The 64,454-nt window shown below is 42.8% G+C and overlaps 1 protein-coding gene across 4 annotated transcripts; it reads left to right on the forward strand.

The window, feature by feature from the left end:
* Positions 1 to 22,634: 22,634 nt before the first annotated feature.
* On the forward strand, positions 22,635 to 58,475 carry MOSPD1 (motile sperm domain containing 1). 4 transcript variants are annotated; one of them, XM_063432032.1, is made up of 8 exons: positions 22,635 to 22,795; positions 31,699 to 31,733; positions 42,085 to 42,148; positions 42,698 to 42,955; positions 45,137 to 45,212; positions 46,823 to 47,049; positions 53,881 to 54,042; positions 58,166 to 58,475. In XM_063432032.1, exons 4-8 carry the CDS (start codon positions 42,802 to 42,804, stop codon positions 58,192 to 58,194), a joined length of 648 nt encoding a protein of 215 aa, XP_063288102.1. In that variant the 5' UTR covers positions 22,635 to 22,795; positions 31,699 to 31,733; positions 42,085 to 42,148; positions 42,698 to 42,801; the 3' UTR covers positions 58,195 to 58,475. The 4 variants fall into 4 exon arrangements, with proteins under 4 accessions (XP_063288102.1, XP_063288105.1, XP_063288101.1 ...); XM_063432033.1 differs by lacking the exon at positions 22,635 to 22,795 and adding an exon at positions 30,801 to 30,856; XM_063432035.1 differs by lacking the exon at positions 42,085 to 42,148 and having other exon boundaries at positions 22,725 to 22,795.
* The last annotated feature ends 5,979 nt before the right edge of the window (positions 58,476 to 64,454 follow it).

Below are 64,454 nucleotides of genomic sequence, written 5' to 3' on the forward strand. Positions count from 1 at the left end.
TTCTAAATACTTTCATTAGTCCCTGGCCTTATTTTATAGTTAGGATAGCCTTATGCCTATCCCACGCATGCTTAAACTCCTTTACTGTGTTAACCTCTACCACTTCAGCTGGAAGGCTATTCCATGCATCCACTACCCTCTCAGTAAAGTAATACTTCCTGATATTATTTTTAAACCTTTGTCCCTCTAATTTAAGACTATGTCCTCTTGTTGTGGTAGTTTTTCTTCGTTTAAATATAGTCTCCTCCTTTACTGTGTTGATTCCCTTTATGTATTTAAATGTTTCTATCATATCCCCCCTGTCTCGTCTTTCCTCCAAGCTATACATGTTAAGATCCTTTAACCTTTCCTGGTAAGTTTTATCCTGCAATCCATGAACCAGTTTAGTAGCCCTTCTTTGAATTCTCTCTAAGGTATCAATATCCTTCTGAAGATAGGGTCTCCAGTACTGTGTACAGTACTCCAAGTGAGGTCTCACCAGTGTTCTGTACAATGGCATGAGCACTTCCCTCTTTCTACTGCTAATACCTCTCCCTATACAACCAAGCATTCTGCTAGCATTTCCTGCTGCTCTATTACATTGTCTGCCTACCTTTAAGTCATCAGAAATAATCACCCCTAAATCCCTTTCCTCAGATGTGGAGGTTAGGACTCTATCAAATATTCTGTACTCTGCCCTTGGGTTTTTACGTCCAAGATGCATTATCTTGCACTTATCCACATTAAATGTCAGTTGCCACAACTCTGACCATTTTTCTAGTTTACCTAAATCATTTTCCATTTGGCTTATCCCTCCTGGAACATCAACCCTGTTACATATCTTAGTATCATCCGCAAAAAGACACACCTTACCATCAAGACCTTCTGCAATATCACTAATAAAAATATTAAAGAGAATGGGTCCAAGTACAGATCCCTGAGGTACCCCACTGGTGACAAGCCCAAGCTTCGAATATACTCCATTGACTACAACCCTCTGTTGCCTGTCACTCAGCCACTGACTTACCCATTCAACAATATTGGAATCCAAGGTATAGGGTGTTGATGTCATTAGACCACACCCCTTCTCATTACAGAGATGCACATCACCTAATATGCTTATTTGGTAGTAGGCTTTCGAGCCTATACAGCTTGGATTAAGACAACATGCATAAAGAGGATGATGTGGTCAAAATACTCATTTGCCTAATAATTCTGCACTCCCTGTATATATATATTAAAGAAGAAACAAAAATATTGTTCTGATTTTATTATCACCTTCTTTTTTCCCCATTCTTAAAGGAACACTATAGTCACCTAAATTACTTTAGCTAAATAAAGCAGTTTTAGTGTATAGATCATTCCCTTGCAATTGCACTGCTCAATTCACTGTCATTTAGGAGTTAAATCACTTTGTTTCTGTTTATGCAGCCCTAGCCACACCTCCCCTGGCTATGATTGACAGAGCCTGCATGAAAAAAAAACTGGTTTCACTTTCAAACAGATGTAATTTACCTTAAATAATTGTATCTCAATCTCTAAATTGAACTTTAATCACATACAGGAGGCTCTTGCAGGGTCTAGCAAGCTATTAACATAGCAGGGGATAAAAAAAAAATCTTAATTAAACAGAACTTGCAATAAAGAAAGCCTACATAGGGCTCTCTATACAGGAAGTGTTTATTGAAGGCTGTGCAAGTCACATGCAGGGAGGTGTGACTAGGGTTCATAAACAAATGGATTTAACTCCTAAATGGCAGAGGATTAAGCAGTGAGGCTGCAGGGGCATGTTCTATACACCAAAACTGCTTCATTAAGCTAAAGTTATTCAGGTGACTATAGTGTCCCTTTAACCCCTTAAGGACCAAGCTTCTGGAATAAAATGGAATCATGACGTGTCAGACATGTCATGTGTCCTTAAGGGGTTAAGGGGGAATCATTACTTCTCTCTGATAATGGTATACTGAGGAAGTGTTCTGCTCTAAAAAGTGGTACACAAATTTAATCGGAAAGGAGTCACCAATGATGATTTCCCCACTTTTATGATTTCCCCTACTTGATTGATTTCCCCTACTTTAAACCACTTTTTTTGATAAATCTACTCCAATATTTCTGTCTCTTATCCTCTCTGTATGATAACCGTCAGGTGCAAATGACAACGAATATAAGAATAATTGGCAGGCCACCAAAATGAAGGTGCACAGTTACAGGATATGTAAAATAGAGCCGTTTGAATTTTTCCAATTGATTTTATTTTTAACCCTTCACAGGTTCACCACAATTAAAAAGACATATTAAATACACAAAAGGTGCTAATGTTAAATTTAAAAAAATTGTAATTAAACATTAAAAAAAATTATATTACAAAATTCCTTGTAAACCCAAAAGTGTTACAAAACATAAACATGAAATATTCTAATTTTCAAACTCTCCACTTACAAAACCAACACTGCAGAAACGACAACTTTGGCCAGTGCTCCGTCTCTGTCCAAACAATTTCCATAGTCATTCATGGTCCTTCCTGACCATGCTCACAACACCTCTCCAAACATTTGCCAGTCTAATCCATCTCATAAAGCATCTACAGTGTGACTGCTAAATGTTTATAATGCAGTTCCAATCATCAAATGTGATGAATGGAACTGTAGTTGGGGGATAAACTACTTTTGATTGACAGTCTTTTTCGACCAGAATAAAGTTGCTCCTGATTGGAGTATCTTGTCCAGGTTTGGGAGGGGTCTGCCCAGAACTGCACACAAATCCACTTTTTTTTCACTGTTTTTATTTTTTCACTCTTTTTTTTCATGATGTCACAAATGTAGTTTAGTATAGAAACAAGTCATATTGCATAACTATAATATATTTAATTCTGTATCACTGTAGTGTGTTTAGTCTGATTTAATTGATCTACAGTTGTGCACTCATTAAGTGCTTACAGTATTGTTCTGTAAATTAAACTTATGACAAAAACATGCTCACTCACAACTCTTAGCGTTTCCCTTTTTGTTTAAAAAATATTGCTCTACATGATGTCATTACTTAGGTATCTGGGAGTTGTACTTCAGCTATTTCTAAAGTTGAAAACTGACATTTGAACTACAATTCCAAGAAATCATGGTTGTACCTTTGAAGCACTATTTATGGTGCAAGCTCAGCATGACTGTAGACCCACAAACCCATCCGTTGCCCAATAAACACACAACACCTGTATAATGGATAAGGGCAACGGCCACAGCTTTATTGAACATTTTTGACCAGCATTAAAACCAGCTGATGGGGTGATTCATCCATCAGACAGATCTCACATCCTTTTACCAGAGTCCAAAGCAGCCTGCCTTCCGCCTTCAGCCCAAGCATGCTGCGACTCCCCAATCCGACTTGGCACTTGCCTTCCCATGCGCTGGCCAGGTATTCCGCTGTGACAAAACAAAACAGAGACAACCAGACACAGAGAAAAGACACCACCAACACCACCACTTTTCTACTAACATCGACCATCACAGGGAGGGAGGGTGGGAAAGCTCCTGATAGATATCTTCCTTCCTGCTGAGTGGCAAGGGCCCACCCCCAGATTCCCTTATATACCAGTCCCTTCTTGCTACATATGTATCCCCCTTAATCCATCCCCCCTTCCTGGGCAGCAGTCATGTCTTTCCCTTCCTTAGTCAGTCCAGGGAAACCTTGACTGCAGACCCACAAACCCATCCGTTGCCCAATAAACACATAACACCTGTATAATGGATAAGGGCAACGGTCACAGCTTTATTGAACATTTTTGACCAGCATTAATACCAACTGTCAGCTGATGGGGTAATTCATCCATCAGACAGATCTCACATCCTTTTACCAGAGTCCAAAGCAGCCTGCCTTCCGCCTTCAGCCCAAGCATGCTGCGACTCCCCAATCCGACTTGGCACTTGCCTTCCCATGCGCTGGCCAGGTATTCCGCCACCGCGATGCCGGCCTCCTACACCCTCCCCCGGCATCGTGCCCCCCGCCGCCAGCGCCTTCTCAATCCCACCTTGCATTCCCACGTTGAAAATATCCAAACCAATCAAGCTTAAATGTACCCCATCGTACCGCTTCAGCATGCTGTTGTCCCCTTCTAACTCCACATGCCGGACTACGATGCCCCCAAGCTGAGAAACAAACCTCGACACCGCCACATTCAGCTTGCGCCTGCTGCGCTCAAGCCTTTTGCATAAGGCAACAGCTGCCAGCAGGGCCTAGGGACCACCTCAGACCACACCAAAGTTACATCCCGAAACAGTGCCATGCAACGGGCGATATCGTCCTTCATGTCGTGCATGAGATCCACTGTCCGGACCCATCCCAGGTCATTCCCCCCTGCATGAATGACCAATATCACCGAACTGGGAACAAACCTGCTCAGGAAACGGCACTCTGGGTACACCTGGCTCCATGACAACCCCCGAATGCCCCTCCATCGGACCCGTACTTGGTCATATGAAAACCCCAGGTTGCGGCCATAAGGGCGCTCCTCCGCCCGCCTCGCTGCCCAATAGATGTAGGAATGCCCTAGTATCCATACGTAACGTGGGCGAGAACCTAAAATGAACAAACAGAAAACTGAACGGGAAGAAACTGTTACTCACCCCGAGAATAAAACCCTATAATAGGTGCGGCCGTACATACAACTGGAACCTCCCCGAACTCCACCGCCCCAATTCCCGCACCGCTGCCGTTGAAAATCCCATCCCACTAGCCTGTGTGGCTGCCCAATCCGGAAGGAATGGGCCGAGTACCCTTGCGGGCTCCTCCCGCTCGCCACCAGGGATTCACGCAAGATCTTGCTAAATTGATATCGCGTCATAGGAGACCTGTCCTGATGCACCAGCAGAGAACCCCTGGCGGACCTTCAAGAATCTCCAAAACAGGTGCACCGGGCAATAATCCCCCCCCCCGCTGCGTCAATACGTACCCACGCTCCTTCACCTCTTTGATCCGTCTTGGACTTACGGATCCGAATGTCCAGCCCCTTGGCCGCCCACCGCACATCCGACACCAACAGCGGTGGCGCCACCCGACGGCTGGCGGCCACCACCTCTCCGACCCGCAACGCCCCAAAAAAGCACAAAGAAAAAGCGACCCTGAACAACAACGCCTCATACTCTGAGCTACACACCCGCCCCAGCGCCGCCAGGAGCTCCCACAGAAGCTGCACCGAAATAGGCCTCCTCTGATCCGGGACCCTCCCCGTCGCCACCCACGCAGGGCTCTCTGAATGCTAAATTCCCTGGTAATATCCCTCCAACCCAGAAACCTAAACAAGAAAGACAGGGCCGACAGGGCCTTCTCCGCTACAGCACATGACCGCCCTTCCTCCAACAATTGCTCCAAAAATAGTAAGGTTACCTCAAAGCGCCCCGAGTCCGACGCCAGGCTACCTTCCCCCGGCACAAACCCGAGCCACTTAGACCACACCGCCCGGTACGACTTCCACGAGGATGCCGACAACTACTCCGTCACCAACCCCATCAATCTTCGGAACCGAGCTCCCATAAAGACTGCGGGCAAGGCTGCCCCACCTGTTCCGCCTCTGGTGCCGCCTCTCGGAAACGCTGCCACTGGAACCGAGAAAGCGGATCAGCCACAATATTCAACACTCCCGGCACATGACACGCCCTAACCCACACATTATGCAGCAAACTCAACAGGACCAATCGCCTCAGCAACTCCAGCACCGGCGGCGAAGCCGACGTTGCACGATTTATCACATGGACAACGCTCATGTTGTCCGTGTGAAAATCAACCGTTCGGTCCCGCAAATCTCCATAACTCCATTGCAACTACAATCGGGAAGAGCTCCAGGAAGGTCAGGTTGCGCATGAGATCCTTCCCCTGCCAGCTCTCCGGCCAGGCCTCCGCACACCACCGGCCCCGGAAGTATGCCCCGAAGCCGAGGGAGCCGGATGCATCCGTGAAGAGTTCCAACACCGAGTTACCAACCGCCGCTCGCAGCCAACACGACCGGCCGTAGTACCTCTCCAGGAAGGAACTCCACACTTGTAAGACTGCCTTAAGCTTTTTCGTAACCCGTATAAAATGATACGGCTCCCGAATCCCCACCGTCGCCAAAGAGAGCCGGCGACAAAACGCCCGACCCATCGGCAAAACCCGACATGCGAATGCCAGGTGACCCAGCAGCACCTGCATCTGCCGCAACTGCACTTTGTTCGCCCCTTTGACTAGGTCGACCCAACGAAACAGCACAGAGACCTTGTCATATGGCAACCGAAAAATCATGTTGGTGGAATCACCCCAAGGAACGACAGCACCTCCGTCGGGCCCTCCGTCTTCTGTTCCGCGACCGGAATGCCAAAATCAGCTGCCACCTCCCGAAAAACACGCAGAAGGTCCCCGCATACCCCTGTCCCCCGTTTCCCTACAAACAAAAAATCATCCAAATAATGTGTCACTGAACCGTAACCAGAAACCTGAATTACCACCCATTCCAGAAACAACGCAAAGGACTCGAAATAGGAGCAGGAAATAGCACACCCCATCGGAAGACACATGTCATAGTAGTAACTACCTTCAAAGTGGCAACCGAGGAGGTGATGACACTCCGGGTGAACTGGTAACAAGCGGAAGGCCGATTCAATGTCGGACTTCGCTAACCAGGCTTCAATGTCGGACTTCGCTAACCATTGGTCCCTGACCAATTCCAATGCCCTGTCGAACGATGCGTACCGGACGCGGCTGAACTCCTTATCAATGCCGTCGTTAACAGACTCACCTGCTGGATAAGATAAATGATGAATCATGCGGTAAGCCCCCTCCTCCTTTTTGCGGACCAAACCCAACGGCGACACCCGAAGATTCTCAAATGGCGAGCGGACAAACGGCCCCGCCATCCTCCCCAAACATACCTCTTTGTCCAGTTTTTCCCGCAACATCCCTTCCCTACCCTGAACCGAGCGCAAGTTGTTAGCAAAACGCGGCTCCGCCGAGGGAACAAACGGAATACAAAACCCCGACGAAAACCCGTCCGCCAACAGCAACGCATCCCGCCGCTTAGGATACTGAGCGAGCCACGGCGCCATCCTTTCCCCGCTCACCGGGGTCCAGGCCTTTTGGGGCGGCGTCCACAGCCCCACCTTTTGGAGGCACCTGTTTCCCCTTTTTGAAACAGCGCGCCGCAGGATGCGCTCCTCCACAGTGAAAGTGGAAGGAACTATACCACCTGCAATGGCTCTCATTGAAGAGCCAGCAAACCCCCCGCTTAGGTCCAGCCGGTGCCCCTGGCTGGCCGCTGGCTGCGCCCTGAAGTCCAACCCTGGGCACACCGCCATTTTCTGCCGAAATTGCTGGACATAGCGAAACCAGCATTGACCGCCGTAAATTTAGTAAGCCCCCCAAATGAGATCTAGGTACCCAAATAATGAAGGGGCCCTTTCCGGAAAATGACTGCCGCTGCTTCGCCGCACTGGGCTGGGGGAAAGGCGCGTAGGAGGTCTGGATCGCCTAGGCCTCCTACCGCCATCCTGCATCTGCTCAGGCTCCACCACCGCTGCACCGTCGCTGCTCCCCTGCAGGCCGGCAATCACTTCACCCAACCACCCGGAGCCATTCGCTGCCAGGTATGCCTGCAGCATATCCACCAGTGCATCCCTGGACACCACCGCCATAGCTGCGTCACTTGAAACGGTGAGTGATTAATTTTAAGGTCAGTAAAAGTGTTTTTTTGTTTTGTTTTGTTTTGGGAGCACTCTCAGGAGGTGTAGGGAGATGGAAGGAGATTGAATAAAGCTCCTGATAGATATCTTCCTTCCTGCTGAGTGGCAAGGGCCCACCCCCAGATTCCCTTATATACCAGTCCCTTCATATGTATCCCCCTTAATCCATCCCCCCTTCCTGGGCAGCAGTCATGTCTTTCCCTTCCTTAGTCAGTCCAGGGAAACTTTTACTACAGAAAGTTAAACAACATTGTTACTTTTAGGATCTTTGCAAAGCACGTGACATGTTGAGTTGCATGATTTCGGGAAGAGGAGATAAGGAGATATATTTAAGTGAATATTTTGTTCCAAGGCACTCCCATCTTCCAGGTCAGGTCTATCTTCAGGTCCTTTTGGCTTCATATGCCATGACAAATGCACCGTCGTTATTCGTCAGGTGCTACCTTAGCTTTACCTTAAATAAAACACTGACACTGTTTATCCTGTTGGAGTATAACGTCCACAGCTTTATTAATTATTAAATATAAATAAATTAACATTTAGGGTCATTGTCCAACTGACATTATCTTATTATCCCCCCGCACAGTACCCTCGACAATGACCCTATCGCTTGAACAATAATTAACATTCAAATAACATTTAACTTGTAACACACGGCCTACCAGAGAGGCCCCATAACCATACTGTTAACTGTAGGGGTGTACCCAGACACCCCTACCCCCTAGGTTCGTAGCCACCGAAGAGCTTGAACCTACCAACACTCACTTCCATCTGGCCTACTCCAGCCTAGGCCTTGGCCTGTCCATTTCCAATTACAGCCAAATCCTGACTTTAACACGCCCTGTTCCGCCATAGCACATGACTTGATCCTTTAAGGACATGTGCGCCCCCCACCACCCTGAAACAGGGCCAGGCTAATCCCTTCTTGAAAACCAAGATTGAATAAACCTACATCAGACAAATGCACCCCATCTCTTCTAAAATAACCAGGTAACATGCCCTCCAGTTCCCAGTGCCGTACCACAACGCCACCCAAACGCCGAATGAAGCTTGCCATAGCCCTGTTAACTTTGCCCCTGCATCGAGCCACCGCAGCTGGATCCACGCCAGGGACCAGTTCCAGCAGACGATCCATGTCCCTCTTCATCCTCCTGACCAGTTCCCGTTGCGGTATCAGGCCCAGGTCATTTCCTCCCCAGTGCACCAATACTATGTCCGGTACGGGCCCTCCCGCCACCTTGCGAAACAACGCGCCACTAAGGCTTTGCCAACTAAACCCCTTAAAGCCAAACCATGAAATCGCCACTTCCTCCCGAAGAAAGCCCAGCTGTGTTCCACTTCTCCGAACTGCATGTCAGGGTCTTACCTGAGTTGGGAGTCTGTAGCGCAGATATGTCGCTCACCCTTGCAGATAGCCACAGGCCGAGGTGGTCAGGTAAGAATTCACCTGGCCTGTGGGTCTGTGCACGGGGGCTGTGCAGGATGCAGTACCAAATTCGCAGGACAGGCAAGGACAGAACCAGCAGGATAGTCGAGGGATAGCCGAGGTCAAAGGATGCCAGAGGTCAGAATAAACGTAGTCACAAGCCGAGGTCAAATATACGAAGCAGAATAAACAGGAACACTGGTACGACACAGGAACACTAGATCAAAGACTTGACAATGAGTACAGGGCGAGGCTGGGTTTAAATACCCTGCTGATGAAGATCAGAGTCAGGTGAGATACAGACAAGTCAAGGTGCAGCCCCCGGTGTAGTAGCCAAGCCAGGATGAACAAGACCGGAATCAGTAGTCTCTGGTAAAGCTGCTGTGGCTCAGAGGCAGAGAGCAGGACTAGGATAGATAAGTACCCCGGTTCAAGTCCCCTGTTGGGAATTCCAGGAGCGACCACGTCTGGCCGTCTGTCTCACAGGTGAGTACCCTGACAGTACCTCCCCCTTCAAAAACGACCTCTGGGCGTAAGTAGGCTCCTCATTGAAATAATCCGTCTCTCCAGAGTCACTCTCAGAATCCATCGAGTCCCCATAGTGAAAGTCCTCAGTATGGAATCCCTGATTAGCTCGGGATTTCCCAGTACCAGCTTCTGGTACGGCTGACGATCGGTCTAGGCTCCGGGTAGGGGTGACAAAAACTTCCACAACTTCGGGAGGGACAGTGCTCGTAGCTAGCAGTGCTTTTTCGAACACTTCCAGGTCTTTTTTACAGACCGTAGTGCCATTAGAAGCAATGACACAATCCTTAGGTAAATCCTTTTCAAGTGAGCAGGAAGTAGTGGTGGTACTACAGGAAGCAACTTTGGTAGTAGATGCAGACGACTCTGGAGCAGGGGGTATAGCATTCTCCATGGAAGCCAAGCCTGGACAGGAATAACGGCTCTCTTGTAGCTCTTTAGGCTGATAAGCGGTGTACACTGGACGAAGGATATTATTACCCAGTCGGAGAGCTGGAGGTCTAGGAGGGCGAACAGGACAAAGCGTGATGAAGTGTCCTCCTTCTCCACAGTAAAAACACAGACCATGGCTTCTCCTTCGGTCCCTCTCCCCAGGTGTGACTTTGCAGTGGACACGTCCAATTTGCATAGGTTCCTCAGGATCAAGTGGAACACAGGATACCTCTGGAGTTTTCCTGGGAACTGGATCATAAGAGGGTATCACTGGGGTGTGGTGATAGTACTCGGTTCCTTGGTGACGTAGACTCCGCGATTTTTTAGTAGGTGGAGCTGGCTTGGGCTTAGTGGTCCTGCACTGTGAGTCCAAAGCAATAATAAAGGATTCCCAGCTGACAAGGACAGGACTCTTCCTCTGCAACATTTGGTAAGACCAAACTTTAATGCGTCCAGACAACAGGTTGATAGCCGCTCTGACCCTGATGAAATCCGTGGCGTAAGTTCGAGGCTTTAAAGAGAACAATACCTCGCAATCCATCCTGAATGACTGGAAGGACGTGTAGTTACCATCAAATCTGTCGGGCATGATGACAAAGGGTTCCGGAGCTGGATGTACTGCGCCTTTAAGAGAAAAAAGTTCCTGCTGCAACTCCGAAACAGTCTGGGCCAGGCTGGACACTTGCTGGAGTGAGGGTGAGCACATTTCTGCGGACTCCATATTGGTCAAGTCTTTTGTCAGGGTCTTACCTGAGTTGGGAGTCTGTAGCGCAGATATGTCGCTCACCCTTGCAGATAGCCACAGGCCGAGGTGGTCAGGTAAGAATTCACCTGGCCTGTGGGTCTGTGCACGGGGGCTGTGCAGGATGCAGTACCAAATTCGCAGGACAGGCAAGGACAGAACCAGCAGGATAGTCGAGGGATAGCCGAGGTCAAAGGATGCCAGAGGTCAGAATAAACGTAGTCACAAGCCGAGGTCAAATATACGAAGCAGAATAAACAGGAACACTGGTACGACACAGGAACACTAGATCAAAGACTTGACAATGAGTACAGGGCGAGGCTGGGTTTAAATACCCTGCTGATGAAGATCAGAGTCAGGTGAGATACAGACAAGTCAAGGTGCAGCCCCCGGTGTAGTAGCCAAGCCAGGATGAATAAGACCGGAATCAGTAGTCTCTGGTAAAGCTGCTGTGGCTCAGAGGCAGAGAGCAGGACTAGGATAGATAAGTACCCCGGTTCAAGTCCCCTGTTGGGAATTCCAGGAGCGACCACGTCTGGCCGTCTGTCTCACAGGTGAGTACCCTGACACTACAGCCCTCTTCTGAGCCCAATAGACATACGAGTGCCCCAATATCCACACCTTCCAACCTGCAAAGAAAGAGACGTTAGTGCCAAAATACCGGGCGTTCTGGACTCTACCGCATATACCACCGCCCCTGTTACACCAACCTGTCCGGTCTCACCTTTGATCGGAAACGTAAGGATTCCCACCTCCCTATACGTTTGATCCTCTCATCCCCTAGTCCCAACACCGTGCTGCCTCCGTCGCGGCCCCAATACGAAACGAGTGCGTCCCGAACTGCCCGGGCTCTAAGCCTAGCTTCTTTACTCCCATTCGGAACACCCTTGCAAATTGAAAACGAGACGATGCCGAGCCATCCGCGTGCAAGAAGAAGCAACCGTTCCCCACCGGGCGTAATGCTAAGTACTCCGCTCCTCGCTCCACCGGGCACACCCCCGACCCTGGCAACTCAAACAATACAACCGAACAACCATTACCAAATATATCTGTCTTCGATTGGCGCAACCTGATCTGTACCCTGTCCCTGCGTACAGCCACGTGTTCAAGCTGTAACCCCCCGACACCCACCTTGTTTGCGCTAACCAACTCCCCAATCCTAAACGCCCCGAAAAAGGCCCACACAAATGCACCCGCGAACAAGGTTACCTCGAATGGAAGCTCTCCCACCAGCTTATGCAATAACTCGAAGGACACTGGTCTCCTCGTATCCACCGATTTCTTCCCTCTCTTGAAACCTTTTACCGCTTGCCGGACCAAGAAATGCTTTGTGCTATCTACCCATCCATTGAACTTAAATAGAAAAGCCAAGGCGGACAGGTGTCTGTCAACCATGGCAGGCGATGCCTACTTTGCAAACAAGCGGCATAGCAACCATAATAACACATCCAAACGTTGTCCCTCTGAGAGGTCGCTACCAACCTGTACCGCCGTCTTATCCCACATTTTCCAAACCTTCACATATGAGGACCAGGTGCTCGGCGCCAGCGACTTCCTTATGCACTCCCCAAGCAAGCCGTCCCGAGCTGCCACATCACACCCGGGCACTCCTGCCCCTGCGTCCGCGCGTCCGGCGCTGCCTCCCGAAAACGTTCCCACTGAAAACGAGACAGTGAGTCAGCCACTACATTTTTGAACCCCGGGATGTGCCTAGCCCTGAACATTATGTTGAATGACATACAACAAAGCACTAACTGACGCAGCAAACGCACTACTGGTGGCGACGACGCGGCCAAGCTGTTAATCGCTTGCACCACTGCCATGTTATCGGAGTAAAATATAACTTTCTTATTTGCTAGCTCCGAACGCCACCGCCACTACGACGGGAAAGAATTCAAAAAATGCCAAATTCCTTATCAGGGGGCTCGCCTTCCACGACTCCGGCCACGCCTCCGCACACCATTTACCCGCCAAGTAAGCCCCGAATCCAATGCTACCAGACGCGTCCGTAAACAACTCCATAGCGGCCGATGACACCGCCGGTTCCCGAAAAAACACCTTCCCGTTAAAGCTGACCAAAAACTGCTCACACACCCCCAAATCTTCCTTCATGTCGGCCGACACTCTAATGTAGTGAGACGGCCGCCGCACTCTGCTTGTCGCTTGGGCCAACCTTCTACAAAAAACCCTCCCCATGGGGATCACCCTGCACGCGAAGTTAAGACTCCCTATGAGCGACTGGAGCCCCCTCAACGTCACCTTTCTTGCTCTCCTGACCAAGTCTACCAACTGCCTTAGATTCCGCAGCTTGTCGCTGGGCAGCCTGCATTCCCTGCGTTCCGAATCAAGCTCAAGCCCCAGGAAGCTAAGGCACGTGGTAGGGCCCACCGTCTTATCCTCCGCCAAAGGCACCCCGAAGGCATGTGCCACCCGCTGGAACACCCTCAGTACCTGTGCGCACCGCTCGGAGTCCTGAGGGCCGACACACAGAAAGTCGTCCAAGTAGTGCATCACAGCGCCCCCTGCCTACTCCCTGCACACCACCCATTCCAAGAAAGTACTAAACCTTTCGAAGTAGGCACATGAGATGGAACAGCCCATAGGCAGACACAAGTCCACGAAAAACTCGCCTTCAAATTGACACCCCAGTAGGTGATGACATTCTGGGTGTATGGGAAGCAGCCGAAACGCCGCCTCCACATCCACCTTGGCCATCAGCGCCCCGCGCCCTGATCTCCGAACCAGCTCGACGGCTTTGTCGAATGACGTATAGGAGACCGAGCACAAGTCCGCATCGATGTCATCATTCACCGAAGTCCCTTTCGGGTGCGATAAGTGATGGATCAAACGGAACTTGCCTGCCTCCTTCTTAGGGACCACCCCTAGAGGTGAGACCCGCAAGTCCGCCAATGGCGGGGTGGTAAACGGCCCCGCCATCCTCCCCAATTGGACTTCCTTGGCCAATTTCTCCCGCACTATCCCCATATGTTCCCTAACCGACTTAAGATTTGCGCATAGTGTACCCGGCCCCGTAGCTTTGAAGGGGATTTTAAAACCATCCGCAAAGCCCTTCCATAGGAATTCTGCAACTACCTGATCAGCATATTGCCTTAGCCATGGCAACATCGCGCCTTCCTTCACCGGCGACACCCCCAGCGGAAGCCGAGGGGGCAATTGCCCCCGCTGCTACCCCCCCCCGTGCTTGGCTTACCTTTTTTGAAACATCTATTGGCCCCGTGGTTCCCGCCACACCCTGAACATTCGTGCCTGAATCTATACGAGGCTCCCCACTTGCAATGTCCCTCGTTGTACGCCCAACAGCTTCCTTTTCTCTGTCCTGCCGCCACCGCCCCTCTGGTAGCGGTGCCAGCAGTCCCTGGAAAGGGCGCACTCTTATGCGACATCATTAGCCGCATCCATAATGGCAGGTCCATTTGGTCCCAGCGCATGGATGGATTGGCCGCTAGTCGCTGACGGAACTGCTCGTCATACCTCCACCATGCCAACCCCCCATACGTGCGGTACGCATCCCCTATGCCGTCGAGGTAGCAAAACAACTGCGAGCAGCACTCCGGGCGCTTCTCACCTATAACACTGGCTAGTATACAGAAGACTCGAAGCCAATTACCAAAAGTCTTCGGTATCTTACGATACCTCCGCCTCTTCTCCTCCTCCTCTTTCTTGGCATCTTTCTTGTCTTCTTCCTTTAAATCCAAAAATTCCTCCAGGGGAAGAAGGGAAATATTTCCACAAATTCCCCCTTCGCAATCTTTTCTTTAACCTCCCCTTTCAAGTGGCATCCCATCCCCTTCCGACGACTCAGCCAACGTAGCTACGCTCCTCGACTCCCCCCCACTAGTACCTGTTTCTCCGGTTGCCGTCTTCTCAACCCCTGATCCCCAGACCTTATTGAACCTAAGTAATTCCCCTTCCCCCGACCATGAGTCTATGAATGATTTTAAACAATGTATGAATGTCCCAGAGTGTGGTGTAGTTGAGGACTCACCGCTGATGCCCCCGGCCGCCACAGGCCGCGGGATTGCTGTCCCTCCGTCCGCCTTGCCAGGCACTGGAGCGTCCAATAGTCGCCGACTCCTGCCCGCCTGGTCCCGCCTCGGGACCGCAGGTGTGTTACTCCGTGACCTGTAAGGAGAAGACAACCTGGGTAGTCTGTTCGAATGGCTCCCTACCCGCCCTTCCTCCCTACGCTCCTCTCTGGCCTCCCGAGCTCCGCTCCTCCTTGCCACCCGACTTCCCCTGCTGTATGCTCTACGCTCTTCTGATCCGGACCTCCTCCTCCTCTCCCTGCCACTGAACCTTGACTCGCTGCATCCCAGATGTGAATGGCTCCTGTCCCTGCTCCTGTCCCTGCTCCCGTGTCTTCCTGCCACGCTCCTGTCACTGTTGCGCCTGGCGCTGACACTGTGCCGTTCGCCTCCGTGCCTCCGTGTTCCCCTAAGGCAACATCCCTGCTGGGTGGCTGAACCTGGGAGCAGCCGGATGGCCCCTCCCGCCCTCCACTGCCACTCCTGACCTCTCCGAACCAAGCTGACCCCAGGGGCTCTCTGTGAACTGCAGCGCCTGACCTCCCTCTGGCCGCCTTGTCTGACCTTGCCCTGACCTCCGGTGTCTGGCAGTCTGCTGCATCCTTAGCTCCAGATGTCCCCTGAGCTGTTTGGCCGTCCCTGCTGCACCCCCTTATCCTTCCATTGCTGCCTGCACTGGCCCTCCTTTCGGCCATCTCACTGGGCTCCCTGCTGACCTGGTCCCCCCTGTCTGCCTGTGGGACCGCCTGTGCGGTGGGGCCAGCAATAGCATTCCCCCCCTGTCCCTCAGTGGCACCCCTAGTGGCTGACTCACCGGGATGTTTCTCCCCGTGCCCACCGACCACATGGGTGATGACTTCTGCGACCGCATTCCTGGCTGTTGTGGAAGCCGCTTCTCCTCCCGCCGTCCTGCCGGCCGCCATTGCGCGGGGCGCCCTCTGACCTCGCGGCCTCCGTTTTGCGACCGTCACCGCCTGCCCGGCAAGCCTGCCCGACGGCACCTGCCACACTCCCGTCTCCGCCGCACTTCCGGATCCAGCGCCCGACCCGCCGACCGCAGAAGGGCTCCTCCGACGCCGAGCTGCAGGAGCCACTCCCGGGCTCAACCTCTGAGGCGGTCTCGTCCTCCGCGCCGGTCTCCTCTCCGCATGGGTGGCAGCTGCACCGAGTTGTTCATGGAGCCAAGCCAGTCCCCTGTCTCGTACCGCCGCCCGGACTCCGACCAGGATCTCCTCCAGCGACGCCATGACCTGCAGAACGAGAAAAAGAAAAGAACTTCGCTGACCCGTCGCAAGTAACAGGTTAGTGAAATTCTAATTAAACTGGTCCCTCTCTAAGATGGCCACTATTTAAACTGCCTTTTACTCCTCCCCCACTTTGCCCTGCCCTAAACCCACCCCTCAATCCTTTCCACCTGCCCACTCCCTGGCCTTGTCAAGGCCCACTCCCCTGCTTCACTGTTCTGTGGGCTTCAGGACCCGAGTCACTGTGCAGTGAAAATGTGAGCCCATAGGGAGAAACAATGATAAGAGAATCAGAAATACATTGTCTCTGTAAACGGAATTGTCTAGACCTATTATAAAACAGCCATGTTGGCCAGAATTTTAGTTTTCTCCCAAGACTCTACTGATGATTTATGAGTTGGGAGCCGAGCTACTGCCCTGGACATCTCATACACCAACACTGGGAATCTGATTCCTCACAGTTTTAAAGCATACATTTAAAGGTAATAAAATGAAATGTATTTCTTTTGGAAAACACTAGGATGCTCAAATATAGCTCCTCTGGTTCTATGAGGATCAATTCACAGATCTGTAGGGCAGACCTTGTATATCCTCTCTATATAAATCCAGAGATAGAGAGGTGAAACCCTAGATAGCATTGATGAGCCACCCAGATTTGTAAATGTTGGTCTCATCATTTAAATGAGAGGAGGAAAGCAAAAACAATTTAGAGGCCAGATAACAGGTAAACTCTATGCTGTGATGGGGTAGGGTTACATCAAAGCAGAATATTAATAAGAATCACGTTATCATTTGGGTAAAGTTTAAGATAAAATATCATTCAATTAAGGCCTACCTGGTTGGGCACAAACTACCCAGCCAACTATACCAACAAGATGGCACTCAGAAGCAAAATAAACTGAAGGCTTTTTCCTGCAGTACCCCTAGAGACAGACATGCATTTTTCTTTTATTTGAGAATTGCACGCTCAGTATTTTCTCAGTAATTGCATTCCTGGATTTGCCGATTGTCAGGGCACAGGAATTGCGATGTTATATAGATTTGAAAAATAATGATGAAGGTTTAAATATATAAACACCATGTCATAAATATATTGTTTATTATAGTAAACATATTTTCTTTCTTCTTTTTTTTTTTTGGGGAAAACAAGGCTTTGGACAAAAAACTGTTTCATCCCATCAATTTTTTGGCCTTCCCATCTCTACACTAAACTTGCTTTAATGATACCGGAGAAACTGACGGAAGCCAAGCACAGAGAGATGGACACAGGTTTCTTCAGGAAGGAAGAGATTCTTTATTGGATCACCGATCGGGACTCAGAGGGACTAGCGTCACCAAAATACAGCAAATTCTGAGCCCCGGACAATAGTGCAGGCTCCTTATATAGGCATATAACTCCTCCCATATTAAGCTCCACCCGCACATTCTCTTAACCAATCAATACAAATAAGAATTAACTTCCTGTTTGACCGCATGGCTTGTCCAGCACAATGGAGGAGGGGGAATACTATATCCTGTATTCTTGCACATGCTCCGTACACTACTGATCGTATCTTGCCTCGTGCAACCAACTGATCGATACGTCAGCATATGCACGTACACATGCCACGTGGTAATCTCGGCCTACTAAATTTATTTTTACCGAGATTCCACCACATTAATAAAAACAGATTGAAATTAATATAATCTGACCTGGAACCTCCTCTGCCTCTCCGCTGTGCTGATTAATGGTCATGGCTGCACAGGTATACAATAATCACGACAAAACTGCATTACTCGCAACATTTCAAATGTATAAAAAAAGAGAGACCATTTAAGGGGTGTGAGTGGGAGTGTGACCAGGGGTGGGCTATTCTGAGAAATTTTAGGGAACCTACTTACTTTAGACAATTAAAATGCAATTTAGAGGGAAAACAATGTATCCTATTTACACAGATTAATTTATGATCTCATTTATTGTAATTTAATGACACATTACTGTGAGTATATTGCTGTGGAGCTCTGTTATACATTCAGACACACCCCAAATATATTTGGGGCCAATACAAACCATTGTGTGGAAATCTATTCACAAACCGGACTTTACATAGGACACGAGGTCATGCGTTTAGACTGGAAGAAAGAAAATTTCGTCTAAGGCAAAGGAAATGTTTTTTTTTTACTGTAAGAACAATCAGGATGTGGAATTCTCTGCCTGAAGAAGTGGTTTTATCAGAGTCCATACAGATGTGCAAACAGCTACTGGATGCATACTTGCAAAAACAGAATATTCAAGGATATAATCTTTCAATGTAGGGTAATAACTGCTTGATCCAAAAATAAATCTGACTGCAATTCTGGGGTCAAGAAGGAATTTTTTCCTAGCTTGTTGCAAAATTGTGCTTCAAGCTGGTTTTTTTTTTCCTTCTTTTGGATCAACAGCAAAAAACAAATGTGAGGAAGGCTGAACTTGATGGATGCAAGTCTCTTTTCAACTATGTAACAGTATGGAGCTCCTAGAAAAGAGGGATATCAGGATAGAAAAGAAAAACATAGGGATTTGGGCCCAAAATAGGGACTGTCCCTCCTTAAAAGGTACACTTGGGAGGCATGCAACTGCCTCTCCTACTCAGCATACTAGGCCAGTGGCAGATAAACAGTTGTTGGACAGCCAGAATTTGTGTATGCAGCATGGACGCATACAATGCACAAGCGCCTAATTCCCTTCTTCAGCTCTCTAAGAGAGCCTGAGCTGTTTGAACAGCACAAAACTGGCAAACAAAACTGTGAATGGGAGTGTATCTATTTTAGTCCATTTTAATTTTCTTTTGATGTGTGTTTTTGTTGCACATGTTATTTAATGCATTAACAATTTATTTAATAAAAAATTGGGGTCACTTCCTGCATGGAGTGTTCCTATAATATACGATTAGGAATTACCATTCATTACAAACAAAAATCAAGTACAAACCTGGCCAGCTTATCTCTTACGTCAACCTGGTGTCAACCTCAGGTGTTATATGAATAATGCCAACGTGTCATTACTCCTGGGCAGTGAGGGAATGCAGACTGCTTTCACGATATAGCTTACCAGTAGCTACAATTATTTTTAAACTCACATTCCCCCTCCTTTCTCCTTCCAGGCTGGTGTACATAACTCTGTCCTTAAATGGAAACCCTCATAACATTTCTGTAATACACTATTTACCTTTCATCACTGCCTTAAAGAAGACCTGTCACTTGTAAAAAAAAAAAAAAAAAAAAAACTTTTCGTCTACAAATAGAGCATAACATCTGTCTATACGTTGTCAGAAAACATTTCAAAACTGTTTTAAGAACATTTTTTTCTTTTTGACTTCCAGCATCATAGTTTCAGAACCTGTAGTATTAGACACCTGGCTTTTCTTTTTCTGAATGGCTGTTGAAACAGAGAATAACAGATAGGGAGATTCAGACCAAATAAAGGACAGAAGAGGCCACAAGTTTGGTGGGGCAAAAAGTAAAGGGCATTTCACACAACTGAATGAGCATGTCTGCACACTTCCAATACTAGCCCTCCTATTGTCCATAAACAATATGGTCCCGATGAATCCTATGACAACCTGATTTACTCTGTATACTTTATCACATCAAGTATTTAACTCAAAGGACACCATGTTTGCTTGGCAATCTAATCACCTTCTATATGTGAGACTATCTTTATTAGAAATGTGTCATCTGAGAAGGGCTATGGATTATGTCCAGTTTGGCCAATAACTACATACAATAAGTACTTGAGAAGCTATTATCAAGAACTTGGATCATGGTTGGCCCAAGCTGTTCAGATGCTGATGAACCACTCAGTAAGACATACTCAAAGTGTTTCTACGCCACATCTTTCAGAAGGCCATATCACCCCTATCCAACCATTGGTGACGTAACATCCTGCAGAGACTTTATAAACTACTGGTCTATACACTTTGAAATGATACCAACTTGCTTCTCTCTGAGTACTATAAACATGTTTCAGGGACAGAGCCCTGGCCTGTTCTCCACCTTTGTATGATTGCATTTCTCTTCTAATGAATTACTGTTATAGGCCAACATTGGTTCTCTGGCATATATTTGGGTGCATTGTGACTATAGCTTCTTAATGAATGACCTAATGAAAATCTTCTGTGACATATTGACCAAGGTCAATTGGAACAATTATACTTTCGTTGCTGCCTTTTATAACAGTCTGTCAAAGAGGCTCACAGATGAGCTGAGAGCAAGAGACTTCCCCACATATCTAGAGACATGTATTGACCATGTGGGCCATATTGAGCTTTGGTTACATAAGAGAAGTGCACAAAGAGAGAATCACCAGGATCCTATGATGTGTTTGACTCCCCAATACAAAAGGAATCCTCAGCAAGGTCCAAGCTGCCACCTAACCAAAAGCTAAGGATAAGGCAAATGCAAAGCCAAGGACTGGTATACCGGTACTACTGGAACAAGGGACAAGACAAAGTCAGGGTCAAATCAAGGTTGGTCTGGTACACGTCAACAAGAACAGTACAAAGGTCTAGGCAAAATCAAGGTCCGGAACCAGCAAGGGACTGTTTCACTGGAAATACGGAAGCTAATGGGAGCCAAATAATGCACTTAAAATTACAAAATGGCACAGGTCTAAGATTTCTACATATTTAAATAGCCCTGAGCCCTTTGCGTGAATTTAGTGCCATTGATGCATGTGCATGCGTCACACATAACCTCAAGATAGAAAACTGTAAAAAGGCGCGAAGGTCATAGTTTGTGTCATTTAAATCTATTAACTGTGAGTTATGTGTGATGCTGGCTATATGTGGGTAGCTGTGTGTGATAAGTGGGTGGCTTTGTGTTGCTAGGGAGGGTTATGTTCCTGATGACCCGGTGGAGGCTGTGATATGGTCCAGTTGGCTGAGCCTGCAGTCTGCACCTCTAGCGGGTGCAGGTCACTGTAAAAGTTCTTTCCGTTCTGGCACCAGGAGGAGCACACACAGCCAAGGTTGAGGTCATCACCTCCCTTGCAGCCATGGCCAGGGCTGCCAGGGAGACAAGTTTCAGTAGCATTCAGATGTGCCATGCCCGGGTACACCTAGCACCCACCTGTAATCCCATGCTTTGCTGGGAATTATGAAGAGCTCCGGTGTAATCCCCTCTTCATTCCCCCCCTGGTGAGCTTGGCAATTGTATTTTTATGACTTTATTACAGCAAGTTATCCCACGTAGAGTCTCCAGTAACTTCAGAAGAAACTAGAGGCCATGTTATTGTTTAGACACAGGATAAATGGACACCGATTGTAAGTAAATTTCAGCAGAATCAACCTAAATATAGGAACTAAGGAGGTTAAGTGTATTCTTAAGAGATTAAAAAAAAAATGTGGGGTAAAATTGAATATGTGAAGCAATCACTGTGTTTCAGTAGCATTCGGAACCAATTTAATTACCCTGCTGATTTGTCCATTTTTAGAATTCTGATAAACAAAACAATTACAGTGGTTAATTTACGGTGACTTTTTTTTTTTTAACTCAACTGACCCTATATCAGTTTCTTTGCAGCATTACTCACAGGCCTAAACCAGCGTGCTTTTCTGGTAAGTGATCTCATTCTTGTAGTGTGGTGACTCTGTAGGCTGGAGTCACCCGTCCTTTATGAACGCATTATGGAGATAATGAAAAAAAGAGATACAACAATAAGTTGATATATATAAAATATATATATATGTTTTTAAAGTTAGATGTGAATATTTTTTTAGCTTAGATTTAGGGTAGCCCTTGTCTATATATATATTTTAAAAAATCATCTACGTATTAAAATCTACAGCCCAGGAGGTGGCATGGGCACGTTTGGCTACCTCGTACACACAATTTATTAGATTGTGCCCACAAAAAAAAACAAAAAACTATATCCTGGGCAGCAGAGCCAGCACATCCTATTAGCATGTACCTCTATTTTAGTTAAACCGTGAACAATAGTAGGCACAATCTACTAAATTGTGCGCACGAGAAAAAAAACATGCCCGTGATTTAAAAAAACAAAGGTAAATGTTACCATGTCACCCCTGGGTCTCCTTAAAAAATATATAAATTTATATTGTAATTGTTTTAGTGCATAGAGTGTCTCTTTAATGCAGGAACTGTACTTTGCCCACAGGTCATAACTGGTCAATGGGGGCGTCTGCAGCATTAGGCAATAGGAGGAAAGTCTTCCCCCTGGATATTGCCTTTCCCTTTCCTTTGGTTTAAATAATGCAAAATGCTAATATATTGGCTTTGCCTCCCCCTCTTGTGCACTGGTGTGGATCTGGTGCTAGTATTGTGGCTTACTATAGCTGACCACCATCTGGTGCTCTATTAGTGGCATGCTCAAACTACTCCCACCATGCTTTGCGTGTGCTGTGCCAGCTGAGTGTTATGGGAGTTGCTGTACACGTAGGCCCTGAAGAAAACACCCCCCTGACTAGACTGCTGTGACAGAGCTCCCACAACGCTGAGCCAGCCATCAGCGCCGTGACAGGTCACAGTATGAGCCGTCTGTCGGTCTGTGAGCTGGGAGGCCGCACCGTGCTGCCGGGGGAGCTGTGTCACAGGCGGCGGCCGCAGCACTGAGCATCCGCAGCAGCAGGCGCTCTCTGACGTCACGGCCGCGAGCTCCGGGGCGGCGCTGCGGCCAGAGGCTGCTCACAAAGGGACGGAGAGCGGCGGAGCTGGGAGGAGAGGTACGGCCAGCACCGAGCACGGAACCGGACACACACCGGCAGCACAGGGCTAGCGATCTAACACTGGGTATCAGTCTGGGCAGAGAGCTGGGTACATAGGGAGGGGGGGAGGAGTTCTGCAACCGAATACACTGTCACACCGACCGACCGGTTATATTATACACAATGACACACTGTCACACCGACCGGTTATATTATATTATACACAATGACACACTGTCACACCGACCGACCGGTTATATTATATTATATTATACACAATGACACACTGTCACACCGACCGACCGGTTATATTATATTATATTATACACAATGACACACTGTCACACCGACCGACCGGTTATATTATATTATATTATACACAATGACACACTATCACACCGACCGACCGGTTATATTATATTATATTATACACAATGACACACTATCACACCGACCGGTTATATTATATTATACACAATGACACACTGTCACACCGACCGACCGGTTATATTATATTATACACAATGACACACCGACCGACCGGTTATATTATATTATACACAATGACACACTGTGAGACCGACCGGTTATATTATATTATACACAATGACACACCGACCGACTGATTATATTATACAATGACACACTGTCAAATCGACTGGTTATATTATATATCATATTATACACACTGTCACACCGACCGACCCGTTATATTATATTATACACAATGACACTGTCACATCGACTGGTTATATTATATTATACACAATGACACACTGTCACATCGACTGACCGGTTATATTATATTATACACAATGACACACTGTCACACCGACCGGTTATATTATATTATACACAATGACACACTGTCACACCGACTGACCGGTTATATTATATTATACACAATGACACACTGTCACACCGACTGACCGGTTATATTATATTATACACAATGACACACTGTCACACCGACCGACCGGTTATATTATATTAAAGACAATGACACACTGTCACACTGACCGACCGGTTATATTATATTATACACAATGACACACCGACCGACCGGTTATATTATATTATATTATACACACTGTCACACCGACCGACCGGTTATATTATATTATACACAATGACACACTGTCACACCGACCGACCGGTTATATTATATTATACACACTGTCACACCAACTGACCGGTTATATTATATTATACACACTGTCACACCGACCGACCGGTTATATTATATTATACACAATGACACACTGTCACATCGACTGGTTATATTATATATCATATTATACACAATGACACACCGACCTACCGGTTATATTATATTATATTATATTATACACAATGACACACTATCACACCGACCGATTATATTATATTATACACAATGACACACTGTCACATCGACTGGTTATATTATATATCATATTATACACACTGTCACAACGACCGACCGGTTATATTATATTATACACAATGACACACTATCACACCGACCGACCGGTTATATTATATTATATTATATTATACACAATGACACACTGTCACACCGACCGACCGGTTATATTATATTATACACACTGTCACACCAACTGACCGGTTATATTATATTATACACACTGTCACACCGACCAACCGGTTATATTATATTATACACAATGACACACTGTCACACCGACCGACCTGTTATATTATATTATACACAATGACACACCAACTGACCGGTTATATTATATTATACACACTGTCACATCGACCAACCTGTTATATTATACACAATGACACACTGTTTGTGGGGGGGACCTACCTACTGATCTGTTATATTATATTATGCACAATGACACACTGTGTGTGGGGGGACCTACCTACTGATCTGTTATATTATATTATACACAATGACACACTGTGTGGGGGGGGACCTACCTACTGATCTGTTATATTATACACAATGACACTGTTTGAGGGGGGTATTATCCACCGACCAGTTATAATATACACATTATTTACACTGACATCACCATCTGTTATTCTGTACATTGTACTGTCAATATTATCCATTATATAAATACTGCATAACACAGAGCTTATAATGCTTCGACAATTATTACAGTATATGTGTGTGTGTGTTTGTGTGCATCATTTTCTTTTCTTTTTTTTTTCTTTAAATGTAAATGTGTGTTAATGATGATTAGTATGACAAACAATAAGTTGTGTTTATTTATCTTTACCTTCTTGATGCTGGTATTCTGATTCTTAATGCCTATATGTTGTGCCCCTCGCCATGTGAGCTAGCACTCATCTTAAAGGGACACTATAGTCACCAGAACAACTACAACTTATTGAATTTGTTCTGGTGTGTAGAATCATTACCTTCAGGCTTTTTACTGCAAACACTGTCTTTTCAGAGAAAATGCAGTGTTTACATTACAGCCTAGTGATAACTTCACTGGCCACTCCTCAGATAGCTGTTAGAGATCCTTCCTGGGTCATGGCTGCCTAAAATGCATCCAAACATTCAGTATCTCCTCCCTCAGCATGCTGACACTGAACTTTCCTCACAGAGATTCATTGATTCAATTCATCTCTATGAGGAGATGATGATTGGACAGGGCTGTGTTTGAATCATGCTGGCTCTGCCCCTGATCTGCCTCCTTGTCAGTCTCAGCCAATCCTATTGGGAAGCATTGTGATTGGATCAGGCTTCCACTTCTGATGATATCAGCAGACTGATTGTTTTTCTGAGTCTAACAGCATGCAGAGTTACACCTTCAGGCTTGAATGCATATATTCTAGCCAGGGTACTATCATAAACTATCATCTCAACACCCTTCTTATCACTAAACTGCCCATCCTCCAATCCCCCTCCATTATGTACCTATGCCCTGTGCACCCAAACCCACTGCTGTCAATCAGTGATTGTGAAAGTCTGTATCGTCAGATTCCCTAATACCCCATCGTCCCCTGTCTATAATTGTAAAGCACTGCATTGTAAAGCACCCATACGGCTAGCTTGGGCCATTTGTGCCAATGGTTGGAAACCCCTGGATTAGGAAAATGTAGACCAGCAGTCTCCATGATACATTCCCATCCTTTAGGTCCACAGCAACGGATTACCTATTTTTGGTCATGAAAGGTCCACTCATGTTTTCCACTGTCTTCTCTAACAGCCTGTCATGGTTATGTTAGTATTATATGGAAGTCAGTGAATTTCAGGGTATAGGTCAACATAACTGGAATGGAAGAATTCCCTAAATCAACCATGTTTTCGCTTTGGTTTATTATGGCTTAAATTCCCAAATCACTTTAAATTCAAAACAATTCATACTTTGGTAAACAACTTTGTATTATTTTAATTTCCATATGTGAGTAAATGTGTCCTTGGCCTTAGGCTTTCTCATTTTAATAAACTCTTCCTAAAGCTATGTTTTTTTTGTATTGTCCATTTGGAGAAACAAGCTCTTGTGCACATCAACCATAATCTCGAAATATTGTGTGTAACTAATATGCCTTATCTATAGGTCACTTATCTAAAAAAAACTGTGCTTCAAGGTGTTAAGTTTATAGGGATAAGGTACACAGTTGTTTTTGTTTTTTTTTATAAAGAGATCTAGCCTAATATGTTTGCATATAATTAATATCTAAGGAAGTGGTTGCACACAGTCATAAATTTGGATAAGTTATCAGATCCATTTATATTGACCTCAGCAAACACAGACCTCAAACTGCCACTAAAGGGATTATTTGCTATTTGTGCCAGTGATACGATTGCTGAAAAAGTTTTTGTCAACTAATTATAGTTTTATGAAGCGTTTTAACAGCAGCACACACTGTTTGTGTAAACTCAGTGTTTACATACATCTACATTCGTATTCAAGTCATTTTGCTGATATTTAGTCTATTAATATACACGCTTGTAAAGATACACAAACTCGCCATTCATGCATAACGCAGGAGACATTTGTATTGGCATCACATGCACACTATGTAGCAGCTGTTGACCTGAGAATTTAGAGACCTGCTGTGGGTCGTATGAGATGTGACGTGCTGCATATCAGGATATAGCAGCTTACTGACTTATTTCAAGATGTGAATAATGGACGTAATGACTCATATATTGGGTCAATCATAGACAAGCAGAAAATGTGCAATTGGGCACAATTTGGCTTTATTGATTTATTTATATTTCATTTCCCACCACTAAATAAAAGAGTCGGAAAAATCTCACTTGGCAAAAAAATGGACAACGTTTTAACTTAGCTATTTTGGCCTCAAAATTGAAACTTCTTTAACTCACCACAATTTCCTATTTAGTGATCAATCTCCAATCATTCTAACGGGCCTTTCCGTAGCAGTGTATAGTTTCACAGTCTGAGCTCATGATTGATCATGTGTACATAGTGCTAGAGAAAACATAAGGTAAAAAAATACAGCTTCCTAATATTTAGCATGCCCACCATTTCAAACCGCATGAATACATTTATATTCACCCACTGCAAACATTGTTTACAGTGCACCGCCCCAACCACTGCAAGCATCATATTTGTGGATTATGCCTTTATGATGACCTTTAAGGAATTCTAATGTTGGAGGCATGTTGGAGTCATAAGACTGAAATGCATTAATCACTGAAATGCACTTTGGAATGCATTGGAATTGCTATATAGGGAAAGTTACAGACTGAGGTCACATCAGGAGTCCAAACATTAGTGAATGCACCATTGTAGTAATTGTAAGACATAGACATGTAAGCTAACATTTTAATTAATAAATAAAATGTCTTTACACATCTAACACGGTATATATCATTATTTCTTTCATACAAAGTGAGATCATATATTTGCCCAACTTGCTTTTTTAAAAGAGGTATCTATGTAAAAAAAAAACATATTGGATGTAGTATTCTTTGGCATGCATCTCCCCACTCGAATCAGTGCTGTTCACTATTATTTTCAGTTTATTAGTAAAAGTTTAAAAATTTCAACCTCAGTCACACAATACTTTTTTTCAAGCCCATTGTGGTATTTAAAGGAATACTCTTATTAAACAGATTATCATTTTATTTTTTTCGTTAGATACATTCCTGTACTAGTTTATGTATGGACCACCCTTCTAAAAACCAAAACAAACAAACCTTTAAAAATACCATAAGTGTAATTCAGAGCTGGAACAGATTTCTCACTGCAGTTTGGTCCTTCTACAGTGAGATCATCAATCTTGATGGTCTGTGTCCAATCATATGCTTCTCACAGAGAAGCATTGTTGACATGCAACAAACACTGTAATCTGTCAATCTGGTAATTCTCTATGAGAAACTGTAATCTAGTGCTTCTCATATAAATGCATTGGACGCACAGGTCCCCAAGGAGGCGTAAAAATTGCAAAATGTAAACACTGTCATTTCTCAGAAACAGCAGCGTTTACAGCCGCAATCTTTCATAGACAGAATACATATCTAAAATCACTTCAGTAATTAAGTGATTTTTGCTGCTTAGAGCATCCATTTAAATATCTTAAATATTCAAGTTACAGGAAATGAGTTTACCGAATTTACATTGAAACAAAACATCTTGCATCATGTGATAAGTGTCAAAGAAAACAAGACCGCACCGCTATATTAGAGCAAGTGTATGAGAACAGCAACCACAGAGATTGCAGAGCATCTGATAAATAAACACAGATGTTTGTCAGATCACATTATAACTCACTTATATTGTTAAAAAAGATCTGCATTGTTGAAATCTTATAAAACCTCAGATTACTTATTTTTCCTTTTTGTATATGCTGTAAAATGGTAAATCATTTAACTTTTTGTTGTATTTGCTATTGGCTGTAAGCAGCTTAATGCAGTGGTATTGAGTTTCCATGTTTCCCTGCTGGTCCATGGCGGTGGTGAGAAATGAATTTTAGTCCTAATATTTTTGGCTGCTTTTTAACACCTCTGCAAATGTGCTAGACTTCTCATTTTCAGATTGGGATTGTGTACACTTGTATGCAGCTAGTTATTTGTGTCTGCAGTTTGTATAGCACTGTGCCCAGGTAATGCAGTGCTGTCCATGTCTTTAGGATCTCATACACACCCCATTGGTATTTGTATGTTAAATTTGCCCCCCAAAACTGTTATTCAAGATCAGGCATTTAGTAGGGTCTGGCCAGCACCAGCTTATATCTACAAATAGTAAACAACCCGCCTTTGTAAAAATTTGGAGACCACATCACATAGTGCTTTTTATATATTCTATAAAAATATACTTAGATACACTGCTGGTGAAAATGCATATTTGTATGAGTGATATTTATAGGGACAATGCTTGTTTTAATTTTTAAATGTGATGTTATCTAACTCCAATCTAGAGTAGGTAGTACTCATGAAATATAGGACTCTGCCAATGGAGTCAACAGCAGGGGGCAAGAGGGAGGCGAGTGGTCTGTGCTGAAAATTGTTTTGATTTGAATGGTGCCATAGAGTGATTGCCTTTGCTTGTCCCTGGAAACAATTCTGTGAATACTCCTTTATAACATAATGCTAATATAGACCTCAATTTAATAAGCTTTCCAAGTGATTCAGTACTGTTAGAAAATAATTCTTAAAGGAATTCTATGAAAATTCACATAACGTTTAATGGTGTATAAACTAAAAAAGAGAGGAATAGCGCACACTTATTACACTCCTGGTGCCACCTCCTGAAATAGTTGAACAAAAATTGTAGTCCAGGCACTCAAGGATCAATTCGGCAGGTTTATTGGAACAAAGTGCAACGTTTCGATCCCACAAGGGATCTTTCACAAGCTTGAGAGAGATCCCTTGTGGGATCGAAACGTTGCACTTTGTTCCAATAAACCTGCTGAATTGATCCTTGAGTGCCTGGACTACAATTTTTGTTCAGCGTTTAATGGTGACGTCTGTAAATCATTTTGAAAGTTTGTCTAAGATTATTAACTTTTGTAAAGTGCATTAAATCAAGGCCATGGTTAGCATTGCTGATCTTGTCCTCCTTTTTAATATAGATGTTATCTACTCTCGATCTAGCCACTTGGGAAGTAAACCATTCGGTCTCCCCTCTCCATGACCAATAGGAAACACAAACAGCAATTTATTTTATTATTATTTATTATTATTTTATTATTTATATAGCGCCAACAAATTCCGTAGCGCTGTACAATGGGTGAACTAACAGACACATAATTGAGATCAGACCACTGGACGTACAGGAACAGAGGGGGTTGAGGGCCCTGCTCAATGAGCTTTTGAATTGGGACCAGCACGAACAAGATCTGCCTCTTCAGTTGGATACAGTTACGTTTCACACATAATTACAGATGATAAAAAAATAAACTAAACAAAAAAATACTTTGTTTCAATTTTTCAATCACTTTTATTCCGTAAAACTATAAATATTATAAGCTGCTCATATATAACTTGATAATAAAAAAAATGTCTAATAGCTGCTAATAAGTGCTTAATTCTCTTGACTGTGAGATAAACTGAATAACTATACTGGTGGGGATTTTTAAGATAAAAATGGCAGCAGATGCATCCTTTGTTCTCAGATCTGGGACAGGACACTTTTGTTCTCCTGATGCTGGGCGGACCCCATCATGCATTCTCTGCTTGAGGCCCTGACATCGTCAGCATTGTGTGCAGTGATATGACTAACAGGCTAAAGTCAGGGAGACTGTGCAGAGTGTGTGACATCCATATCCCTATGTCTCACAGACTGGTGCAGGGCACTGTAAACATGATCACATGACTAGCCACGTGGAGATGGTGTTTAGCACAGGGGAGGGCTCTAGTGGAGGAGGAGGAGGGTTGTGCAAGAGACTGCAGGGTTGGGAATTGTTTTGTTGGAGGAAGGAGATTTCTCACTTCAGCAATGGAACATAAACAGCTTTGTTTGAATGCAGAGAAAAATCAGGCCTTTGTGGACAACATAGCAGTCTAATCAGCGCTGCGGGGACTTGTACATTGAGCTGATTACCCACCAGTTTAATTTCTCTTTAAAGGCACTTCCTAAAAAAAAATTATAGTCCTTTATTTGAGAAATCTTGTTATAACATGGAAACCTTCTCCAGGTAATGAGACTTGATATCATACACTTCAAATTTGCTATTGGGATGGTCAAAAAAGATGAATAGACCCCCAGTTGCTGTATTACTAAAGCACCTAAGATATTGACAAACCATCATGTTGTACAACAGTCAGTTTAGGGTCTAATTTTTAGGGCTATCACTTGTCTAGAGGGAGAGTGTGTGTGTGTTGAGTTCTATATTATTATTATTTTATTATTTATATAGCGCCGTCAGATTCCGAGAGCAGAGAAATCTATGTATTTTTTTTTTCCTTTCACAGATGTTGAGGTAGGTTTCTGGTGTTAAAGAACACAAAAAGTGCTGATTTCTTTATATTAGTAAATAAGATACCTTAGATATAAAACATATGGTGAAACGTACTGAATATGTACAGTGAACAGCTAGATTTCTATCATTTTCACTTTGAACCACGTTGTTAAGTTTCGTTAAGTTTTTGTGTTCGTTACCAGGCTCAATTAAACCCTGATTTACACCAAGTTTTGTTTCAAGTATTTTCCACAGACCAAAACAACATTTCTGATGAACAATGTGAGCAAACAGCAATTGTTAATGGCAGACACCAGGGGGCACTGTTAATGGAAAAAGTAGCTGAATATTTGACTTATAAGGGTGGAGTTTATTCGAACACTAAAATCAGTTTTGCCATCCAGCCAAGACATCCATCCAAACAGATCAGGTCATTCACGTTCTGTTGTTTGGTATGTTAATTTATGTACACGCACAAATCAAATTTCTTCCTCATACATATAGTGTGATTCAGCATAATTTTGAATTTTAATAGCCCTGATCTTGTTTCTAATGATAGTTATGTTTATATTTTGCAGGCTGAATCATGGAATAGAACACAGTGTTGTAACAGGTAAGACCTTTTAATAATTATTTATGCTCCGATACGATGTAGTTAAAGCACTATGAGCTGTCCGTTCATTTGCACAATGTAGCGTTTACATCGGTGTGGTCAAGGCTGCTTTGTTCAGATGACATATTTGCTCGGTACCACAACCATTAAAGTGTACCCCATAGCAAGGCAATTATAGACGGGGTTAAAAAGAGGTGGGATGATGAAAAGGGAAAATGGGCTAGAGGGGAAGAGATGGGGAGGGAGCAGTCGAATAAATAAAGATATTCCTCATCCACTTCCTCATCATTAAGGTCTGATTGGTTCAGCTGCATTCTTTAGTCACAAATTATCTCTGAGCAACTCGAGAGTGGTTAAAGGAGAGCGGTCATGTCCCGGGATTTTTAATACTATGTTTACAATGTATTTAACAAATATATGTATTTGAGATGTGAAAAATAAAATTTAATGCAGAAATCCACATCTCCTTATCTTGCATATATGGGTGCCTTCATCTTAGCTCCCTGCCCCCGCTTCTGCATTTCAGCAAAGCAAAACAGCTAAAAAGAATGGTTCAGCACATCTTCTGAAGCACTCTGATTCTTCATTGTTTCGGCCAGTACCCTGGCCTTTGTTAAGCCTTTACAAAAGCCAGTTTTTTTGGCCAAAACATCCTTCATCTTTACTTGTTGGTTTAAATAAAGAAGGATTTCAGTGCTAAACCATTATATTTAGCTATATTGTTATAAGGTATGTGAACCTGCCAGTCAGCATAGAGAAAGCATACAGAGAAAATGAGAATTTATACATTTGGGGAGAATTTTTAGACCGATCTGTTTTTTTGTTTTTAAAGTTGTGTAAATATGTTTCTATTTCTTCTCTTTGTTAGCAGTGTTTGCCTTGACTTGCCTGAACTGTGATTATGATGTAATTTACTAAATCTGTCATTTAAACATCTTGTGAAACAAGGTTAACGTTTTCATTGTTTTATTCAGTGATGTCAATGACAGAAATTACAGTTCCTCTTTAAGAATTGTGATGTAATTCCAAAATGTCCACATTAACAGTAAAAAATAAATAAATCATGGTTTCAAAGAACAATTACAACTAAATTTCCCCAACTTGACACTGTAAGTCACCTTCTGGTGATGCAAGTTTTGACGCACACGTCATTTGCTATTTAATAGCCCTTGGTTCAGACCCTAGTTGCCCTGTCATTGTTCTGTTGAGCCTGGTTGCGTGTTTTTTCTTTAGTTTGATTTCCTGATTACGATTTTGATTAGCATCCCGTGGTTCTTGGTTTTGAACGTATGTCAAAAACGTTACTTATAGATATACAACTTTGCACATATATATCTACATTCAAGCACTCTGGGCTTACAAACACCTGTATTGTATGCAGTGACCTTTTATGACCACTGACTTACCCAAATACAGTATAAACTTCTTCATTCACACACTACATTTTCCAAGCACACATGCATACACAGCTACATTAAAGAAAAACTCTAGCGTTACAAGTAAATACATTTTATTTATAACGCTGGGGAGTCTCCTTGGCCCCATTACACACTGACTTCCCATGCTGTTTGGGTGTCTTAACATCACGGCTTAACATTTAAAGGCCTATGCTACTAGTCAGACCATAGCATGTGTGTTTAAGAGAAGTGGTGCATGGTTTCTTTCCCATATTGAATGAAGCAAACTTGCTCTAATGAGCTAAGCTAGCAGAACATTCATCCCCTCTATCTTGTTGGTAGTTGCATATTTTTCAGGGTTTATCTTTGGTTTAACTTGGTTTTGACTTTCACACTCCTATACTTGACTACTAGTCTCCACATACATCATCCTATCCAATGCTACATTTCCTTCCAATCTATCAGTATCTTGCTTTCACTGATTTTGCAATGTCCACATCTCATCAGCTGCTTCCTGTACCTTTGTGTGAAGACATTGCTTCACAGTAATCTTAGCTTTACAGTAGCAACTTTATAGAACACACCACTCAAGTTTAAGCCAATTTTTTTCTTCAGCCCCCCAAAAGGCAAAAACAAATTCCAAAATAATACGTTGCAACTACTGATACAAAAAAAGCAACCCACCCCCACAAAAAAAAAACAGCGTGGAAGAAAACCCCTGATGCAATAAGATTAATTTGCTTTTACCCATGGAGCAGGAAGACCTCTAATGGCAAATAGGATTTTATTTTCTTACATGTAACATTTTTATTGCCCCTCCTCCCTCCCCCCCCCCCCCCCCGTCACTATTAGTACTGTGTGGGAGGTAGGGTCTTTAATTGGAGTGGGGGTTGGCAAGGGGATTGGGGACCCTAAGGCACCAGGGGATGGGGGGTGGACAAACCATAGTGATTTGGGAAGGCCTAACAATGGCATTAACACTCCCTCTCAATATTAATTAGAGCTCCAACCTGCTGTCCATGGGTAAGGCTTTGTTAACCGTTGTGTCGCAGAGGGTTAATGTTAAATTAATTATTTGCATGCTGACTGCTAGCACTGGCGGTCTCCCATAGTGAGTGACAGTCTGACAAAATTCCATGATCAAAGTAAATTTTTCTACAGTTTGGTTAGGATTAGGTGGATATAATAAGATTTAATAATAAGAGACATATATTAAAATAGGCTTGTTAGAGCAGTGGTAACATGACTGCCTTAAAACTGGATAAGACACCTACTGCTCACCTCAAATCAAATCCTAACTGATTGTTTGAGCAGGGCCTTCGTCTTCACTTCCCCTTTCTGTAATTGTAAAGCTCTGCAGAATATGTTTGCGCTATATAAAATTATGATAATAAATATATTATTGTTATTCCTAACCATTTTCAGAATTTGGTGTTTGTTTTATTTTGTTTTTTGTGTATTTCTATACATGCGCTCAACTTTCCCTCTTTCTTATTCCATTTTTCAATTCCTGTAATGTCCTATTTGTGTTCCCCTCTCAGTCTTTCTGTTCTGTCACTGTGGTTAACATGTCTTTGGACACTCGAGACATTTTAGATCTGGCTGCAGCCGTCAGAGGCCTTGTTGCACATTAAACATCACACAGGCACCCTGATCTGTTTCAATGATATCGGCATGCTTCATTTTCAATAAGCGTGTGTTCTCTGCTGCCAGGCCTGGCAATACTGTATTCAAATAGTAACCATTTCATTGTCAAAAACATGTACATAGCAATTCATTTAAACATTTTAAGAGAAACCAGGTAATTGGTTATTAATCTGCTGGACAGTGCCATCCCGCACACCCGCCATATATTCAACACTTCACAATAAGGAACATATTGTAAAATGAAATGCCTTATTTCATAAAAAGTGAGAAATCTAGTATATCTTCCCTGACACTTAGTCCAGCTCTGGTTACCCTGTTCCATTAACCCCTTAAGGACACATGACACGCGTGACATGTCATGATTCCCTTTTATTCCAGAAGTTTGGTCCTTAAGGGGTTAATGTGTCTGTGGATGTACATTGATTAAAAAGCTATTTTGCTTACTGCACAGTTTGGGCAGAGTGATCTCTGCACTAATCACTTGGCACCCATAAATCCCGTTTTAATTATTTAAATATGTTTCATTTTACTAATGTTCTCTAAGTGAGACACTGATAGCTTATAATCATGCATTGTGATCCACACTTTAAATTATTTCCTCTCTAAAAATGTCCCAGGACCACCAACCTCATCATGCAGAGGAATGCATCTGTATGTATGCTGCTCTTATAGTACATCTCAGAGATAATGCAATTTACTGGAAGATTTTACATAATAAGCTGTTGGAATTGCTAGGAAATTAAGCATAAACACTGCTCCCATTTTCTATGTTTTTTAACAACAAAAAGATGCAATAGAAATATTACATATAAACCCATGGCACATGTTTGTGCCACATTAATAATAAAGGATGGTAATGTATTGAAAATAGAACAAAGTAGCTATATTACATTTTTTTTTTAAATCAATAGGCATGAACCCTGAACTTTATTGAACAAGAAAAAATATTTTGTTAGTTTTTTAAAAACACCTAATCTAGGCAAAAAATAATGGGGGTTTAGTTACATTATATGATCATACATTGCATAAGCCTGCCACAACGTCAATGTACCCCATCTTTGGCAGGTCCTACTCTAACAGCCAAATATCTGCTACATGAGTTAGTTACTTACTTGGGGAAATACTTCCATCTCGAGTTCTCTGCAGTACAAGGCTAAGAAGGTCCCTGGGATGATGCACCTGTGACATGATCATATAATGTAACTAAACCCCCATTATTTTTTGCCTAGATTAGGTGTTTTTAAAAAAACTAACAAAATCTATCAGCACCAAAGTTGCTGTTTAGTAGATAAGGGAGTGCACTGGATTTTTATTTTTATTGGCTCCCAGCAGCACCCTATTTATGCATGTTTTGGTGAGTGCAGCCAGACCCTTGTTTTCTCATATATATATTTAGGAGTCTAGCCAACTCCTTGGTTTTGCACCCCTCCCTGTCACAGGTGCCTCATCTCTGGGCTCTATTTAGCCTTGTACTGCAGAGAACTCGAGATGGAATTTCCCCCCCAAGTAACTACCTAATTTAGCAGACATTTGGCTGTTAGAGTAGGACCTGCCAAAGATGGGGCACATTGACGTTGTGGCAATGTATGATCATATAATGTAACTAAACCCCCATTAATTTTTGCCTAGATTAGATTTTTTTTAACCCCTTAAGGACCAAACTTCTGGAATAAAAGGGAGTCATGACATGTCACATATGTCATGTGTTCTTAAGGGGTTAAAAAACAAACAAAATCTATCAGCACCAAAGTTGCTGTTTAGTAGATAAACACACAGTGGACACTGACACACACATTACATACAGAGGACAGTGACACACACTTACATACAGGGGACACTGACACATACCCACTTACACACAGAGGACACATTCACTGACAGACATACAGACAGTGGACACTGACACACACATTTACAAAAAGACACTGATATACACAGTTACACACATACACATGCACTGACAAACACATACGCAGTCTCTTACACACACTCACAAATGATTATTTTTATATAAAACCTTTGGAAGAGCTGGAGCTGACCATTTCCTTGGGGTCCAGCTTCATTCTCCTCTAGCCAGCCACCTTCTGGTGTACCCCCTGCCTGTGGTGCGCGTACACGCTGTGGCATGCATATGAGGGGTTGAGAAACTAGGCTGTAGATCACGCTATTCTAGTACATGCCAATGAGCCATAGTCTCCATACAGCAGTGTTCACTGAGCCAGCACGTTACATGTTCTGTAAGAAGATGTGTAATGTTGAAAACTATGACTAAACACCTTCTGGCTTGAATTAGATCAACCATTTTCCGTCTTTATTTACCTCGGTTATATTTTTTATTAGGCTATGTTTTAGTACCTACACTATTTTCCCATGTGTGCAGACAGTGTTTGAGCTAACACAATACCATCAATTGACAGCTGTCATCATGCCAAAACAGGTAGGTAGCTCTCCAGTTAGCATAATGCTTCACTTGGGAGTCATTTTATTATTATACATACAATGAGCTAAAATGTTTTATTCTGCATATAAATTGTAGAAATTGTAAAAAGACAAATCCATCAGATTTACGCTTCCAATAATAATAATTGTTGCTGCAGTTAATCCAAAAGAAAGCTAAACTCACTTTGTAGCAATTTCTAATTTTGTTTAGAAATTATATCTTCTTGATTCCAAAGTGCAGTTTCTTAATGAACAGACAGCTGGTATTACGTTAGACAGCGCAACCTCTCTAGGCTGTATAGTCCATATGTTCTTTTTCTTCCTGTTTTACCTGACCACCTCTTTCTTAACTTTATCACAAGCAGCTTTAATCGTGATATTTAGTGTCACAAATTGTCCATAACTACACACACGTAAAGTCACAATTTTGCTGCATGATAGGAACTCTGCGTGTTCCATTGCCACATCTAATGAAATGTAAGACATTGGTCAAGTTAACTTACCGGCAGGGCGTAAATCCTGCTATGTGGACTTCGGTAACAAAATTGAAACAGATGGCAAGGTTAACATCTAAATATAGCGAATATTTAGCAAGAAGCGTTTCTGCAGTGACTTAACCATTGGTTTGAATTCCCAACATCTAATGGCATTTAAAAAATGATCTCCAATGCCCAAATTGCACAACATCTAAAATAGTGAATCTTACTGCCCCTCATGTTGACTTATTGTTATTATTGCTGAGGGTCACAAATGAAGTCATTAAACAGATTGTCAACCCAAAATGTTTAACACATGTATTCCAGCAACATTGTTCCGTAGAGAACAGATACTAAAGAAATACAAAACCGTGGGCCATGATTTATTTCTGGTTCTGCAGGATGAACACCATAAAATAGCATATTTTTATATTTATTCCCCCCCTTTAAGCTGTCTCTATATACTTCCTAACCATACTTTTTAAAGCTTATGTTGATCCATAACCTGGTAATCTATAATCCATATAACCCAAACAATAATTAGGAAATGTGTATCTTGACCTTTCGAAAATGATGGAACACTTAGTTCTTCCTTGCATGGAAATCAAGCATCCCACCTTGCAGAATAATCTCATGGAGCACGCCTTGTCTTCAAATAATCGTTCCAGCTAGATCAAGACTGCACCACCACATGATTGGAGGCATTAGCTAAATTCAATCCCTGTTAAATCCCAGACATGCACCTGTAAGGAATTGGAAATAACCGCAAGTCATGTCATATACACTGATTAGCCACAACATTAAAACTCACTGATAGGTGATGTGAATAGCATTTATGATATAGTTACAATGGCACCTGGGGTGGGATACAATAGGCAATAAATGAACAGCAAGTTCTTGAATTTCATGTGTTGCAATAAGGAAAAATGGGCAAGCGAAAAGATCAGAGTGATTTTGACAAGGGCCAAATAGTGATGGCTAGATGATTGGGTCAGAGCATCTTCAAACTGGTGAGTCTTGTGGAGTGTTCCCAGTAAGCAGTGGTTAGCACCTGTCAAAAGTGGTGCAAGGAAGGACAACCAGTAAACCGGCATCAGGGTCTTGGGTGCCAAAGCTCTTTAATGCATGTTTAGAATGAAGGCTAGCCCATCTTGTCCGATCACACAGAAGAACTACTGTAGCTCAAATTGCTGAAAATGTTACTGCTGGGCTGAAAGGTGCCAGAACAAACAGTGCATCGCAGTTTGCTGCATAGCGACAGACTGGTCAGAGTGCTTGTTATGACCCCTGTCCACTGCCGAAAGCCCCTTTAATGTGGACATGAGCATCAGAGCTGGGCCATGGAGCAACGGAAGGTGCCTTGTCTGATGAATCACGCTTTTGTTTAGATCAGGTAGATGGCTGGGTGCATGTGCGTCGTTTACCTGGGGAAGAGATGACAGGATGCATTATTGGAAGAAGGTAGGCCAGCGGAGGCAATGTACTGCTGGGAAACCTTGAGCCTAGCATTCATGTGGATGTTACTTTGACACGTATAACCTACCTAGAGTTTGTTGCAGATCATGTTCACCCTTTCATGGCAATTATGTTCCCTGATGGCAGTTTAATCTTTCAACAGGATAATGCAGGATAATGCACCCCGGACAATAATTGTTCAGGAACTGTTTGAGGAACATGACAAACCGTTTAAGGTGTGTTGGCCTCCAAATTCCCCCAGATCTCAATCTGAGCATCTGCCGGATGTGCTGGAACAACATATCTGATCCATAGAGGCCCCAAATCACAACTTGTTGCTAATGTCTTGATGCCAGACACCACAGGGCACGTTCAGAGGTCATGGCTTGACGCATCAGAGCTGTTTTGGCAGCACTGGGGGGGGGTTATATTAGGCAAGTGGTTTTAATGTTGTGTCTGATTAGTGTAGGCTATTACCTAGCAAAAAAGAAAGAAAGGAAATCATAGGGATGAGGGAGGATAATAATATATATTAATTACTTAAGCTTGATAAACTCATGACTTTTATACCTAACTAGCATGCTCCAAACTTGACCCTCTTGTATTTAAATATAACATTTGTGCACTGTTCCTACATACCCCACTGTTATCTTTGTTCTAAAATATGCAAGTGGATTGCCGTTGGGGTACCACATGCCTGTATGTTACCCTCATATGCATTGCAAAAAAAAATAAAAAAAATTATATATATATATTTATATTAATGGTTGTTGTGACTGCTAGTCTTAAGGTTTGTCTTAACAAAACACCCACAAGGAGGCAAAATAAGAATTTCTAGTTACTCCCAGTAAGGTCAGGAATCAAGAAGTACTCTGAAACTGACACATAAGTAAGATCACGGTAATTGGTGAATAGTATTGGAAAACTTGCTTCTGCTTGCTGGTGAACTTGACTGTAATTATATGGATTAAACAGGGAACCCAGGAAAATTTTAATCACTCCTCTGCTGCCACTAGTAGATAACTCAACTTGTAGGGTGACTTCTCTCTGGGTTCTTTGCTTCTTTGCTTCTTTTGTTCAAAAGGATATGCCTCCTTTTGTATACTCGATATTAAGGGTAAGCAACTTTCGACAATCTTGGTGTTGTGGACTATATCACCCCTGGTGCTTTGCCAGCATTATGGCTGTAAGAGCATTAAAGGTGATGTAGTCCACAACATTCGAAGTGCCAAAGGATGCCTATGACCTCGTTAATTCCTGATCATCCTTTTATTATGTTCTCCATCGGGTAAACTTTCAACTTTTTATTCCACTGATTTTTTCTATTCTGCACATTTTCCAAATCATAGTATTTAACCTGCCCATGGATCTTTATTGTATGATCTACTGAGTCTCCTGACCAGACCCTCCCCTACCTTCACTTTCTCTATTATTTCCTTTCCTCCTTCCTGCCTTGTTGCTCATTGTCTTTTCGTATTGCATTTCCTGAGCTTCATCTCTTACACCCTTTCCTTTTTTCACTTCAGTTGGATTGATGCTTACATTTTAAGACGTTATTATAATGTTTTGTAAATGTAAATATAACACGGCTACTCTGGACGTTGAAAGACTATGCAAATATTCAATCTGACATTTCTTTGTATGTTTGTGCCCCATTTTGACCTCTCTTTACATGTGTTAAAAAATCAAGTTACAAAAAACAAAGTACAGTTAAATCTAAATTAAGTTATTGTAGAGCTTACAGTAGTTCACCCTCCTTAGTGGCCCCAAATGACTGTATTTTAATAATTAGGAGGCTTGGAAACGTGGCTTCCAGCCACACCTCGACACTCTGTGGGTAGGATACCAAGGCTGTTACTTCCCAGCTCACATACCCTAGCAAACCATTACATAACACACACACGTACAATGACATAAGTCAGTCTTATAATCAATCATAGACTATGACGGTCAGTCATAGAAAATCATTGCATACGGCTCCAGGATTTATTATTTTTTTTTTTAACATTTATTTAATTTTCTTAAATTTTTAAAGTACTCTGTGTGGCCCTGAAACGTACTAAGTACATTAAGTTAAGAATAGAGATATGTACTGATAAGGTTACAGTGTTCCTTTAAGCCATGTCTAATTCAAAAAGCATCAATGTGGAACAAATTGTACAATACAAATTATAATGGTGATTAAAGTAGGCCATTACAACATTTCTAGATTATAAAACTTGTGTGTGGTGTTAACCTTTTTTTTTTTCGTTTTAATTATTGCCATTATATGCTTTGCCAGCCTTTAGACTAGTTCTGAAACAGTCAAGGAATCTACCTTATGCTACACCTGCTCAAAAGGCAATATGAACATAACCATTATGACAAAACCTTTAGGATATAACGTCTTTCCCTTTATTTGCTCTTAGGGAGTTTCATATGAGAGTGAATTACCTGCATGCAGACATAATGGCTTTCAATGTAAATTAATTAAATTTCCCCATATAACCAAGTGTTCTCTGGTCTGGTTAACCTATTTTATTTGGTAATATTTATTTGTTTAGCACTTTGCTGCTGGTTTACCCCCCACATTGAATAGAGCTTTTCCCATGGGACTAAATGTATATAATTTATTTATTTATTCAGTCCAGCAGTTAAAGGGAACTTATTATACCGAAAATAGCAATTGTTATTTCTGAAATTCCCTCCTGACCACCCCCTTTTGGCTTGAAAAATCTAAATTATATATGATTACTAACCTCCTTTCCAGTGCTAAGACTCCTCTGGGGCAGCCTCCAGCTCCACCTCCGGTGATGTCAGGTTTCAAGCTGACATCACCCACAATCTCCTCCAATCCATTGCTTCTCATGGAGTAGCAGTAGCTCGGCACTAGACATGTGTGGCTAAATGCCACATTCCTCCAATCAAATGCTGCTGTAAGCAGCGTCTTTCTTGCAGGATCGAGTTACACTCTGTACTGGAGGGAAAACCGTCTCTAGTGGCAAAAAGACTGCGACTAGAGGTGTGTTTAACCGTGCAATGTAAATCTTGCAATTTCTACAAAACAGAATTGTTTTACTTTGCAGGGTTAAAATGACAGGACCACTGCACCCAGACCATTGAGATGAAGTGGCCTGAGTACTTTAGTGGTTCTATCATTCGGGTTATGTACAAATGATACTCCATTAAAATGACAGAGAATATTTTTCATAACTATTCCTCTATTAACCTCTTCAGTGCGTAATTAATAAAAACCTGAGTCAATGAAACACTTAAAGTAGCACCCTATTTGTAGATGCTTGTCTTTACTATTTTGAATTCATTTTGATTCTTTCTATTTTTGAAATGCTTTATTGATGAATGGTTTCAATTGAAAAGATATGTAAAGCACTTACAAAAGCAAACAAAAACCTCCCAATGTATGTTGCTATCAGGCAGTTTGTTTTAATTGCCGCAGCTCTAGTGTACCTGTCAATCAGATATTTATGCCATCTTCTACATTACTGCTGCTATGCAACTATTTCAGTCAGGCTTGCGATTGCAGTATTATTATATTTTCATTCTTCTGTAGAACTGCCAAAATGCACTAGAAGATTTTACAGCACCACGCAGAGGAAGCTGGAAGATCCTCAAGACAAAAGGAGCCGCCGAGGTTGGAATACAGATTCTGTGCCAATGCAGCAGCAAACACGGAAGCCAGAATTATTGGAAGGAAACCTTCCTGTGTTTGTCTTTCCAACAGAACTGATATTTTATGCCGATGATCAGTCCACACACAAGCAGGTGTTAACGCTATATAACCCTTACGAGTTTGCCTTAACGTTTAAAGGTATGGTTCCTCTCATATCCGAATGTTTCACTGTGGTGTTATATCTTATTTAAGAAAGAACAAGCAATGGATTGCTTGCTTTGAATAGGGTTGCTCTTATACCTTATAAAGAAAGGAGAAAAACCATCAATATTATTCTGGATAATAGAAACATAGAATGTGACGGCAGATAAGAACCATTCGGCCCATCTAGTCTGCCCAATTTTCTAAATACTCTCATTAGTCCCTGGCTTTATCTTATAGTTAGGATAGCCTTATGCCTATCCCAAAAATAGTTAAGCTCTCTAGTAGTGCATCCACTACCCTCTCAGTAAAGTGATACTTCCTGAAATTATTTTTAAACATTTTGCCCCTCTAATTTAAGACTTCTGGTTGTGGTAGTTTTTATTCTTTTAAATATAGTCTCCTTCTTTACTGTGTTGATTCCCTTTATGTATTTAAATGTTTCTACCATATCATAGTATTATAAAATCATTGAGTTCCTTAAACCGAGCCGTAGATGATCAGTAAGCTTATGATACAGGTGGAGTGTACCGTAACATTCTCAAATAACCCAAATCTGCTTGTGCCATACACAGACACTTCTGCATGTGGCACTTCTATATTAAAGAGGGAGCAGTTGTTGTTTTTATAAAGATAGGGAAGAACATTTAATGTGAACTGACACGTGCCAGGATTATTTAATGTTATGTTGATCTATCCCTTATTTTTAACAGATGTATGTTTGTGAGATGTGAGAAGTCACGTGTGCCGGGGATGTAATTAACCCCCTGGCCATAAGTGAAGTACCTCTGTATGTGCTGCACATTCTGATTCCTTACTAAAAGTAAAAGTGGTCAAGGAGGTTAGGGGAACCTTTTGAGGAACCTAGTCACATCAAGCCCGGTCAACCTAATTCCTCACCACAATGGAAGATACCTGATCTCCTTACATTGAATTACATTTCATATAACTTTTTTATGATGTCACTGAGTTGTACAAATCTATGCTGATTGGAACAATATCTCTTATTTATGTTCAAATTCTGAGATACAGGAACAGTTTGTTTTCATGAATACTTGTTAATATACAGTGCTTAACTATTTTAAAGTGACAAACACATATAATTTTAATGGTCATATATATATTTAATAGGTGCTGTTTTTATAACAAACCTACCTACTGGAACAAACACTCCCACTTCTGAGATATGCTTTACGGCAAAAATGTGGTTTCGTACTTCCATCATGTACAGTTTCCAGTGATTTCTCGTTCACTGAAAGTGATACTGCGTTGTTTTATGAATGAACAGGATGCCATGTCAACGCAGGCAGCTGCTGATGGCAATGCAGTGTTGAATCACGCTGACACAAACTGCTGTCATTCGTCATGTAAAAGACCATCACAATTGTTTTTAAATGATAAGCTCCTGGATATTACATTTGTCACTTGTCAGTATAAAACTGAACTCTTATTTTGCACAAAAAAATTAGCAATTTCCCGGTCAGGTCCCAGTTTGTTGAATAACACTTATAGATTTTCTATTTTTTTTTTTTTAATCAGGTGTACTTTCCAGTAAGGAATTTTAATTGTGTCCTTTACTGGCAGTTTAGCTAGTGTTTTGGTTTTTAAATAAATATTAAATATTAAAAGATTATCTTTCTTTGTAAAAAGACAGATTTCAGTATAAATAGTAAATTGTGTAGTCTTGGATAGAGTCAGTATTTGCCAGAAAGGTTTAAATTCATATGATCAGAGAGCTGGTAAGAACTGGCACTAGAGGTGGGGGGAGAGTACTAAGTAACGCAGAATTGGGAGTGTAATAGCACAGCCTTTCAGCATACATGGAAGTGGCAAATACCAAAACTGACAAGAAAAGAAAAATGCTTAGTAAAATCTAGTGTAGTAAGATTTCCTGGATGGACCATATCTGAAATCAGAAGTATTAAAAACAAACTTCCTGATTTGTTATTTGACTATGATTCCCATTCTTCTCTGATTGCCAATTGCTGCAAACCTTTCGCCTGACAAATAATTATGGCATTTGTAGCTCAGTGGCAGCCCAAGTTGTCCCTTTGGCCTAAATCATGTAGTAGAAGAAATCTTCACTTTTGCGTGCTTTGCAAAGTTTAAATATAAGAACTCGTGATTAAAATGATTTACTTATCCTGACATCTCTTTTTAATTTTTAATTTTTTTCAGTTTTATGTACATCACCCAGTAAGTACATTGCTGCAGAAACGACCGGTGCTGTGAAACCTCAGTGCTGTGTTGATATGTAAGTATATTCCAGTCAGCTTTAATATACATTAGATACACAAAACTGAGTCTGGAGTTATGTGCTGTTTCCCTGAAAGAGAAGTTTTATTTTATTAAACAGGGACTAGTTGAACATATATCATGGTTTTCTGTCTCACAGCTCTTGCAGAGGCAGAATTGGCACCCGTTTTCCCATATATCATGGTGTTTACCAGAAATCAGAGTTTGAGTATGTATTTGCCTGCAGACCTGGCTTGGTATCTGCCCTCATGGTGCCATTTTGAATAACACTACTGTGAAAAAATGAAGGGGCAGTCTTAGCACCATAATTCCTACATGCAGTTGTCATGGTTTGTAGGCTGGAGATGCCATACCCCTGCTGTGGGTCAAACCATTTTGGGTGGTTTCACTTGCAGCCTGGCAAGCTGGTGCATTTAAATTTTCACTTGCTGGGCTACTAATGCAGAAGTTTAATTTCCTCAATATTAATGTCATCCATATTTGTATGGCAGTAACTGTTTAAAAGGAGAGTCTGTGATTCACAATCATGTGTAGAAGATACTCTTTATGTGTCCCAACAATATTATATGAAAAAAATATGGTCTGCTTTATCTTACAAAAATATATTTAGTGATTTATTTATGTTTTGGGGGGAGGGAGGTGTTGAGAAAGTGTATCTATAACTCGTCTCCTTATTTTCTATTGTAGAAGACAGGCACTATGTCAGCTAGCACTGTCCTTGTGACTAACACAACATCTACATCATCTGTGATTTACTTATCTCCATGCCACTGTTTACAAACAAAAGATGCCAATTTCTAAAACTAGGTTTGGTAACTGTCCTATATTAAAGGACCACTCTAGGCACCCAGACCACTTCAGCTTAATGAAGTGGTCTGGGTGCCAGGTCCTTCTAGGGTTAACCCATTTTTTCATAAACATAGCAGTTTCAGAGAAACTGCTATGTTTGTAAATGGGTTAAGCCTTCCCCTATTTCCTCTAGTGGCTGTCTCATTGACAGCCGCTAGAGGCGCTTGCGTGATTCTCACTGTGAAAATCACAGTGAGAACACGCAAGCGTCCATAGGAAAGCATTATGAATGCTTTCCTATGTGACCGGCTGAATGCGCGCGCAGCTCTTGCCGCGCGTGCGCATTCAGCCGACGGGGAGGAGAAGAGGAGGATCGGAGGAGGAGAGCTCCCCGCCCACCGCTGGAAAAAGGTAAGTTTTAACCCTTTTCCCCTTTCCAGAGCCGGGCGGGAGGGGGTCCCTGAGGGTGGGGGCACCCTCAGGGCACTCTAGTGCCAGGAAAACGAGTATGCTTTCCTGGCACTAGAGTGGTCCTTTAATCTTTTAATTTAAAGGGAGGGAGTGGGGTAAAGTGACACAAAATGTAAGGGTAGAAGTAGAGAAGTAGATTGGTAGAATAGTATTCACTAAACACTTAGTGTATTTTTTTTTAATGACCGTTGCAGGAGAAAAGTGTCTCTTTAAAGAATGTGGCCTCACTGACCCTCCTTCACTAGGATAAAAAAAAAGAGAGACAAAAAAATAAACCTTGTGTAACAGATACTTATTTACAGTCTAGAATTTGAAGGTTAAACAGGATTTTTATTTTTTGCTTCCAAGTGTTATTCGACACAAAGATGTCCGAGCCAGTCACTTTGGGGTGGTCGACAAATTTCGCCTTTATGTGTTCGAACAAAGTCAGAAGAAGACGTTGGGGCGTAAAGAGGTAATTGCCACACTTCTTCCGTCCGCAAAGGGTCAACAGCACAAAGAAGAAGAGGAGAAGAGATTTAAGAATGAACATATGGCCGAACATGTATTTCATGAACATAAACCTTATAAGCCAGGTGTGTATGCATGAGTTCCCAAATCTTTATAGTCTGATAAACACTGTCCTGCCATCCATTAACACTGCCCATTATCACTTTTTAGTATTTTGAGTGGCACAATGGTTCTAATCCGTCATCTTTGCCACATCAGCCAGGTTATTGGTGTTAAGTTATTAATATTATTATTATTATTGCCATTTATATAGCGCCAACAGATTCCGTAGCGCTTTACAATATTATGAGAGGGGATTTAACTCTAAATAGGACAATTACAAATAAACTTACAGGAACAATAGGTTGAAGAGGACAATCGAGCTTACATTTTATAGGAGGTGGGGTGTAAAACACATTAGGACAGGAATTTACAATCAAATAAGGTGGGCTGCCCTTTAGGAGAGGGCAAGAGACAGGTATGTGAGGTAGGAGTTAGTCTTGGAGGCCATAAGCTTTCCTAAAGAGATGGGTTTGAAGGCATTTCTTAAAAGATGCAAGACTAGGGGAGAGTCTGATGGCGGTAGGCAGGCTATTCCATAGGAAGGGAGCCGCCCGCGAGAAGTCCTGCAAGCGCGAGTTGGCCGTACGGGTGCGGACAACGGACAGGAGGTGGTCATGGGCAGAGCGGAGAGACCGAGAAGGGACATACCTATGGATCTGTGAGGAGATATAAGAGGGGCTAAAGTTGTTCAGTGCTTTATAGGTGTGAGTTAGTACCTTGAATTGACTCCTATAGCATACAGGAAGCCAATGTAAGGACTGGCAGAGGGGTGAGGTGTGAGAGAAACGACTAGAGAGGAAAATTAGTCTAGCAGCAGCGTTCATTACGGACTGTAAGGGTGCAGTACGGCTTTTGGGAAGACCAACCAGGAGAGGGTTACAGTAATCCATGCAGGAAATTACTAGAGCATGGACAAGCTCCTTGGTAGTATCTGGTGCAAGAAAGGGGCGGATGCGGGCTATGTTTTTAAGATGGAATCTACAGGATTTGGCAGCATGCCAAGTCAAGTATGACGCCAAGACAGCGCGCTTGCAAGGATGGACTGATGTTGGTACCACAAACTTGAAGGGAGAGCGAAAGAGGAGGATCAGTATTAGGAGGAGGAAAGACAAGGAGCTCAGTTTTTGAGAGATTGAGTTTCAGAAAGCGGGAGGACATCCACTCAGAGATGGAAGAAAGGCAAGCATTGACACGTTGCAGGACGGCAGGGGAGAGGTCCGGGGAGGAGAGATATAGCTGGGTGTCATCGGCGTACAGGTGATAGTGGAATCCAAAAGAGGTAATAAGTTTGCCAAGAGAGGCAGTATAAAGAGAAAATATAAGGGGACCAAGGACAGAGCCTTGGGGGACTCCAACCGAGACAGGACAAGGGGAGGAGGTATCATTAGAAAAAGAGACACTGAATGAGCGTTGGGAGAGATAAGAGGAAAACCACAAGAGGACAGAGTCACAGAGACCAAGCGATTGAAGAGTTTGAAGAAGGAGAGCATGATCAACGGTGTCAAAGGCCGCTGAGAGGTCGAGAAGAATTAGTATGGAGTAGTGGCCTTTGGATTTAGCTGCGATAAGGTCGTTAGTATCTTTGATAAGGGCAGTCTCTGTAGAGTGGAGAGGGCGGAAGCCAGATTGAAGGGGGTCAAGGAGAGAGTTGGAATTGAGGAAATGAGAGACACGGGTAAAGACAAGTCTTTCCAGAAGCTTTGAGGAAAAAGGGAGCAGGGATATGGGACGGTAGTTAGAGGGGGTGGATGGGTCGAGGGATGTTTTTTTTAGTATAGGTACTACAGTGGCATGCAAGGTCAGCAGGGACGATGCCAGAAGAGAGAGAGCAGTTGAAGATGTGTGTTAAAGAAGGTACGAGACAAGTGGAGAGAGATCTGATAAGGTGAGATGGGACAGGATCGAGTGGGCAAGTGGTGGGGCGAGAGGAGCAAAGAAGAGCAGCCACCTCTTGGTCAGTAGCTGGGAAGAATGTCTGAAGGGTAGGAAAGGCATGATCTATGTGTGGTTGAGAAACAGAAAGGCAAGGAGGGGAGAATTCTTTCCTTAGCTGTTCAATCTTGTCAGTGAAGTAACATGCAAAGTTATCAGCAGTAAGGTTAGTTTGGGGGGTGGCCACAGCAGGGCGAAGAAGAGAATTAAAGGTGTTAAAGAGACGCCTGGGGTTGCGGGAACATGAACTAATGAGAGAGGTAAAATAGGACTGTTTGGCAAGGGCAAGGGCTGCACTGTATGAATACAATATGAATCTATAACGGAGAAAGTCTGATAGGGTGCGAGACTTCCTCCAGAAGCGTTCAGCACAACGGGAGCATCTTTGCACGTAGCGCGTTGATTTAGTATGCCACGGTTGGGGGCGGGTCCTCCTCGAGGTGCTTGTTTGGAGTGGCGCTGCAGCGTTCAAGGCAGATGTAAGAGTACAGTTATATGTGGAGATGGCCAGTGATGGACAGCAGTCGTGAATCAATGTCAGCTGACAACTGCTGGAGATCAAGAGAATTAAGGTCCCTCCTGAGTTGAGGGGGGTTAGGCTGAGGTTGTTGGGTGAGTGGGTATGCGAGAGCAAATGATAAGAGGCGGTGATCAGAGACTGGATATGGAGTGTTGCAGATATTAGTTACTGTACATGCATAAGTGAAGATTAGGTCAAGGGTATTGCCAGCTACATGGGTGGGAGAATTTGCCCACTGCGATAGCCCGAGGGAGGAAGTAATTGAAAGTAGTTTAGTGGCTGCAGAGGTCAAAGGTGGGTTTATAGGAATATTGAAGTCCCCAAGAATTAGGGATGGAATGTTAGAGGAGAGGAAGTAGGGTAGCCAGGCAGCAAAGTGGTCAAGGAAGAGAAGAGGAGAACCAGGGGGACGGTAAATAACAGCAATGTTGGCAGAGAAGGGTTTGAAAAGGCGAATTGAATGTATTTCAAATGACGGGAAAGAGAGGGAAGGGGGGGTGGGAAGAGGTTTAAAGGAGCAGTGAGGGGAGAGGAGAAACCCAACACCACCACCTTTACATTCAGAGTTTCTTGGGTAGTGGGTAAGTTGGAGACCACCGAAGGACAAAGATGCAAGGGTGGCAGTGTCAGAGGGGGAGAGCCAGGTTTCTATTAAGGCTAGTAAATCTATTGAACGAGAGATGAAGAAGTCATGGACAGCAGTGGATTTAGTTATATTGCAAACAGAGCGTGCGTTCCAGAGAGCAGTATTGAAGGAGGATTTAGAGGAACATGAGATGGGTATGAGATTAGTGTGGATCCTTGGGTTAGTATGTGGTGAGTTTGTTGAGAGGGGACCGGGGTTTGGAGAGACATCACCAGCTGCTAGGAGCCGCTGGAAGTGAAGGTGGGAGTAGGATTTGAAGGTTTTGTAGGAGGGTATGTATGTAGTGGATTTGGGAGGAGTTGGTGGAGGTAGGTGTAGAATGCATGGGATGAATAGAGAGGAGAGGGGAGTAAGGGGGAAGTAATGATGATGGTGTTGCCAGGGACAGGTGAGCGAAAGGATAGGGATATTTTAGTAATGAGAGAAGTTAGTGTTAAAGTGTAAAATAGAAGGGAGAACATTAGAGAAAATGTGTATTATATAGATATGTAGATCATATATACACAAACACACACAAATATCAATCAGTCAGTGTTTAAACCATTGTAAGGCTGCTGCGTGTTAAATTATTTCAGGTGAGGAGAGGTTTAGTAACTTGATTGGTGTGTTAAGGGAACCAGCTGATGTGCACTATAAGTAAGTTGATGACCATGGGGTGGGATGGTGTGGGGAGGGTAGGGTGGGCAATCTTCCAGAGATGATACCTCTGCTCAGAAGATTCTGCAGGACTTGGTTGCTTGGGAGTGCTGGGTGTTAATGCTGTTTTAAGGGGCCCAGTCTGAAATATAAGGTCTGAGGTTAGAGAAAAAAAATGTAATAAAACACACTATTATGGGTGGGGAGACATGGGGCTATTGAGGTAATTAATTAGAGATGAAAAACTAAAGGAGAGAACATTTGGGATAAAAAGATAGGAAGGATCAGATAGGTGAAAGTCATAAACCATGAACATAAGTTTACTAGATTATCAGTGAGAGTAGTAACACTAGCTAAACAAACAATTAACAAAGAGTCTTAGAAAACGAACATAAAATGACATGATCATACCAGCTTTAAGAAAAACAAAAACAGAAGATCAGGATGGGATATATAGTTATCATTTAAGTAGTGATAGTATAGGGAGGGAGATGAAATAGAACACAATTTTAAAATAAGAGTTTAAAGGAAACAGTAATGCAGGAATTCTTGAGTAGATCTTCCAGAGATGATACCTCTGCTCAGAAGTTATTGCATTTAATGCTAATGGTTTAAAAAAAAAAAAAAAATTAAAAATCATTTTCTCAGGTTGCTGCAGCAGAGGAGCTGACCCACCTTCCTTTTGCCAAGAACAAACTTCCTTGTTTGTACTGGGCAATTTCTAATCAAATTCTTCTACAGAGGGGTATTGTGGTCACATAGAACATAATATAACATTAGAGGGAGATGAGGATGAACCCACACCTACTGCAAGTCTTGGGTAAACTCTTTGCTGATGATGGCTGTAAGATCATGTCTTAATGTATCTATACACCTTTTCAGGAAGTGTGAAGAGAGGCTTTGTGATTGACAGCCAGTGGAGGTGTGGCTAGGGCTATAGGATTTTTTTTTTATTTAACTGCTAAATGGAAGTTAGCAGTGAGAACAGAAGTGCATGATCTATGCACCAAGACCACTTCATTAAGCGAAAGTAGTTTTTAGACTGACCTTTTAAATTCTGAGAATAAAAAATCAATTTCTCTTATATTTGACCATCATGTGTATTGTTTTATTTTTATTACTCTAAATACAGAGCCCCCAACAAATGACAAGGATATTTAAATTTTTTCTATCAGAAATCCACAAATTGTATTGTTTTCTTTCTATACATTGGTTTTGTAATGACCCTTTTTTCTGCTATTTTACAGACATAAAAAAATGTGCTTTTAGGTCTGTGTATTTAGCATGTTAACATTTCCGTTTCACTACATTTTGATATTTTAAGATCTTTAAAAGTATTAACCACAGTTTTGAGTATGGGTGGAAAGAATTCGTTCAGCAGCTTAATAAAAAGATAAATATAGTTTTCAAGAAGTTAAATATTATTTTTCCTCTCGTGCCAAAATTCTACTACTGCTCGAAGATTTATTACCCTACTTAAAAAGTACTCTTTAGGGGCTAGATGCTGACTCGGTAAGCTGAGCCAGGTATCTACATTATGTCCACTGAACCTACAGCACATCCACTCAACATACTTAGTCTTAACCCTGCCACCAGTCATGTATACACGATTGCCAGTTTATGCAGTCTTACTCCTCAATCATTTATACGCAGTTGTAACTATTGCACATTAAATTTATTCATCGCAAATGAAAATTGAGCTGCCCTCTTGCCCCCCGCAGCTGCACAGACTGGTGGGAAAATCTATAGATCTCACTACATGGTGCTGCACTCGCTGTTAGTGTAAACTGCTCCTCGGACTGGATGCAGCTCTCTGCTGATGCTCCCTCTGGTCAGAAACTGGGGCCAGAGATGCATATTTTCCTGGCAGCCTTCCGGACCACAAGGGAAACAGCTGGAACACCAGGGAATTAAGATTAGAGAGCCACCCTCACTACAGAAAAAAAATAAGTGGGTGGCAGAGCGAAAACATTTTTTAAAAATTTGAAAAAGCCATCTGCAATGTGTGGGGAGGCTGAACAGAGAAAAACAGCATACACACACACACACACAATCTGCCGCCTCCCTACAACTCACCCTATCACATCACCCCCCGCCACACACACTCACACGGCCACAGTCACCCTGTCATAGTCATACTCACCCAGTAACACTGTTACTTATGCACACATCACAGTCTCACAATAAACACAATGCACACATCAAGACTACAAACAGCCCCTACATACATACAGCAAACTGCAAGCCGCTCCCTCACACACATACGCTCCAAGACACAGAGATACACAGATATATATATTCCAGACACAGCCACAGATCCCCATGCACACAGATATACACTCACAGACGCACTCCCTGACAGACATACACAGTTACACAATGCCACGCGCATACTGTGATTGTGTCTGTATATGTCAATGTGTGTGTGTGTCATTGTATGTTTGTGTGTGTATCAAAGTGGGCGTGTGTGTGCTTCATTGTGTGTGTATATGTAAGACAATTACGTATTGGGTTACATATTGAGAAGTGTTATTTATTTACAACACTGTTTTAAATATTATTTTCCAGGACTCTCAAAATACTTAGATTTGTTTTTTTTGCAAACCGCTTGGTAGTGAAGGGATTACTTACGTTTTCTTCATTGAGTACTGAGAATTCTAGCTGAACTGACGGTATACAGGGTAACATGGCCGAATTCTCCTCCAGCAGTCGCCTGCGTATTGTAGCTCCACTATGAAGTAGACATGTGCAAAAGTTTGGTTCACCTGAATTAAAATCCTTTTAATCCACACCTGAAAGAATAGACTTGTCCAGGATTTACACGTGGAGTCTTATTCATTGAATAGAAATCCAGGGGTGTAAATCCCAGACAGATCGATCTATTCGGGTTTAGACTAAAAGTAATTTAATTATGAAGAATTTGATATTTTTATTTTTTTTATTTTATTAAATGAATGTGTAACCTTTATTTAAAATATGGAATGCATAGATAAACACATTTAATTACTGTTATTTAATGAAGCGTACGTATTGGGGAAGAAAGAATGCATTTACCATGATGTGCTCTTTGTGTACTTTGGCTTCTGGCTTGACCACTATATCATGACTTTTTTGTTCCAGATGTCGGATCACCACCCTCAGGACCTAGTTTGCTGGTAGTCTTCCTGATCATAATTTGCACAGCTGCACTGATGCTGCCCACATTGGGTGATATAGAATCAATGGTTCCCCTCTACCTCCATCTAAGTGTGAGAATGAAATTAGTGGCTGCCTATGTATTAGGTAAATTTTACTTTGTTCCAGACTACAAATGTATTTGGCTGAAAACAAAATCTGTTCAATTTCTTCCAAAAACATTTTTGTAATATTGTTATTTTTATTTTTATTTTTTAACATACTTCCAACAAGAACCTGTGGAATAGATTTAGAATGGGACAACTACCTCTACATATTATAATATGTACTGTGATATAACTAGGAATGTATTCACCACATAGCTGTTTGTAGTAAATTGAAGAACAAACTGCAAAATGTAGGCAAAAATAGCAGATTATTTTAAAATCACAACAGCTGTATTAAAATCACATAAGAGATGCATAACAATCAAATAATAGATACGTTATGATCACATAACTTTCTGCAGGTGTTGGCCTAAGCTAATACATTGAGCTGCAGTGTATTTACTAACGGTGAATTGCAGTGATTTTAAAACAAAGTTGAGATAATTTGTAAAAGAAAACCTTAGTTGTCCTCTCACCCTTTAGTAAATAATCCATATAACAAATACCTGTTTTTCTAAAGGAAACTCTGACAATTTAAAACATTGCCATTTTTGAGAAACAGCTATGTTTACATTTGTCAGGGAACACACTGCAGTTTCACAGCCACTCGTGACTCTTCCTTACTAATGCAGCATACATATAGAATTGGGAGGGGCAGGGGGAGCGTTAGTGCCAGGAATACAGCTTTGTATTCCTGGCACTATAGTATCACTTGAAGAGCGGGGCCACAACGAGGAATATATGAGAAATTAAAAATCTCTCTATTATTTCTGAAGAAAGATAAAACACCCATCTTTGAAAAGCCATAGAGGGAGCCTACTAGATTGAAACAGTAAAACTAAGCTGTATTGAAATTAAAGGGACACTGTAGGCACCCAGACCACTTCTGCTCATTGGAGTGGTCTGGGTGCCAACTCCCACTACCCTTAACCCTGCAAGTGTAATTATTGCAGTTTTTCATAAACTGCAATAATTACATTGCGGGGTTAACTCCACCTCTAGTGGCTGTCTACTAGACAGCCACTAGAGGTCACTTCCTAGTTTCTAGCACAGGTTTCCTGTGTGAGGACCTCCAGCGTCGCTCTATTCCCCATAGGAAAGCATTGAAATGATTTTTCAATGCTTTCCTATGGGGAGACGTAATGCGCATGCGCGGCATTTCCGCGCATGCGCATTACGTCTCCTCGGCCGGTGGGCGAGATTAGTCTCGCCCACCGGCCGACGTAAGCACCAGGAGGAGCGTCGTGGAGGTGGAGACAGCCCCTTCAGTAACCGGGGATTGGGGGGTGGGAGGGAGAGGGACCCTTCAGTGCCAGAAATACGGATCGTTTTTCTGGCACTGGAGTTTCCCTTGAACGATTGCTTTCGTCAAACTCCAAAGGATAATTCCAGAATTAGCCCTCTGACCATACAGGTGGATTTACAGCATGCAATTCTAAGATGTGATTCATTAAGTAACTGTTTTAATCAGGGTGTAAATACCGACAGAATGAAAAACCATTATGAACTATTGTCCGTCTTCACATTCAGCGTCATTGTGCACAACATGATGACATCAAACACATCCTATGCTTCTCGTATAGAATCAGTGAATGTAATACTTTTCTATGAGAAGCATTTCTGCACATGCATTCTCTGTCCTCATTGCTTTTCTGTGAGAAGCATTGGATTGGACGAAACTCTTCATAGCTCATGACTTCATTCGACGCAGATCAGGCAACTGAGAGCAACTGTCCTGAGTATATACTAGCCCTGGATTACAGGTAAGTTTTATAGCGTTTTGTTTATTTGTTTTTGTTTTTTTTAACAGGAGGCCCAGTTATCTTAGCACATTAAATAATATTCTAACATGAAAAAATAATATATTGAGAAGCACTGTTAAAATGCAACACATGCAGGGGTCAGAGCTCCCCTGCAAGAGGGATCTGGCCCCAATAAATAGAGATTTACACACGGGCCACCCATGAATCAGACCGCAGTAAGCACTCATATTGCCGAGGGGTCTTCGGTGCACTGGAGGATACTCGTTGTGAGCCTGTCCGGCCCCGGTACATCCTGATAGTGGCCAGCGGCCTACACAAGCCTGAGCTCTGGAGAGACTGCCGCTCTCCAAGCTCCTTCGTTTACTATGCGGTCCCGGTGAACAAAGCTATCTTCACCGGCCTCATTAACTAAAAAGAGGAAATGACACCTAATACTTATATTGGGTAATGAGGTGTCTGAGCCACATTGGATGCCATCTTGTGAACAGGCAGAGGACTCGCGGAGTTCTGAGGTCTGCTCTCCACTGAGACAGGAGACGCTGAAGATTAAAATTGCTTTGGGAAACAATAGAATTTCCTCTGATAACTCAGCCCTTCCTGGTACTCTGAATCTTTCCTACACTTGAATGGTGCTCACTGCTTGGTACCAGAGTGACACACTAGGTTTGAGGCATGGAGGTGGCTTGCTGAGTTTATCTTTCCAATCAAAGAGAGTCTTAAAGTCAGTCCTTTCTGGACTCTCAGTGATGAGCAATTCTAATCTTCTTTACATATATATGGAAGAGTGGACAATCACTAATATATTTATGCTAGCTGTGCGGCCTGTTGGCTCACAAATACTCAGACATGCTTAAAAAAATTAGCAGCTCTGTTTCCTTATGCTTACTTAATTAGCTGTGCTCTTACGTGCTTTGTTCCTTATACGAAATGTGAAGTTCTTGGCTTTGATGCCTTCTACGTATTGTTTGTTTGGCTCATGTACTTTCACACCAGAAAAAAAAAATAATCATGAGAAAAAAGACAACGTGTTTGGTGATATATATATATATTTTTTTAAGGATAATTGAGCATCCTGCAATTTGAGAATGAGTCACATTAGTTCTGAGAGTGCCAACACAATGAATAATGCATGCCATACCCTTCAGGCATCACAGAATTTAATAGACATGTAGAATTTAACGGAAGATCATATGCTTGCCAGCACAAATCTCTTTGACCTTTTCTTTCCAAGGAAACATTTCAGTGAAATAAAAGACTGAGAAATATAAATCATGTAATATTACAATCCTCTCCATTCCTGTGAATAGAATTACTCCTTCTTCTTGCTGTTACCAACGTCTTTTATGTGTTTTTCTTTACTTTATTGCGTTAATGCATCTTTACAGTGACATTAACATTCGTAACCCACTTATTAAGTATTTCCCCTTATGTATAATTAACTTGACATCTGTCAGCTGGCCCAACAGTAGTCAAACAATCTGGAAAATCATTGTGACACTGTTAAAGTGGAAATGTAAATTGTACACTGGCTAAAAAGAAAGAAAAAAGTAAAACAGAGGGATCCTAAGTTAAAATTTAAACTAATGCTAAAATTCTAGTTGGGAATCTTAGGACTTCTCCTGGTAGTCTGATACACTAATGAGAGTTGATTTCAATCAGCGTTAACATGAAGCAATCATTCTTATGCTACTTCGCACACACCTTCTGACATGACTACCAACACATGCCATTTAGTAGCTTTTACTTCAGGACCTAGTTGACTCCTGCGGGAGAAGCAGGATGCAGTCCAAATACCAAGAGGACTCTGGTAAGTTGTCAAAAACATTTGTGGCAACCTACTTAAGGAGGCTTTAGGGTATTTCTGACACCATAACCACTATAGTAGGAGTGTTAGTTTAAGGAGGGTGAGCCACCTATTGATCAGGGAAGCTGCCGAAAAAAATGCAAATTTCAGCATCACATGTTAGCATCTTGTCTTTATGTATCTGTTGTTTTTGCATATATTTTAATAGAGTAAATCTGAATTGGTCAACATTGGTCATCCGGTCATGACAGCCATGTTCATACTTTATTATAAGTGAGATGGCTTGTGTTTTGGCTACATTGAAGTTATAACTTTACTTGCTCTTAAGCAGACTACATATGGAGGAAATGTCCCTAGACCAGGAAATAGGTTACCTTGGGCACTCTGTATGCTGTGGACTACATATTCACTGATGCATTGCCAGCATTATGGGTGCAAGAGCATTATGGGAGATGTAGTCCACACGTGGAATGACAATGGTTGCCTACCCCTGCCCTAAATATATGTTGACCTTAGACATAATGTTAAAATGTGTCTTTCTGCTCCTTGTTTTACAGGTTTAATAACAATGTATCTGAGGAAGTAAAGATTGTACTCTTCTGGGACTCTGAATGTGTCTGTTCAATTCATCGTGTGGACTGCCTACTGTTTGTGTTGGGTCAACGTGCAAACGTCAGAAAGACTTAGTAGTGGTTTAAGACAAAACTGCAAAAAATGTTTGTGTATTACTGTAATTGAAAGGATGAAACATATTAACAGTGACTCTTGTCTGAGACAACAAAGAATCTTTGTTTAATGACAGCTGTGAAACGAATCTGAAGAAATGGCATTTTATATGTACATCTATAAAATACTTTTATCGTAAAATTAGTGGGCTCTTTGCTTTTTGTGTCAATACTTTTAGTAAAATATTCTTTTAGTTTTAGTTTGTAAAATGTCAATTTAGATTGCTGTTCAGATATGAAACATTTTCTCTCCAAAATAACAAGAATTTGGAAACCACTCTTATTAATGCAAACAACCCAAATATTTCCCAGAATAGCTGATCAACTTATTGCCAAATTATGTAGCAATAAATAAATAATGCTCAATGTGTGTGAAAACCATAAGATTGTATTTTTATTTGTTTAAGAAATGTTGTCCCTGCTACCTGGTTTTTAATCAGGAGGGCAGTTGTTGGTCAGTCATGGCTTCACAACTGCTCATCACCCAATTGCAGTGTAGAGCTAATTGTGCAAACCAGGATTACAGAAAACCCCTATGCCCAGAAGGTTGTGCGCGTTGGTCTCCCCACACGTGTGCAGGTTAGTATTTGGAGGGCAGGAGCCTATAATGTATGTAGCAATTGTGTAGCTGGTGGGTTTACCAATGGAAACATAACTGCTACACACACACACACACAGTACCCACTGTGCCAAACCTCAAGGCATTAAATGGCGGTAATGATACAATTTAACAAAATAAAGAACTATCTTGGAACAATACAAGTTATAGTACTTTCAGTTCATTAGTATGGGTGCTGGAGGAATCTGTGATGATTTCACTTGTCTTGGTTAAGATTGTTTAAACTTTTAAAACTGAACAGCTTCTTCCTCTAATAGTCACAGATTGGCTTGGTTTTTTTTAGCTTAAATGTTACAATTCAGTTTTCAATCCACTACAATTTGGCTACAATAATTGCATATGTTACTCCTGTTCACACATTCCATCCTTCTAAGAAAAGCTCTGGAGGCCATAAAATGTACCAGAGATAATTCAAGGGGGAAAAAGTTGGTGTAGATACTGGAACACAGATTCCTCTGTTTGTTTCTTTTTTTCCTTCTTCCTAGAAGCACTGTTTTTCATGTTAACAGTAGATCATTATATTGTAACTTTGCCCCCTTGTTTTTTTTTATTATTAAATATGTATACGTAATGCATATTATCATGAATTTTTCACAGCACAAAGCTGAGTTTTGTTTTTGTTTGGTTTTTAACTTGGCGCTCATACAGTAATTGGTTAATCTTTTCCACATTTAAGTCTTTTCACATTCAAACCAAAGTGTAACAAACCCTCCTGGAACGCATTTCACATGTTTCGAACATAAGATTTAACTGTAGAGCTGATGGCATGGGATCCTCTAATTTTTCACAAAAGGTGGAGTAATCTGTCAATTGAAACACTCCTTCGAAAAGTTTACTGATAATCAGGCAGTCACTTTAATAAGAATATCCAGTGTATTTACTGTTGAGCAGATATGCATGCCAAAGTGTCCTAAACAGAATATCAATATTCAATATGACAGCTCATAGCGTATACAGTATGTAGGTCTATACTGAGATTTTCTGATTGGGATATCAACACAGTACCTTCCATCTCTTCATTTGCTCATCTTGTACACTACTTTTATATTGATTTTGTTTTTAATTCTTTTTTTTTTTTTTTGTGCTTGCAGAAAAAACTGATAGGCATGCATTGCCACAACAGCAGTTGCTCGCCCATTAAGTCAACATTTATGAACATGCGTTAGGCAGAGAATAACTTTGCACATTTTGTATTGTAAAGTCTGGTACTCGTTAGTGAAACCTCTGTGTCAGCTATAAACAAATGTAAAGTCGGCATTTCAATTTATTGACTCTGCTGACATTCTGATTAGACGTCTTGTATGTATAAGCTCGGTTGGATGTTTCCTATCGTTTAGATCATATAAAGGCTGCACACACGCTAGTATCATTGGTCAGACTAGGCACGTATTTCAGATACTACAGTGATAGAGTATATGGCACTCATGCTGTCTCCTAAAGGGTGTATAAGCCGTTGTTAAGGCCTAGGGCCTAGGGGCTGTCGTTTGTGTCGTTTGTGTATTATGTGAAGTAGCTGGAGCATAAACACACATAGTCAGTCAGTCAGGGACTTGGTAAACAAGGGTCTCTACAGTAATGTAAGTGGTTAACAGGCATGAAATAAGTCATAAGCATAAGTATATCAGGTGGCGTTCAAAGATTCAAAGATTGCGTACACCCCACTAAGAAAAACTAAGAAAAAACAGATGAAAGTAAACATGAGTGAGAGATTAAAGTCTGGTGAGTCACCCGATACCCATGCTAGGCCTCCGATACACTTGTCGTGACAAAGTCCCGATTATCCTCTGCTGTCCTCTTCGTCGGCTCCAGGTGTCTGCACCGGCCCATAGGTTGCACCCGCTGGCTAGGTTGTTCGTGCCTCTGCCTTCGGAGTCTCGGTAGCTGGCGCTTGTGGCTTGGTGTTGGTTACGCTCCCTTCTCGTGGCTCTCAGCTCGGAGTTCCGGTAATGGGTGTTCGTCCTCTGGAAGGCAGGAGGGTGTGTGAGCCGTTTTCGTCGTAGCCGTCTGGGCCGCTTAGTTATCCTCTTCTCAACCTGGCCAGCTACGGTGTCCCAGCGAGGCAGGCAGCCGGGAGACCGTTGATTTTGTTTTTAATTGCATTTTGACATGGTTTAACTCAATCGCTTATTATTAATTATTAATGACAGCTGATTGCTAGCCCGACATTACTTTTACTGTATTGTAGTCGTATTAGTTGTGACACCTACAAATGAAGAATAGCCTATATGTGGAAATTAAACCGCTTTTCAATCTTGATTAGACGGTGTATTCATTCCACTAGCAAAGTTTCCATCAAAGCCGAGTTTTGTATTAACTTTTTAACAAAATGGTGTTCTCATATCTAAAGATAAAAGCTACTACCCCAACTTTGTAGCTATTGAAAATAGAGCTCTCAATATTATTCTGAATTATTTTTGCTCTTTCCGGTGCTCAGCTTCCTGTGGGGGCCAGTAAAAAATAAAATTGCTTTGGCAGATGTGAATTTGTAATGAAACATTAATTCTTCTGAGTAACAAAATTTACCCTTAACCGTAGCAAAATCTCTCTCTGCTTCTTTGCCTTGCCTACACATGTTAGCATTCATAATTTCTGAGGAGTGTTTTGTGTGAATTAGGCGTGATCTGTGTTGTCATCTAGAAACTCTGTGATCCACAGTACAGTAAGCAGTTTGTTAGAGATATGTGACAGGAGAGGTCTAACAACTTTTCAATTCTATGAAAGACAGGTCTTCCGTCCTCTGATGTTTTCAAGTACGTGCAAGGAAGGACATATGATTAGGGTTGAAACACTCATTGCCAAAGCATTTAATAAAACACTTGTGTATTGCACACTGACAGGATTGTTTACTAATTTGAGAAATCAATGTAAATGTGAAATTTAAAGTCAAAATATTTTAACTTACAAATTCTTCCCAGTTCAGTTTTGCTGCCAATTTGGCTATTTTTTGCTTAAAGGGACACCCCACTGCCCAAATTAAGAAACATTTAACATACATGTATCCAAATAAAAATATGCATGCTTTTATTTATGCATTTTTTTCATTGGGGGTATATCTAAAACCAGCTTAAAAAATAAGCAAATCTTGTTTGAAGTCTTTTCAAGCCCTCCCCTTAATACCCACTTTAGATTTTTTTTATGGCTGTAAAATCACAGACTTCTCAATGCTGCTCAATGAGAAGTATTTGTAAGAAAGGTGCTCTGGCAATTGCTGCCTCGAGTTTATCTCCACTGTGCCAACCCAACCAGAAAGTAACAGGGCCTGTTGTGTGATCGACAGCCAGGGGGTATTGTGGAGAACAGAACCTCACCACGGGCTTTTGGAGGAGCCTGCTTGCCAGCCCCCTGCCTCAGGACTATGGGCCCTACAATATACCTTGCCCAATACACTTGAAAAGGCTCTGTTCATATGATTTATGTACTTTTGTGCTCCAGAAAGAGAGACCGACAGTTAGCCCTGATTCCTTGGAACTGTTTTGGGCATAGGACTAGACATGTGCAATTAGTTTCGGTCCGTATTTAAATTAGGACGAATTTCGGCAATGCCAGGCAGTCCGCCACATCTGGTGGTAGCGGTGGGATGGCTTCCTAGTGCGAGGAGAAGCATCCTGTAGACACCGGTATCGTGTGGATTATAATTGAGGGCAACGCTAGTACCCGTACAGCGCCCCTGGCCACAGCAGTATGGAACCAGTTAGTTCCCGGACAGCGTTCCTATATGAGGAGGAGGAGGAAGAGGATGACCTGGACTGGAAGGATGCAGGGTGGAAGGACGTCTGGTATGAGGCCCTGGAGGGTATACAGCGTCGGCGGGGTGAGAGTCTTCCCAGTGAAGAGCAGCGGCTACAGATGCGAGTGGCGCTGCGGATACCTCTCCTGGGAGAGCAGCCTCTGGAGGTGTGGGTGACGGAGCTTGAGAGCCTGGTATGGAAGGAGGGGGGTTGGACGATGCATACCAGACGCTTTGGTGGTAAACAGTTTGGCATGCCCCCTGGATGACTGAGCACCACAGGCCAGAGGGTGGGGATTACAATGGCCCTGGCCTGTTGTGGGAGGCCTTCACAGAACCAGAGTTCATGGAGAGTCACGATTCTGGGACATCTATGATTGGGCTACCACTGACCAGGTGAGACAAGACCTGACATCTCTGGTGACAATTGAGTGGGAGCTGGAGCAGGACTACCAACACCTGCTCAGCTCAATTCGGCCCCAATCTACCCTGCAGGGAGAGCTGGATGGCAGACCCAGACCTGCCACCCTACAGCTGGGAAGACCTGGCTGAGGTACCCCCTGCTTCACTACCAGCTGCAGAAGTAGGGGACTTCATAGACTGGTCCTGGGAAGACCCCTAGGCAGCAGGTGGAGATGGGACCAAGGTCTCTCCACCGGCCCACCAGGGATGCTGAGCAGCCGGCCCAGATACCCAACTGCAGCTGGAAGTACCAGGAGGGAGGACAGTCAGTCATCTTACCAGCGGCAGCTTACCTTACAGGGAGAGGCAACAACCGGTCGCTCTCCCCAGTGGCAGCCGGAGTTACTGGAAGAGGAGATGATCGCTCTCCCTACCCTACAGCAGCAAGCGTCCTGGGGAGTGGAGGCAACTGGCCTCACCCCCCAGCAGACAACTGGTCTCTCTCCCCAACTACATGGGGACAGCATCCCTGACCCCAATGGTGCAGATGGGACCGTGGTCTCTGCACCAGATCTACAGGGATGCTGGACAGCAGTCTCAGATCCCCAACAGCCACAGCAGGAATACCAGAGGGAGGGGGTGGACGATCCCTCCCCACAGCAGCAAATTCCCAACTGGGACGGCAGTATCCATTGACCCCTTTCCAGCAGAAGAGCAGGCCTCTGCCCTACCTGTCCCCTTGTTACAAAGCAGGACTATGCACCGGTCCCCCCCAGCAAAAGCACTGGCACCAGGGCATAGCGCACTTGGCCTCTACCCTCACCTAGTCTTTAGTCCAGGACCGGACGACCCTCTGATCTACCCAGCTGTAACGCTGGCTGCGGGACTGAGCACCGCTAGTCTTTGTCCACTGGGTAACCCCAACTCCAAGCCAGAGAGACCGGGAGTAACAAATGCCTACTTAACAGCTGGGGACACACAGGACAGAGCTGGACTACAGAAGTCACCAGGTCTAGTACTTTTTTGTGGGTGGGCTACTCTACTAACTCGGGTACTGATCGTCAGGAGGTCAGGTTACCTAGTTAGTCTTGCCTTGAGGGGGAGGGGGTGGAGATATGTGGCCAACAGAACCTCGCCACGGGATTTTGGAGGAGCCTGCTTGCCAGCCTCCTGCTTCAGGACTATGGGCCCTGCAATATACCTTGCCCAATGCACTTGAAAAGGCTCTGTTCATGTGAGTAATCTACTTTTGTGCTCCAGAAAGAGAGACTGACCGTTAGCCCTGATTCCCTGGAACTGATTTGGGCATAGGACCATGTGCATGGTCAGTCAAAATTATGACTTCTATGGAAATCCTGAACCGATCTGGGTGA

The sequence above is a fragment of the Pelobates fuscus genome, chromosome 9, assembly GCF_036172605.1.
Source record: "Pelobates fuscus isolate aPelFus1 chromosome 9, aPelFus1.pri, whole genome shotgun sequence".
NCBI classification, from domain to species: Eukaryota; Metazoa; Chordata; class Amphibia; order Anura; family Pelobatidae; genus Pelobates; species Pelobates fuscus.

Bases quoted from the DNA above. Each gene is read 5' to 3' on its own strand.
- MOSPD1 (XM_063432031.1), top strand. The intron at 31,734-42,697 runs GTAAGACCTTTT...ATTCTTCTGTAG, and splicing joins AGAACACAGTGTTGTAACAG to AACTGCCAAAATGCACTAGA. The intron at 42,956-45,136 runs GTATGGTTCCTC...AATTTTTTTCAG, and splicing joins GTTTGCCTTAACGTTTAAAG to TTTTATGTACATCACCCAGT.